A 72,089-nucleotide genomic window follows, 5' to 3' on the forward strand; every position below is an offset into this window, starting at 1 on the left:
GCTGAGAAAAACACCGGCCCAGATTTCGTTGCTGTCATTACTGATCCATTCTGAGGAGCATCGACGGGCTTTGATGAAGATATTGAACGAAGCTCATGTACCCAATGAGATTTCTGTAAACCACCTGGAAACCATTGCCAACAAGATTTTCGAGGTGAACAGGGTAACATTCTCAGATGATGATCTGCCGGTGGAAGGTACGGAGCATAATAAAGCTCTATACCTAGCTGTCAAATGTGAAGACTCGGTGGTAACTCGAGTATTGGTGGATAACGGCTCAAGCGCCAATATTTGTCCACTATCTACCCTGAACCAGTTAAAAATCAACCACGGAAGGATCCACAAGAACAGTATCTGTGTCCGAGGGTTTGACGGAAACGGAACAGCCACTGTAGGGGATGTCGTACTTGAACTGACCATTGGTCCGGTCCTGTTTACCATGGAATTCCAGGTGTTGGACGCCACAGTATCTTATAACCTGCTGTTGGGACGACCATGGATTCATGCAGCCAAAGCGGTGCCCTCCACCCTACATCAGATGGTGAAGTTCGAGTGGGAAAGACAAGAGGTCGTGTTACACGGCGAGGATACAACGTGCACCACGGGCGGAGCCATTGTACCTTTCATAGAGACCGCTGATGACAAAGGTCCTTGGGTCTACCAGATTTTCGATACAGGGTCGGCCAATGGTCACTGGTCCCAAAGATTCTAGGACCTTTGATCGGTATAAATGAGGACCTGAATTAGAGTTTTGAGAGGCTATTCGCAGATGTCAGTATGGTGGAAGCTGGAGAAGGTTCCAGCAGAGCAGAGATACAGTTTGTGGGGCCTGAGGCCAAGACCAACAATTGGACAGTTACTCCTCTTCCTGTCCGAGGGGAGTCTTGGTAGTAAGCTTTGATTTATGTTTTGTGTGTTTTGTTTTGTCCGGATTATTCCAGGGTGTAATCCAAATTTTACGTTTGTCTTGTAAAAGTGTGAACCCTTTTATCCCGCAAGTTTAATAAAGTCCTCTCTTTTGTCCTATTTTAATTTTTGTTTTGTTCTTTTTTTTCTTTCTGAACAGTTCTCTTTTTACTGGTTCTAATGACATGGCATGCACAACGGATCTTCGACCTAGTCTAATAAATCAATCTGAATCCGACTCAATGATGCAAGAGGTCGTTTGTGACGATGAATCTGAATGTGACGAAGGTGAAGCCTTCGAAGAGATAAACCGAGAACTGTGCCAATTTGAAGAAAAACCCAAACCCAACCTAAATGACACTGAGGCTGTGAATCTAGGAGACGCTGATAACGTCCAAGAAACCAAAATCAACATCCACATTGAGCCGAATGTCCGGGAAGAATTGATCAAAACCCTCATGGAATTCAAAGATGTTTTTGCATGGTCATATGATGATATGCCTGGATTAAGCACCAATTTAGTGGTTCACAAATTGCCCACTGACCCGGCATACCCTCCGGTCAAGCAAAAACTAAGGAAATTTAAAACAGAAATAAGTGTAAAGATCAAAGAAGAGGTGATTAAGCAGCTGCAGGCGAAGGTCATTCGGGTCACTCGATATCCCGAGTGGTTGGCCAATGTAGTACCAGTCCCAAAGAAGGATGGAAAAATCAGGGTGTGCGTCGACTACCGCAACCTCAACAAAGCAAGTCCCAAGGACAATTTTCCATTGCCCAACATCCATATCTTGATCGATAATTGCGCTGGGCGCGAAATCGGATCCTTTGTAGATTGCTATGCGGGTTATCATCAAATCCTAACGGACGAGGAGGATGCGGAAAAGACAGCGTTTATTACGCCATGGGGAACCTACTGCTATCGGGTAATGCCGTTCGGATTGAAGAATGCCGGGGCAACGTACATGCGGGCAATGACTGTTGTGTTCCATGACATGATACACAAAGAAATCGAGGTGTACGTCGATGATGTGATCATCAAATCTTGGCGTCAGGAGGACCATGTAGCAAACCTAAGGAGATTTTTCCAAAGACTCCGAAGGTATGATATCAAGCTTAACCCGGCCAAATGCGCGTTCGGGGTTCCATCAGGAAAGTTGCTAGGATTCATCGTCAGTCGACGGGGGATTGAGTTAGACCCATCCGAAATTGAATCCATCCGAGATTTGCCACCGCCAAGGAACAAAACAGAGGTAATGAGTTTGCTGGGTAGACTCAATTACATCAGCAGGTTCATCGCTCAACTCACAGCAACTTGTGAGCCCATATTCCGGCTGATGAGAAAGGATGCTGCGGTAGGTTGGATGGCAGAGTGTCAGGAGGCCTTCGACCAAATCAAAGGGTATCTGTCTAATCCACCCGTATTGGTCCCGCCTAAGCCTGGGAAGCCCTTAATTCTTTACCTGACGGTCCTGGAAAATTCATTTGGTTGTGTACTGGGGAAACATGATGACACAGGAAGGAAGGAGCAGGCCATCTACTATCTTAGTAAGAAATTCACAGTACATGAGGTCAAGTACACTCAACTCGAGAAAACATGTTGCGCCCTAACTTGGGTAGCTCAGAAGTTGAAGCACTACCTGTCTTCGTATACTACTTATCTCATATCCTGTTTGGACCCATTGAAGTATATCTTTCAGAAACCTATGCCCACGGGAAGGTTGGCAAAATGGCAAATTCTGCTCACAGAGTTTGATATCGTCTATGTGACGAGGACAGCCATGAAAGCCCAGGCGCTGGCCGATCATCTGGAAGAGAATCCTGTTGATGAAAAATACGAGCCTTTAAGAACGTATTTTCCCGACGAAGAGGTAATGCATACAAATGAGTTGGAATTACCTGAGGAGCCGGGTTGGAAGCTTTTCTTCGATGGAGCTGCAAACACAAAAGGGGTTGGAATAGGAGCAGTACTCATTTCTGAAACAGGATGCCATTATCCTGTTACGGCTCAACTACGCTTCTATTGCACCAATAATATGGCCGAGTATGAAGCTTGCATTTTGGGTCTGCGCTTAGCTGCGGACATGGATGTCCAAGACGTCTTGGTCTTGGGAGACTCGGACCTCTTGGTACATCAGATTCAAAGTGAATGAGAAACACGAGATCTAAAGCTCATACCATACCGACAATGCCTGCATGATCTGAGCAAGCGATTTCGATCGGTGAAGTTCAAACATATCCCGAGAGTTCACAATGAGGTTGCGGATGCCTTGGCCACTTTAGCATCAATGCTGCACCACCCTGACAAAATGTATGTTGATCCTCTGTACATCCAGGTCCGTGATCAGCACGCTTATTGCAACGCCGTAGAAGAGGAACCGGATGGCGAGCCCTGGTTTCATGATATCAAGGAATACCTCAGAATGGGGACATATCCAGGACAGGCCACTGGAGACCAAAAAAGAGCCCTTCGGCGTTTGTCGAATGGTTTCTTCCTCAGTGGAGGAGTGTTGTACAAAAGAACCCCGGATTTGGGATTGTTGAGATGTATAGATGCCGGTCAAGCCACGACGGTTATGGTAGAGGTACATGCTGGAGTTTGTGGGCCACACATGAGCGGATATGTATTGGCAAGGAAAATCCTTCGAACAGGGTGTTATTGGCTCACTATGGAACACGACTGTATCACTTTCGTGAGGAAATGCCATCAGTGCCAGATACATGGAGATCTGATTCATTCTCCACCAACAGAGTTGCATGCGATGTCAGCGCCCTAGCCGTTTGTGGCATGGGGCATGGATATCATTGGGCCCATCGAGCCGGCAGCATCCAACGCTCATAGGTTCATTCTAGTGACCATTGATTACTTCACCAAATGGGTTGAGGCTAAAACCTTCAAGTCGGTAACCAAAAAGGCAGTGGTGGACTTTGTTCATTCCCATATCATCTGCAGATTTGGGATCCCAAAAGTAATCATCACGGATAACGGTGCGAATTTTAATAGCAGCCTGATGAGAGAGGTATGCCAATAATTCAAGATTACATACTGCAATTCCACCCCATATCGTCCCAAGGCAAATGGAGCGGTCGAAGCAGCCAATAAGAACATCAAGAAGATACTGCGAAAGATGGTGGAAGGATCCAGACAATGGCACGAGAGATTACCCTTTGCTTTCTTGGGTTACCGCACTACCGTCTGGACTTCCATAGGTACAACTCCTTATTTGTTGGTGTACCGAACTGAAGCCGTAATACCAGCAGAAGTCGAAATTTCGTCCCTCCGGATTGTCGCTGAAGCCGAGATTGATGATGATGAATGGGTCAAAGCTCGATTAGAACAGTTGAGCTTGATAGATGAGAAAAGATTGGCAGCAGTGTGCCATGGTCAGCTATACCAGAAGAGAATGGCGAGAACATATAATAAGAAGGTGCACCCCAGGAAGTTTGAAGTAGGGCAGCAGGTATTGAAGAAGATCCTCCCACATCAGGTCGAGGCAAAAGGTAAATTCGCCCCAAATTGGCAAGGGCCTTATATAGTGACCAGAGTATTATCCAACGGTGCTTTGTGTTTGACAGATGTCGAGGGTAGATGTGTCGACATGGCTATCAATTCTGATGCAGTCAAGAGATATTATGCGTAATTTCTTAAATTATGGCAATTTTTGGTTCGTTTGTTTGTATCTGGTATTTATTGGATAATGAGATGACGGAGACAATTCTTTCTTATATCCAAACACTTTAACCCTTGTTTCCCCCTTTGAGCCTTAAGTTATTCTTTCATACCCCTCTTTTGGAATCACTAATGGAAAAGACATGAAAAGAAAAAGAAAAAAAAGGGGGAAGAAAAGAAAAAGAAAAAATCTTTAAAGGAAAATGAAAAGAAGGAGAAATAAAAGAAAAAAAAATAAAAAAATCATAAGAAATACAAAACCGTGGGAACTACGTTTGACCTGATTCCTCAAAGAGGATACGTAGGCGCCTCACGGCTCGGTCATAGTGTGCATCATAGTGTATATAGGATGCATAATGTACATAGTGTGCATAATAGGCACAGTGTGCGTAACGCACGTAGCTCAACACAAGTATAAAAAAATAAAATTCCCCAAGCAAGAAAACTGGGGCAGAGGTTATGTTTTAAGTTCCAACAAAGGTTTGATTCCAAAAGTTGTAGCAGATCACCCATCAAATTATTTCATTTTTTTGATAGCCTTTCTTTAACCCCACACCAAAACCAACATCGACGTCCAAAAGACCTCCCGATCAATATCCAAGAGATGCCAAGACAGGCAAATAAGGCCGAGAATAATACACCGATCCCCAGCAAAGAAGAGGATCGTAAGACTGGGAATGAATTGATGGTCAAAGGAATCTCCAGGAGAGAGGGTCGTATCAACAACACCCCGATTCCTCGATGAAGAAATAAAATGAGAGCGTCTTATCGGTGAAAACCTTCACAGGCACCGAAAGGCGACGTAAGATGAGGGATATAAAATGAGAGAGTTCTTATCGGTGAAAACCTTCACAGGCACCGAAAGGCGACGTAAGATGAGAGATATGAAATGAGAGAGTCTTATTGGTGAAAACCTTCACAGGCACCATAAGGCGCCGGGAGATGAGAGAAAAGAGAGAGTCTCATTGGTGAAAACCCCTCGAAGGGCACTATGAGGCGACAAGACAGATCAACAAAAAAGCGACCACATTCGCAACGAAATGGACAGTCATTTATCATTCCAGCAAGTCAGACCATCCGGTAAATCGAATGATACAAATAGACTGGGTCGGGAATCTATGGTGCACGTCATGATCACGGGGACCAGTCATGTCCTCCAGATAAGTCCTTCTGAGTTTCTTCTCCCACCAAATATTGGTTCAGAAAGATTTTCTCCTTTTTCTATCTTTTATTTCTCTTCCTAAAAGTTGTCTTGAAAAGGATTTTTCAAAGCTTACTACCAGAGACCGAAGGGGAATTCATCCAATGCAGGATAACACAAACAGTCTTAAAAGCCGGTCCCAGGCAATGCAATGATCGTGCCTGGCAGTTTTGGAGGAAGTAAGCTCCTAAAGGGAGTGGTTTCGGGAGTAAAAACAGACTCCCACAACATGTGCTTAAAGAGAAAGCAGGAAAGGGGGATAAATTGAAAACCAGCCCCAGCAGGCTAGAAACCCCCAGCAAGCAATTTTGTCCACCGACCAATTATGGAGGCGTAAAGCAAGAAAAGGGGAAGAGAGAAAAACCATCCGCCAGAAAGGCGCCTTCTACCACCACGATTGAAAATGCGGGAATACTTTTAAGTTCTAGGTCGCCCACCAGTAAAATGCGGGAATACATTTAAGTTCTAGGTCGCCCACCAGTAAAATGCGGGAATACATTTAAGTTCTAGGTCGCCCACCAGTAAAATGCGGGAATACTTTTAAGTTCTAGGTCGCCCACCAGTAAAATGCGGGAATACATTTAAGTTCTAGGTCGCCCACCAGTATAATGCGGGAATACATTTAAGTTCTAGGTCGCCCACCAGTAAAATGCGGGAATACATTTAAGTTCTAGGTCGCCCACCAGTATAATGCGGGAATACATTTAAGTTCTAGGTCGCCCACCAGTATAATGCGAGAATACATTTAAGTTCTAGGTCGCCCACCAGTAAAATGCGGGAATACATTTAAGTTCTAGGTCGCCCACCAGTAAAATGCGGGAATACTTTTAAGTTCTAGGTCGCCCACCAGTATAATGCGGGAATACATTTAAGTTCTAGGTCGCCCACCAGTAAAATGCGGGAATACATTTAAGTTCTAGGTCGCCCACCAGTATAATGCGGGAATACATTTAAGTTCTAGGTCGCCCACCAGTAAAATGCGGGAATACTTTTAAGTTCTAGGTCGCCCACCAGTAAAATGCGGGAATACTTTTAAGTTCTAGGTCGCCCACCAGTAAAATGCGGGAATACATTTAAGTTCTAGGTCGCCCACCAGTATAATGCGGGAATACATTTAAGTTCTAGGTCGCCCACCAGTATAATGCGGGAATACATTTAAGTTCTAGGTCGCCCACCAGTAAAATGCGGGAATACATTTAAGTTCTAGGTCGCCCACCAGTATAATGCGGGAATACATTTAAGTTCTAGGTCGCCCACCAGTAAAATGCGGGAATACTTTTAAGTTCTAGGTCGCCCACCAGTAAAATGCGGGAATACATTTAAGTTCTAGGTCGCCCACCAGTATAATGCGGGAATACATTTAAGTTCTAGGTCGCCCACCAGTATAATGCGGGAATACTTTTAAGTTCTAGGTCGCCCACCAGTAAAATGCGGGAATACATTTAAGTTCTAGGTCGCCCACCAGTATAATGCGGACATGATTGGGAAACACGAATCTGATCTCTCAAAGGTTAGAGATGAGATAATTGATGCCCGGGCTGAAGCAGCGCTAAGCCAGACCAAGGCTGATTGGGAGATGGCTATTCATATGAAGGATGTTGCTGATGCCCAAGCTAAGCTAAAGCGAGCCCTCAACCAGGAGAAGAGGATCGAGGAATATGTTTGTTGCAGTTCCCGAAAATAGGTACTCGAGGGGCTTCGTTCTCTCGGAGGAGTTGGCTCGAGCAAGGGCGGACGAGCGTGATGCTCAGTCACTTCTCGCTGACGTCGCGGAGGGCGAATTTGACAAGCTATAGCCCTTTAGTGCAGAGCGCAGATTTCGCCATTTTGTCGCTTTGTTTTTGATATATGTAGAGCATGCCTGTAGACAGAGGATGTGCCCTTTTCGCGCGTGTAATATATAGGAAGACACTTGAAGTTTTATTTCTTTTGTACCTCTTTTCTGTTATTGCTTTTGACTAGGTAGGCTGGTGTTCGGCGGGATCCCCGTAGGTCCAGAACTGATCGGACAGACTTGGGGGCTCTTAAATGCGATCCTTGGCGTGAGTAGGTGACGGGGCCTCCGCGCTTGGCCCGACTGTTTAGGCTTAGTCTTCGAGTCGGGTTTCGACTCGAGCCTTCTTGCCCTTGAATCTTCTATGCCCCTGCGGGCAGGTAGTAATTGTTCTTATTTCTTGCCCTTGGGCATTTGCCGTTTCAACTATTTTGGGTCCAGTCTCCGAGTCGCATTGCGACTCGAGCTTCAATTGACCCTTAAGCTCTTTCCTGCATGCATGGGCGGACGATGATGGCTTTTTGTGCTTTGGGTCAAATTGACCTTACGGGCGTACGACTCTAAGACTCGCTCGGCTGGCAATGGTGGCATTTACGTTGTGCCCTTAGGCATACTGTAGTTTAGCTATTTCGTACCCAGTCTCCGAGTCGCATTGCGACTTGAGCTCTAATTGATCCTCAAGTACCTTTGGTTTTTAGACCGGCGATAGTGCCTCTTACGCTACTTCGGTCATTGGGACCTTTCAATATGTGGCCTGGAGGCTTGCATAGTTAACTATTTTGGATCCAGTCTCTGAATCGGGTTATGATTCGAGCTTATTTAATCCTCAAGTTGTCAATTTTTTAGCTGACGACAATGGCTCTTACGTTGTTTGGTCGTAGAGACCTTTTAATATGTGGCCCGGAGGCTTGCATAGTTAACTATTTTGGATCCGGTATCGGAATTGGGTTACGATTCGAGCTCATTTTAATCCTCACGTTGTCAATTTTTTAGCTGGCGACAATGGCTCTTATGCTGTTTGGTCGTAGAGACCTTTTAATATGTGGCCCGGAGGCTTGCTTAGCTGGCGACAATGGCTCTTACGCTGTTTTTGCCCGTGGGCTTTTTTGTAGGCTTTTTTTCTGCTCGTTAAGGTCTTTTGAAATATTTTTGCCTGACCCGTCGTCGGTTCTGGAAGAACCTCAATTTCAAGTCGTTGTCAGCGATGAGCACCTCGGAAGGTTCATAGCTCGTAGGTCGAGTAGATTGACGCTTTTGGATTTGGAGCCGATATGATCGAAGCTCGTTTTTGCCTGTTGAGGGAAGCCTATTTTAATTGGTTCTTTCCGAAGTATATTCGAAGTAGTGGTCTGCGATTTTGTTTAGCGGCGGTCGAGAGTCCCCGAGTCGCGTTATTTTGGATGTATCAATCATTTTGACCGTAGTCATATGTGTTTGGCCGTAGCCATTTCTTTGATCTCGGGTAATAGTTTAGGCGTCTACACCGAGGTTATGCCCTTTAGGGATTCTTACAAATGCGACGTATAGCCTAAACTTCGAGATTTTCATGCCTGTTGAGGTATTACAGTTTGTCATGCCTGTTGAGGTCTTACAGTTTGTGTAATGTAGAATAGATCTGGTTACGCTGAGGCTGCCCGCTAGGGGTCTTATAATTTCGGATTTTCCAGCGTATGGCGATTAATGGAAGTCTTTGAGTCATCGAGTTTGTTTAATCTTGAAGACTGCTTCTCGTGAGCTCGGAGTTGCCCTGTGGGGGCTTCATGAGCCCGGAGTTCCGACCCCGGGGTCGTGCGGGTGTTGAATTGCTGATGCTAAGTCTCTGAGTATCTCGGGACGCATTCGTTGGAGAGGCCCTTGCCGCGAGTATGCCGAAATCACCTTTCCCGAAGTATGAAATGCCGAAAAAGGTACTCTTTATTGCTTGGCGTAAATATATGTTGTAAATACATGTTGTTTCGTTGTTGTGAGCTCGGCCCGTAGGGGTGTGGGTCCTCCGATCATTTGATCCGTTTACACGATTCCTTATTGAAATTCAACCTACCGTTTCTTGGCCCTTTTGAGGGGATGGTGTCCCTAAGATAAGGTCATCGCAGGTCGTCTGATTGTAGAAGAAAGGCCTGCGATCCCGTCGGATCCTCCTCTAGAGGTATGCCACTCCGCTAATAATCTTGCTAGCAGGACCCTCTTTGGGTGGGAAGCCCGATCTAGGGATGAGAGCACGACGGGCCCTGCTAAGGCCTTGTATCTCCGAGTGGAGTTAGAACTTCCGAATGCCCCGGCTGATTGCCTGCATATAGGTTAGTGAAAAAATAATGAAGGAGTGAAGTAGTTCTTCCTCACTGCGGGATGTGTAGGTAACATTTCGTGGTTCAGTATGTTTCTGCCGTTTCGAGGCGCGAGCCCTAATACAGCCTTCTGCTATGTTCAATCAGGCTTGGCCGAAGATGAGGTTCTGCTTACCCTTTGATCCATTTGAGGGCAGAGGCATTAATGCCGGCGATGCGTTATGTGGTGAGGAATTTTCTCTCATCGCGTGTTGCCCCTTGCCGCCTTATTTTAATCCCGCCCTTTGCCTGGAATTTCATTTTTTTGGCGAAGCGGGGTTGATGGCATCTCCGGGCGATGTGTCAGTGGCTGTTTGAATAGGACATGTGCGCCTTCCCTAATGGTGCAGAGCTCGGCATCTCAGCTCGAGCTCAGACGGGCTATATCAAGAGAATGGTTTTCGTGGCGATCGTCGCCTGGAATCTGTCGGGGAATCTATTGGGGATTCGAGATACGAAAGCGATTCGGTCCGTTGGTCCGGACCGCTCAATTGACTTTGGTCCGACATTGTTGGTGTGCTTGATCTAATCTCCTGATTCCATGAACATGCATTTTATTGAAAATGGATTAAACGAGGGGGAAGGTTACCAATGTGTCAGTGTGAGACCGCGGCGAGGTCTCGGTGTCCTTTTCTCTGGATGTAAGGGTGCCCTCTGGAATATTTCCCCATACCCGTTTTTCCTTGGTGACGAAGATTTTCACTTTCCATTTCATGAGTTCTTGGGGGGTGTTGCCGCTCCTTCACTGTCGTGGTAATATGTTGCGGATTGTTTGCTTTATTCTTCCCGGTTGCTTTCCTCCCTTGGGGCTGGGTTCGAGTCTGACCGCTCAATGATACTTGGTGGTGATTTTTATTGAGTAGCACGACTGTTATCCTTCTGAGCTGGTGGTCATTTTCGATCCCGCGACCGCGCGCGTTCTACAGCTCTCGCGTCGGGTTGTGGTTCTTTTGAAGGGGTCTTGGTCAAATTGGCCTGAGTCGTTTGGCGTCCCTAGTTTCCCTTACGGTGATCACGATATTTGGTATAGCAATGCTGAAATCGTACTCTGCTGGGCGGGGTTCCCCTGCCGGCTATGCCTTGTCGAATCTGGTTCTACTGGAGATTCCTCGAGGATGTTGTCTTCGGGCTATTTCCCTATTGTTGCGAGGTAGGTTACATCTTGTGCCGTTCCTCCCATACGTGGCGCATGGATGGTACCTCCACCTGTTTGGCATTAGTTTCTTTATCGGGAGTCTGCTTGGATACCGAGCCCGAGGAGGTTCCGGGGCGGTTGTCCAGAACCCTGCTCCGTGGCTGGTGTCGGGTGCGGGTATCCGACCAGATCTCGGCTGGGTATCTGATCAAGCTTCGTTTGAAATGTCCTGGAGTCGTCAGACACGTTTTGTTTAACCTTCGGGCGAAGGCCCGGGTTGTCCAATCGTCCGAAACCGGGAGCAATCTCATTCGTCCTATCAGGGAACGGGACGCAACTTCCTGTGGTGCTTCACTCTTTCTTTGTCTGGCCCCAAGTATGTCGAGCTCTTTCGTCACTGCTTCAATGACATTGGTGTGTGCTCATGCGGAGGGGTTTGCTGATATGGTAAGCGGGTTTGCGAGGCCAGGTGCCAGGCTGCGGCATTGCGTCATGGTTTCTTTCGAGAGTGTTTCCTCGAACTTCCTCAACGAGACGGACTCGCACTCATCATCTTAGAGGTCGTTGCCTTTGAACGAGCACGCGTAAGCAGTGGTGCGCTCATAGGGATCCAAGGTCCTGTCGCACCTGGGGAGTTTCGGCATTTTGGATTTCCGTGATGCGAGTTCCGGGACCGCTTCCTCGGGAGACAATTGCGGTATGAACTTCTATGAACCTGACTCGATCCTTTCGAAGAGATCCCCAAACATCCTTACTACATTGGGGTCAATTACTGATCCGTTGGGGCTTGATCTCTTGGGTACTCGCTCGGCGTAGGGAGATGTGTCTGGCGCTGCTGCGTGGGGAGTCTCTGGGTGACTTTGCAGCTGAGCGATCCAACTGCTGTGCATGCAACATTTCAATAATAACATAAAGACTAACTTCCTGTTCTTCCGGGGCTGGGGTTTTTTGAGCTTCCTGTTGGTCGATATGCTTTATGCTACCATCGGTGCGCGAGGCTTCGTCGAACTGTTGCGCGCCTTGCAAGCCCGCGTCCGCTTGAATCGATCCAGATGCGTTATCGGGGTCCTGCGACGTCGTGCTAGTTGCTGGAACAGCCACACCGTTTCCGTCGTGATTTTCGGGGTAGTCGTTCTCGACTTTGATTACTGAGCCGGACATTTTAACCTGAAATCAAAGGATCTTGGACAAGAAAAAGTGTGAAATATAATGGGTATTTGTGCAATGAAACCAGCAAGAAAATAATCACTATTATTTTTAGCCCCACGGTGGGCACCAAACTGTTTACCGTGAAAATGGTAACGACAATTAAATTTGTAAATGAGTTTCTAAAAATACGTGATCTATTCCCGAGCTAGTTGTTAGGGCAGTTGATGCTAACAATATGGAGTTCGAAGATGAAATGCATGTTAAATGAGGCAGTAATCAAACCGAAGGGGGCTGTTGCCCGGATGCAGAACCGGTTGATGGGGACCTCGGGGTCGTGATTCGAGTCGAGCTCGAGCTGTCGGGGCCAATCAGGGATGGGATAACAGTCAAAGATACAATTAGATAAGGCTCTTTTCGGCCAATACTAAGCTATGTACTGAAGAACAAGTAAAAAGGCGATGGATATGAAGACGGTTTTGGGCCAGTACCAAGTGATAAACAAAGAACAAACAAGTAAGTAATCGAAGATAAATGGCTTCGAGCCAATGGGGATAAGCAAATTAGAAAGGAAAAGAGAGAGAAGATATTATAGCACTTGAGTAGGATAATTGCAGCTTTCCCTGCAAGGCGTTAATGACCCCCTTTTATAAAAAGGGGAAGCTCAAACTTAGTACAAAATACATTGTGTGATGAAAGAGAATGTGATGTGACAGCTGGTTAGCTTTATGTAGTATGTGAGCTGACGTCGAACCGCTCGAATAGACTTGATCGACCCCGGGCGCATTCCTCGGGAGATTTCTGCGTTCGTCGGGGCTTCGGCCGGTATTATCCTTGGCAAAGCATCGACAGACCTTGATGGAAGCGACTGACTCGAGATCCCGTGCCTCCGGGATCACCCTTCGGAGTATTATGTTAAGGGGAAATCGGCCCCCCAGATTTAACCGCACACATTAGTTATATACAATTGCATAAAGTTTTATTAGAAAAGCTTAGTACGCTGGACGTGTCCGGGGCATAAGCCCCGATAGCCAAGGCCTAAGTCTCACGGAATTAAGCCTCACACATAAGTCCAAGGGCGTTTTACGAGTGCTCCGCCCTCGGGCGAGTCCCAATTTTGCCTTTTAAAACAGAGCGGATATTAATACGAGTGGGCATAGTTGGGAAACCTGGAACCCAAACCGAAATTCGAATTTGTTGATTTTTGGCTTGGATTTACAGATTACGGATTGGATTTTGAATTTAATTTTTAAATTTTTAAATTTCATATTGGATATTGGATTTGGTACATCAGATTTTTGGATATCCGAAAATCCGGAATTTTTATACGTTATATTTAGCCCATTATCCATATGATAAGTTCAATACCTTACCCATTAGATATTATCTTATATATTCAATAGTAGTTACTTAGTTACAGTCAGAATACTTTCTATTTGGACATAGTTTTACTGTTGCTACTTCTTATCGGCCGTATTAATGCCATTGTTGCATTTCCTTGATAATAATTTCATTACTTTAATACTTTGTTTGGATGATTGCGGTGAGAATGATGAACTTTTGAGGCAATTTAACATGAGTACTTCATTTGGATATTCATTTTTGTACAAAAAGAAGAAGCATCTCAAGTTATAAGCTGAAAACCGAAAATCCAAAATATCCAAACCGATTAATCTGAAATCGTACTTAAAAAATCCGATCCAATCCGAGCTTATTTGGATTGGATTTGGATTGTCATTTCTTCAATCCGACGATAAAAATTCAAACCGAAATTTTCATATCTAATCTGAATTGCCTGAACAAACACTCCTAGATATTAATAGTAAAGCTTGGGGAAACGTGTTCCAACTTTTCATGGTAAAGCTTATCTAAGAGCTTGCATCCAGCTGTGTGATACTATTAAAATCAGATAAAATCATATAACATACTACTATTAGATAGTATTTGTTTGAGCTTGTTTTAGTTATATTATATTAGAGCACAAACGGAAAAAAATATGTTGTCTTGTGGATGCAGGAAACTGGTAACAGATTTATTTATTTAATATGACTATTAGGTCACAAAATTGATTTCTACCATTACTCTTACTGTTTTTTTACAGCACAGAATTATGGTGTGACGAAAGTCATTTCACAGGATTTTGCTGGAGATTCTTTAAACATATTTTTGGTGATTGATTAGTGAGTAAAAAATTATTTTCAAAAAATGTACAATCAAGATTAATAATAATATCAAATCAAAAATTGAAGAATGGTTTGATGAAATTTTTGAATCCTAAAGACTGATAATAATGTCTTAAGCGTTAGAGCAAAAGTAGTATGAAGTTAGTATTGGAAGTTTACGTTGTAAGGAAAATGGCTTCCCCCTTATTCTAATGAGCAAACACCAAAAAATTACTTTCTAAAAAAAAACTGAAAAATGACTTTATCGTGCCAAACAGACCATATGCTATCTGAGAAATTTTTATTTTGTGTATCACACAACTAACAGTTAGGTCCACTTTATTGTGGGACAAAGCAAAGCCTCACACAACTAGTGTAAGTTGTGTGAAGCACATAGTAAAGTTTTTCGCGATCTGAACATAAGGAATCATCATTCATTTGAGGTAGCCATTTCACAGCAAAATTTGGCTCACCTCAAAAGAGGCGCATAGACATCACACCCTAAGGCAGGGGCGTACGCAGAAATGTATTTGCAAATGAAAAATGTTCTAGTTAAGGTTTGAACCTTTGAGACCTCTTAAAGAAAAATCAAGCACATTACCAACACACCAAGATACAATTTATGTCAAGTGGTGTCATTTTTTTCTACTTATCTGTTTCCATACAGTATAAATACATATATTTAGTAAAAAATTTCGACGAAGCGGTGTCACGGTAAGCATAAATCCACCCCTTCTAAGGCCCTGCTCCCACAAAGAAAAGATGACATTATAAAGAAAAAGAAAACACCTTTTCTCACCATAATAGCTAAAACAGCTCAAAAGAGCACATGAACCAGAACGATTTTTCCACTATACATGCATTGTCCGAGTTCCTTAGTTTGAACAACGGTATTTAGAACCAAAGCAGGGGCAGCAACAAAAGGAATGCATAAGGGGTCGTTTGGTACAATGGAATATCCCGTGGGATTAGTTATCCCACCTTTATATGGGATAACTAATCCCACCATTTTAGTGTAAAAGTTGTCCTGGGATTAGCTAATACCCCAAATCAAACATGGGATAAAATTAATCCCAAAATCTATCCTGGGATTATTATCCTTATCCCATGTACCAAACAACCCCTAAATGATTAGGTTTCTGTCCGCATCAAAATCAAAACTCCCTTAGAAAGATGTTCCTTACCCTTGTTGAGCTAAAATGAATAAGAACCACACAGAGTGTACTTCCATATATGATAGCGGCAAAAGCTGACGATAAAAGCAGAGGCAGCAAAAGATGGCATTGCAAAAGGAGGACTTGCACGAATGCTTAGGCTTCTGCCCGCATGGAACTAAAACTCCTTTGAGGATGATGCTTCCTACTGAGAAAACTTGAACAAGGTCTACCATTGGACAAGCTTTTCCTATACAAAGCTGTACAAAGGTTAAACTCTTCTATGTATATTTCTTGTAGAAAAGATCTGATTTCCACACAAGCATACAGTTGATGCAAAGCGATCACACAGCATAATGATATTGATTGATTGAGTTGGAAGGACTTCCGCAGACTGTATCAAACCATTTGCTTGCAACCCCTTGAGTGGACAGATGATAAAGTATGCCCCTAGATCCTTCAAGCTATTACTGAAACACCATAAACTCAACCAATCTTGTCAAAGCCTGAAAAGTATCCCCTCCATGTCCAAGAAGTCGTATTATCTAAAATATGCGCAGAAACATCATGTCAATGAGAGTAAGTGTCCATTTCTTTGAGAAAACTGAACTGAGGCAGTGCGGACAATTTCAATGAGATGTTCATCCAATACATCAAGCTCGCTTGAGTTACGTAGATGATGATACATAGGGGCCAGATACTCTGCTGCAACTTCAACTAGCTTCCACTGATTGAGATTAGCAGCCATCTGTATAATTTTAATAGACAAATATTGATAGGAATCCAAAACTGATACAATTAGTCTAAAACATTCGTCATGTAAGTCTTCTAGGAGCCAGAATTGAGCAAGTGAACATAGTTCTACATAGGGCTGGAGTTCGTGTAGCTTTTCCTCCTTATCCAGATTGTCCCATAGACAGCCAGATATTGGTCTAGGCAACTCACCAGAGTAGAACCAGCTGACTAACTTAACCAAGGAGTCCCAACAAACTGGCACCTTGATGGTGAGCGAATGGCTGAAACAAAACCAAAAAATGTAATATCAACTACACATTTGAGAGGTGAAGGAAGAAAGCTAACGTAGCAACAAATAAGGAAATAAACTCCATAATGTAGTTATTTTTTCGTTTGCATAGTGTTCTACCTTCAGAAAACAAAAACATACTGCTAAACTTGAGAAAACAGAATCATCTGGCACATAATAGAACTAGGAGCCACACTAAATTGCTGCACATAATAGAAAGCAAAAACATACCAGGAGCCACACTAAATTGCTGGCACATAATAGAAAACAAAAGCATACTTTTAAATTTCTAAGAGGTCATGAATCCATATGGATCAAGCCATTTAAGTATCTGTACAGCAATAAATCCTATCATATTGGCAACCCAACAAGTCCCAACTCTGGGGTAAACCAAGTTATTCAACTATGAATTCGTTTTGTGACAAAAGCAACCTATTTGGAATACCTTTCTTGCATTCCTGACTGAAAGAGGGCCCGTAAATATTCACAACTTGACCATAGTACAACTTTGTGAACATGCAGGTGTAAAACAGATATGGAGCAAGAATTGCAGTCCTCATTACTTGGTCGGGAAGTTTCAGCCTCCAAAATAATATCCCTGATTAGCAAGAGCAAAAGGGAAAAGAATGTCATATCTTACTCTTTTTTTTTTTGGGGTGGGGGGACTGATAGGAAGGATAAATTAAGATACAAAAGGAATATTGCTAAAAATCATCCCTCTTTGAGGGTGTATCTACATATCTAACACAGTATAAAAAGTCAATGAACAATTCCAACAACTCATATTAGAAAAGTCTTTAGCCTTCATCGTTAAACATACTTAAAGCATTAATGACAGGTTCAGATGTTATCCATTCTCTGTAAAGTCTACAGGCTGTTAGCCAGTGAACAGCCATTTGGTGAAAGAACAAGTGATGATATTAATTGCCTCCCTGTGGATTTACTAGACCTCACACTAAATAAACTATTGTATCTGGATAAATCAAAAATAGTTCTGTGCATCCACCACAACATAACAATGCCGGGAAATGAATACTGAAAGAGAATTTAAACCAAAAGGACAAAAATAAAGTCTATACGTCTAATACAATCTACAAATTCCCAAAATGAGTTGTGAAAAAGGATTCATACGAAAAATTACGTCCAGCTGGCCCAAGAGCAGAGGTAATGTCGGAACTTGGGAATGGAGTTCCCCATTTCGGATTTCTTCCATAAAGCAATTGTACCAGAGGTTGCAAATTGCAATGTCTGGCTAAAATTTTCAACTTTTTCACAAGGTCTTCTCCTGCTTCAAGGAATCCCGAATAGATATACTCCAATAACTTTGTCAATGACTGGCAATCAACATGAGCTGAGAGACGAACTTTGGTGATTAACCTATTGCATGAATCTGAATCCAGCTTTAAGGAAGAACCAAAATCTTTCTCTTTAAGCAATTCTTCAAGAGGTAACAATGATGGGCATCTAACCAGAAGAATAACACCATGGACATGCACTGGTTCCTGATTTTTAATTATAAGCTCCGCATCAGTATGTTCATTGTCAGTAAGGAGTTCTCGAAACTCTCTCCCAAACTTACTTGGAAAACCGTATAATCCAAAATGGCAAAGGATATAAGCAGCGTACCATCGTGGTCCAGGATTAGAATTGTTAATACAGATCTCTTGAAGTTCTCTGATAAAAGCAGCTCGCGACTCCATCTGATTACAAAAGAGACCACCGCAATTTTTCGCATTTATCAACTCACCAAGAGCCATAAGTCCAAAAAGTAAAAGCATATCTTCACCTTCCCAATCTTCAGAAGAAGGCCAGCAACAAGTCCTTTCACTGAAATAGTTCTGTACATGAGGAGCCACACTGGATCTATTTAGGTGGACAGGATTATCTAACCACCAACTAATGAAGCTCAACAGAGTGGGTATTCCTCCGTGCTGAATTACATGCTTACGAATTTTTGGCAGAGCTGAATAACATGCCAGAGTTATCAAGGTTATGACAAGTCTAAAATTACTCGGTATTCCAAACTTGTTTCCAGAAGATACCGCTTTCAAACTATCCAGTAAATATTCCACATAGTCCTTTCCCTTCAGTGCCAGAACTTCAGATAGGATAAACCTTGTTTCAGAAGCAATGTACTTGCTGGGAGAATAAATCATCATAAGGACTGCCCTAGATCACTGGTTCACTCTCTGATGAATGACAAACACTCCCTTGAGAAATTTGGCGAGCTATGAGTATAGAATCCGCGAAGGCCAAGCTTTCAAAGACAAAAACAAACAGAAGCACACACACATTGATTAGGGAATTTGTTTCATGTCAATATGCTCATTAAGACTTTCTACACTTGTACTCGTTGTAAATAAATAAACTATATATATTAAGAATTTCTACACTTGTACTCACTATAAATAAATGAACTTTACATATATATATAAAGTTGAGAAAGTTGAAATTGTACCAAGATTTTGGTTTCGATTACCATGCACAAATAACAAGAGCATTAAACGAAGTCTCATTTCCATGCATCTTGGGGGAGAAATCTTCCATACAATTTGCTGCAAGCCATCCAAGAATATCCCAAACATACGGTCTCAGTGGAAGTAGAACATATTTATCAAAAACCTCTTCTAACTTGATGATTTGTTCTTGTAGAGATAAGCTACGCAGAGACTGCTGAGTAGTGTCAGAATTTCCTATGAGAAGACTAAGAAGAACCCCATCAACTCCTGCCTTCCAAAGATAAAATTGGTGGTCCCCTGCCCAACGAGTGATCAGAGCCAAACGGCATACTTCAACTAGTATTGACATTTGGCACTTAGCAAGCTTTCCAGCATCAAAACTCCAGTTACTCATTAAGGTAATCACGGCTTTCACAAAGGGCTCACAAGACGATTTATTAATTTTCGAACATCCTTGTTCACTTTTCTGAGCAATTAATAAAATATATCAATGTAAGCGAGCGAAATAAACTTGAGCTTCTAAGTAGGATAAAGGATAATAGTTCAGTTTCAATTGCTACCGTTAAACATTGGGCAAGTCTTAATCCCTCAATCTGGACCGAATGAGGGTTTGAACTGTCCAAACTGTCCACCAAAAATTTTACAAGACCTTCTCCATCCTCCAAAAGCTTCTTAGTTCCATTGCAACATAGAGCTGCCACCCAAAGTAAGAATGCAATATCATGAGTCTAAGCCAAGAGAGGAGAAAGGTAAGAAATCTGCAGGATATATGAATACCTAAAGCAGAATATAGCTGCAGAACAGCAATTCTGATGGAGCAGTCAGGATTGAGCTTGACAGTATCTAAGATATTCAACAATTTCGTATCAGTCCAAACACGGAACCGAGAAAGAGGCCAACGCCACAAAATTTTACTTAACAGAGAGGCCATCTCTTTAAAGTACTCAGTTGGCTTATTGTCACTGGAGTATCCTTTAACATTCTGGCCTAGATTACCAACCACGTTTGTGGTTTTTAAGATCTCCCAAACCTCTTTCTCTCTTTTAGAACTCAGATTTGATAAAATCAAATTCAAGGCAGAGGCACAAGATATAGCAACTCGTAATTGCTGGAAACTTAACAAGGATGACAAAGGATGGATGAGATTGGCCAAATGAGGTTGCAGCATTGTACTTGGTATGATGCGGACGATCTTTACAGCTACATCTGAGGCCAATCTTAATGTGGCTGCACTTTTTGATGCTAGAATACTTCCTACAGCTGCAACTATGTCACTGACTGACTCCTGGCATGGGAAAAAAATACCAGAGGTTAAACTACAATAGATGTGAAAAAGATGTAGAAAGTTATTCAAACAGGTAGAGTTCCCCGCAAGAGATCACACAACTAACAGGACATGTCACCAGTCAAGTCTACAATACCTTCCTAAAATAAAACAGGGAATTTGAATTACTTATGATATATGCTTTTAAAAGAAAAGGGAAGAAAAAGAGCAAAACATAGTGAGAAGCCAAGTATTGGTAGAGAGTTCTTCTTTAGGACCAGTATCTACAAGTTAAACTATGCACAAGTATGTTCTTTTTCTAGCATAAGAAATCAACTGACTATCTGGAATCTTATCCTTTCGTTGTGGTTTTCTATCCACATTCACAGTAAGAGGTTCAACATCAAATCTTGCTGTTACAAAGGCAACCTAAACTTCGCCACTCTTTCTGTAAATAAAGGAAAATTTTAGGGGTAGCAAGGTGGTCTGGATCCAACGACTAGCAGGATCTTAGTGCAATCGGGTTGCCCTTTAATGTGATTTGTATCACATGGATCGATTGTTCCAGTTAACTTTATTCAGAAAGGCTAAAGTTCCCACAAGTACCATAACACATATTCTTGCATAACAAAAGCAAAAAAAATTCTAAACAAATAATGTATGAACATGATGCATCTCCAAGTTGTAGTTCGTTTCTATCTCTTGCACTTTCGTCGTAACATATAACAGGCGATCCAACCAACAAAATATGAGATTAAGTGCTCTCCAAATTTATACAAGATTGGTAACTGGAAGACAAATTACCTTCACAACTTGGTGTTGTAATGACTCAGCAGATATATTATCAAGAAATGCATCAACTGAACGAAGTACTAGTCTTTGCATCTCAATATCAGAAAAATGCAGCTTTTGAACCCCGTCATCGCAATATCTACAGGAAACAAACAACTTAGTAAAGAATAGGATGTGTCACATTAAATGATTGTCGCCCCAGTAGAAAAACATCCTTATTGTGCCTTCCGTTTTCACTAACCATGGAAGCAAATGTTGTTTCAAGTATCATCTTTGAGGAATATTGGAAAGGGATTTTAGAACCAATGCATATCAAGAAAAAATCAAGAAATGCATATCAAGAAAACGATGCTCGCTCTGATTATCAATCCTAAACAACCCTGTTATTCAAGTAATCACGTCCCTGTTTTGATTGGAGTGGACTTTGCATCTTATATCGACATGAGACATATCATGAATAGCGGCTATCAATTCAGCTCTGTCCTTTCTTCAGATAAATGAAGCACAGCTATCAGTTATATCCAAAGGCAAATCAACTTCTTTTGGGGAAACATATCAGACAATTCATATGGCCGAACTCAATTAGTTTGGATTGAGAATTGGTGATTGATTAATGATTGACTGATAATATCAGAGGTCAAATTAACTTCTAGAAAGAAAATGAAGAAAAAATCTCTGGAATGGCTGCTGAGATTTCCCCATCCAAGGAACTAACTATTATGGTTTTTATATCAAAGTTTCTCGCAGATACAAGACTTACTCACCCATTCTTAGTGCACATAAGACAACTTCTTTCCATAGCTATCTTGTATGTATTCAGATTTTCCAAATCATACAAGTATAAGGAGGTTTTACATTTTGAAGCAAGACAATATTAATTAACTTATCTCTTGGTTTAAGCGTTTCAAATGCTTCCCCTTTTGCCATTTGCTAATTGGCAGACATAAGTTCCCTTGAGTTACAGCATCAGAATCTGGTCAACCTATTGAAATCTAATCATCTTGTTCTTTTTTCCCCTTCACACCACGATCATCTAGATCCAGTCAGCTATATTCCAAGCACAATGCAACTTAACTTGTTTTCAGTTACATACACTAATGGTAATCAAAAGATTCAGCTACAGCTCCGCCGCAAAAAAGTTTATAAAGGTAAATATGGAGTGTCATCAAGCAGCAAGGACTCCAATATATATCCTCTCTTAGTCCAATTGCAACCTGACCAATTATAAGTGTCTTGGTTGAATCCAAAAGAGCCTCACAACCAAGCATAAAGAGATTCAATTACAAGATTAAGTACTTTTTTCTTTTGATGATGGTGGTGTCCGGTTCAGCTTGAGCACACCTCGACTATTCGACCGGTACCTGCTACCTTCCACCAGCACGAGTACCGGGTAACTCTGCCCACGGCTTAGGCAGATAGGATCCGAGATTACATACAAAAGGAAATAATTATCACTTATCTATGATGATAAATCCACATCCTATTCCATTACTTTTGTTTGACCGAGAAGTCTGTTGTTTCCACCTTGGTAACTCTGCAGATAACGAGCCTATCTCTCTACTCTTCTCCATTTAAATACCAGAATTGGTTCATCAAAGCCATGGGAGCTCCAATACATTACTATTTGTAGGAGGAATAAATTTCATACGGCTTAAATAAACATTGGAGCCCAAACGTTCAAAATTACAATGTTGTATAAGTCTCCAATCAATTACGCCTCAATATCAAAACTAGTTTGGGTCCACTATACAAATCATCTAATCTATGCCTACTCTGCTTTATTCAGGTCCATAATTACATTCAAATCCTCAAAACTGATTTGAAAAATTAAGAAATTTTACCTAGTGCCGAGATTGAGAGCATGGTAAAGGCGTTGATGAAGGGTCAGTAGGTGACCGCTAATACCACGACTATTATCTGCAGCTTGCTTTGACGATGATGACGACCTCATTCTGAATAAATTTTTTCAATTGAGGAATTGTAATACAAAGGGACGAACTATGCTTTCAGTACCGTAAGTAATTTTGCTATAACTAAAAGGGAAATGATTTATTATTTAGGAATATCTTAATTATACCCTCCATTTTAATGTTTTTCCCGAGGGAACATTTTCTAAAACACTTTCAAGCACATTAAATTACTTAAAAAAAAAAATATGGAGCTCAAATTTTAACGTTGTACTTATGTGAAAAAAGGGAAGGTAGTAATATAGGAAACACGGGGAAGGTGGGTTGAAAAAAGTAGCATAAAAAATATTTTTCTAAAAATATTTTATACTCTCTAATCAAATATTAGAAATATTTTTCGAAAAAAGTTTTTCACTCACCAACCAAACAAGGAAAAATAAGTAATAAAATCACTCATTTTCAAGAAAAATATTTTCCAAAAAAATATTTTTTTATGAAAAATATTTTCCTTCATACCAAACACACCCTTAGAGAGCTATTAGAATCAATGATAAATGTAGGAATTTCCTCAAAATGCAATAGAGAAAAAAGAGTTTAAAATATACGTACAATAAAAGATATTTTGACGATTTATCCTAATTAAATTGTAAGCTTGCGGTTTCCTTACTGTTATTGACTAAACTTCAAAAGGTGATTTTAGTGATTTCATTTTGAAATTACTTTTGAGTTTTAAAATAAGTATTTTGGAAAGTAGTAAATTGTATTTGGCCAAATTATATGACAATCTAAGCATAATTCAATGTTTAGCTAGTCTTTTAAAAAATTGCTTTTAGAAAAACCATGTGTACAAATTTCACTTCATGTTATTATTAAATAAAAAACTATTTACCATAAGAAACTTTAATTGTGCAGCTTAGAGATGGGACAAGTAAAGGAAAATGAGAAACACATAGTTTAACTTTTGGCCAATTAATACCTTTGCTATGTATAAATTTCCCCAAATACGTATTTAAGATGCGACTAACAGATGAAGGATAACGCTATTAAATTTTTTAAAAAAATAACAAATGCATTTACAAGTCAGATTTGTCAATTGCAATTTATAAGTCGTATTTGTGAATTTTCGACTTATGAATCGCAACAAAAAAACGACTTATAAATTGCAATTGAAATGCGAGCAATTGAGAATGGATAAATTGCAATTGACAAATGCGACTTATAAAATGCATTTGACAATGCAGCTTATAATCACAATTGATAAATGCAACTCATAAATCACAAGTGGCAAATATGACTTGTGGATATCGCATCCAGTAGTTCTAGGAAGGATTTTTGCGTTACTATTGGTAACAACTCAAGGTGCCGAAACGATTCTAGTGGTATAGGCGAAACAACCACTAGCCGCACTTAGTGTTCCAAAATGCCCTTTCACTTGCGTGAGTAACAACCCCTAGCGTGTTAACACCTTATCTTCCTATTTATAAGCCACATCTTACTTTGACGTTTTCAATTTCTCATAAAGGAATTGGTTCTTGCGTTGTGGTTGTTGCAGCTAAACTAACGGAAAATTAACAATGCGACTTATAAATAGCAATTGACGAATGATCTATAAACCGTCCCTAACGAGCGATCGACTCATGTTTTAGCATGATAAATCACTTTTGATTAACGAATGCGACTGATAATCGAATTGAAGAACAAATTCGCAATATATAAATGCGACTCAGAAATCAATTAGCAACTGAGTAATGCAACCTACAAATCGTAATCTGAAGTTGTAATGGCATTTGTAACTCGCTCTTACTGAAGTACAAATACAAGCTAAATATAGCAGGCGCTTTTCCCGTTCTTTTCGTCTCCGAGCTTCGTGGTACTCAAATGTTTCTATTCTCAGGTAATTCTTCAACCAATCTATTGGTATTATTATGTTCTCTTTTTGAGTTTAGAGTACGATATAATGCAAAGTTTGCTCACATTGAGTCGAAAGTTTACATTTTTCTTTTCAAAATCCGAATAGGTATTTGTTGATTATGCTTGTGTGGTGTTAATAATAGTTCAGAGTTTGATTTTCGTTTTGAATTTGCACCTTATTCGTTCAGTTAAAGTTGAAAATCGCAGTTCATTCTTCATGTGTTTTAATTTGACACTTGTGTGACGCGGGTTTGTACTGAAATTTTATGCCTATAGAAGTAGAATTTTGTAATACTTTAGGCTTTTCGTCCAGTTATATTTCATTTTGTTCCTTGGAAAATGAGGTGTAAGTATGAGTTGTTAGGGAGAAACTCTGGTGTGGATGAATGCTTCATATGCAAAATGCTCGACGAAATGCCGAGTAGAAATATTATTCGTAAGGTTTTTATTTTTGTTCGTAAGGCTATAATGGCATGCTAGCCCGCTATGCATTGTCGGGTGAGACTGAGCAGTAGCATAGCAAGATTTAGAGAAGAAGACAAATAACATATATTATCAATTTTGTAAATGAGGAAGAGCTCCCTTTTGTTGAGTCTTAAGCTAGAAGAGGTTCACGGTTCCATTCTACTTAATAACAATCTTTTAACGATAGAGGCTCGCTCAAATATTAGCCAAAAACGTGTTCAAAGTGAGGTCCAAACCTCTAACCTCTACAAGCAAAATCAAGCACTTAACCAGTGTGCCAAGGATAACGCTTTGTCAAGTGGTGTCATTTTTTTGTATATGACATGTTCCACATAGTATTATATGTATTTAGTAAAATTTTCCGATGTAGCGGTGTCACATGATACCGCTTCATACAACATGTGTCCGCCATTGAACTGAGAAGGAAATAGAAACAGCTGTAACCGGCTACCGGACAGCAGGAGTGATTGGTTTTGCAATTGACTGTCTAATATATCTTGTGGTTAACTTGTTTGAAGAGATGGTGTTATCTGAGATTATACCTTCTCTTCATTCTTTTCTTCCTCTTCCCCATTCCTCTTATTCTAAAGTCAGTCATTTTGTTGAGCTTTGTGGTTTGCCTATAAGCACTTATTTTAGCGTATTGAAATTATTGTGGCTGTTGGATAATGTGGATATTGTTGGTATCATAAACTTGACAAAGCATTAGGGGTAACCGATGCTCTTTTGGAGGTCTTAAGTTACACATAGGGAGTGTTCGCGGTTCGATTTTTTAATATATATTTATCAAATTTGTATATGTAATTTGTCGTGTTGGTTTGATTTTTCCTTGATTTTTTATAAAATAAAACCAAAACAAACCATATAAATTTAAAACCAAATTAAAAAAAAATCAGTTTGTTTAATCTGTTTGGTTGGTATTCAGTTTGGATATTTTAACTGTGAATTCCTGTAGTTACAAATGGCTACCTGCCGAGACTCCCACTCCTCCTCTAAATAACCAATCCTCTGTTTTGGCTTGCTGTGGTTATGGATTACTCCCAGGAAGTTCAACCAAGAAGAAGTTACATTATGGTGAAAAAGAACATAAGAAAATGCAACAGATTTCTATATTAGCTTTGGCAATTCTGATCTTCCTTTTCATCAACATTGTTGAAGGCACTAGTAAACAAGATTCAGTCATGTCATGATAGAAAGGAAAAGATATGCAAACCAATCTTTACAGCTGTTATATTCTTCTTGGTATGTGTTTTCATTTGCATTATTTATTTTGGGATTAAAACAACTTATGCTTATATATGAGAGCAACTTTGGAAGCTAGAAAAGGTGTTGGGCTAGCTTTTATTACTATATTCAAATATGATGCAGGGATGGTCTTTTTCTCACCGTCTATCCATTCTTTGATGGATTGCACTGCCATTGGTTTCTAAAATCATTACTCTGGTGACTCAGACGTGTGAGGAGGAGAAGCACAGAGATGCCTCAGTCAGGAGGCCTGACAGATTGGTCTTGGTGGGTATGAGGAGAGGTAGAGGTAGACCAAAGAAGTATTGGGAAAATGTGATTAGGCAAGATATGACACAACTTGAGCTTACCGAGGACATAATCCTTGATAGGAGGATGTGGACGTCGAGAATTAGAGTAGAAAGTTAGTAGGTAGTCGAGCATTTTACTTTTTCCTTCCCGTAGTTTTAGTTTTAGTTTTAGTATTGTATCTTTTTATTCTCATATTGCGATCACTACCTACTGTTTGATTGCTATCTTTTGCTTCAGTTTTCTTAATATCTTGTTGTTATTACTGCTTGTTGCCACAACTTCTTTTCATCTTTTCTTCAGCAGATGGTCTAACGGAAACAACTCCTATGCTCTCTGATCACGCCCAACTATGCCTTATAAAAAAGACAAGCGGTCGTTGTAAATATAATCCGGTTTACAAGTCCAGAGTCGAATCCCACAGAGAATACAAGCTTGAACAATTCCTAACTTATAGATATTAAGATTCTTGTGTTTAACTAACTAACTAACAAATTAAAATAGTAAATTAACAACTACATATACTAAGGGTTAGAGACATTAAGGAGGTCTAGAATTATAATTTTCCCAATTGTCGGAATCCTTCCCGCTATGTCTTCTATAATTTCGCCTAAGTATTCTCTACCGATCATGAGCGCTCTGCGTGTTGTAATTCTCTCCCGAGTAATTACGACAATTTACTAGACATACTCTCCCGAGTTACGCTAGCTGGCTTTAATTACAGCTCACTTAGATCGCACCCAAGGTTTCGTTATCCCTAATCCCACCTTTAAACCCTTGGTTATTGATTCCTCACATACGTCGGGAGTGATGTTGTTCAACAACTACCTAAATATGTACTCTCTCTCAAATAATACATATTAAATAGGCATAGCTAATTGAGGGCCCTTCGTCAACCACAAGAATAATGTAGTTGAACAAATAGAGAAAATACTACGGCTCAATTATATAAAAACATAACAAGAATTTATCCTACAAAAGGTTCCATCCAAACCCTAGATAACAAATTAGCTATTTATAATAGCATGTAAAACTACAATACTAAAAGTCATAACCAACAATGAAAAATAGGAAGAGGAAGGAAAAACTCGTAGAAGAATTCCCCGCCTTGCTCCTATTGTGTCTCTGCTTCATAGGTCGAATCTGTGTCTCAAATCTGTTCAACCTCTTCAAAATACCGTTTTCCCATTATATATACCAAGTAGGGTTGGAACCAAACAATTACACCTTCTCCTACGCAAAAAAGGACATATTTTTCGGACAGAATGTGCGCGGCCGCGCTTGGACCGCGCTCAGACCGCGCATATCCACTTTGATTCTGCCTGACGACCGCAACCTGAATGCGGCTGCGCTATTGACACATATTTTTCACCCTGTTCTGTTTGGAATTTGGAAAAACATAAAACATGAAAGTTGTAGCCCTTTGAGTTAGCTTTCCAACCATATATTGTGGATCCCAAATGGAATTCTGAGTAAAACGTTATGTGCATTGTACTAGACAGTGCGCAATATGCCTACTCGATTCTTCGTTCGCTCTTAATTATCATCCGTTGATCTCCGAACACGATCCCAGCCTAATTCCTTGGGCTTTTACTCAGACTTCAAAGCTCCAAATCACTTGAATTTATTCCTTAATATCTATATAGCTCGGAATCACTCCTACAAGGCGTAAAACACACAGTTAGTGCAAAACACTAGTGGTTAAAGCTCAAACTCAATTAAAGTGTAGTAAATTAAAGTGTAATAAGTGACTAAAATACGTAATTATAGCCTATCATCAACACCCCACACTTAAACAATGCTCGTCCTCGAGCAATCAAACTACACTTTATATAGACACAACCTTTTTTTTAAACAATTCTCCTAACTCATCGCACCAAGAATATTTAAAATATATTAAGCACAAAAGCGTAACAGCTTAACCTCAAGATTTGACTCATGAGTACCATGCATTATTCACAACTCACCCACTTACTCTAACATAGAGGTCAATGACATTACCTTACCTTCATGAACCAAGTGCCCTCACACAACAAAAGAGAGTAGTTCTACACAATAAAATTTAAGAACACTTAGGAACTCAAGATAGAAAGAATTCATTCACTCTCAGAAATAACATTCATATGCCACAAAAGATGCACCATAGGCTTGCCCGTAGTGTATTACTCTACTAATCGAGCTCATTCAATCTAGGATCAAGTAGGACTTTATTTGGTTGTAATGTAGGCTGCGGGACGGGTAAGATACATTTAAATATAAGAGTGACTACGCCTCCCTAAGCACTTTAATACATACACTTTAACATTCAAACCACATACTTATGTCAAACCAAACTCCACCTTCACATCAATGTAGTTTACCCCATACTTCTTTAAGCACAAACACAATTACATCAAGAGTCACCACTTATCAAGGATTTTTTTCGTAACAATACAACTATTTTTTTCTTTTCTTTTCTTTTATTTTTTTATTCATGTGGCTCTTACTTTTTCAAAATAGTGTACCTTTCTCCTTATTTCATTAGTTCCACTCAAAAGTCAAACCAATCACCCCACACTTTAACTTTTACACAGCTCTTAACAATTCAAGTGCTCATGAGAGGTTAGAAGGTTCAAATAGATGGTTAATTCAAACAAATGGGTAAGGCTTGTAATGTGGTTGCCAAAGAAATAGAATTACAAGCTCAAAGGGGTTAACTACGATACATAACAATTAGGCGGGTAAAATATACATATGACTCAACAAAGAAACGCCTATATCACTTGAACAAAACTATTATTTTGCTTTGCAAACACACGGGGCAAGTTCTAGGCATCAAATGCAATGCACAGAATAACACCCAAACCTCTCACACATATGACACATAACTCACTCAGGATTGGATTCATCAAGACACTCTAGTCAAAGCAGTTATGCAAAGTTAAAATCATACAATTTAAGGTACTTATACAAGAGTAAAAAATTGAGCCTAAACGTCACAACCAAAGTACTCACTATTCTCAAGGAAAACAAAGTCAAGAGATATTGCTTCATTTCAAAATACAACACAATGGCTCATATTCCTAAAAAAAATACTAATTATACCCGGTTCAAACAAAACCTTTGGAAAAGAATCGCGGCACAAAGATAAATCAATGGGGAATTACTACACTACCTACAAAGAAAATCTTGTTTATCTTTTTTTTTCTTTAGACTTAAATCCCTCAAGAAAATTGTCTAGGATATTCATCGTCGGGAAAAGTCCAATCCCTTTTTTTCGTTTTTCTAAAAAAATATAAAATAATTATTCAATTAAACCACAACTAAAATAGTATAGAAAGTCACCCAGACAATTTCCTCACCCCACACTTAAAATTGTGCATTGTCCCCAATGCACACCATTACTAATAAGAGGGTAAAAGAAACTCCCTGGTAGGCCAAAGGCCGAAGCACTAGCAGCTCATGGGGTACTCAGACTTCTCCCGGGCTTGGTCCTTTGTGCGGGTACCTCACACTTAGTTCCAACCATCTGGTTTGTTGTTGCATCCTTCCAATAAATTTGCTTTCCATACTCCTATAAAATCAAAAATCGACACTACAAAAATAATATAATTAAAAAAATTAATAAAAAAATTAAAAGAAAGCAGTAAAGCTGGGCTTCTTCCCAACAAACACTTGATTTAACGTCGCGACACGACATGAACCATTTTTTTGCCTCCACTTTGAACTTATGAATTGGACCCCAAGTTTTGATTCTGCTCTATGATCATGCTCTTGGGGTGGTGGAATGAATCTGACTATCCCAATAAAATAATGTAGTATTCTGCACTTTTTGGCCTTTAGATGAGATGTGTATTTTCGACTTTCTGGCAAGAAGAACTCCAGAATGTAAGCACCTTGTTCCTCTTTCCTTGACTCCTCAAGTGGATCGGATGACTTTATTTCTATATCATCATCCAAACACAATGTTGAAAAATGCTTGGAGTGAGGACCAATGCGCTCAACTACATGAACATTGGGACTGTCTACATTCTCAACACTAATGACAATAGAGTCAACTAAATATGTATCCTCAATATCCTTGGTTGACCCTAGTATCTCTTTTACGACATCGACATCGACATCGACATCCTCAAAATCTAGTTCGCTTGATTTTGATGTTCTACTCTGGCCTTCTCTAGCTCATCCTCGTATTTTTTTAAATCCTCTAGTATAATGGCAATTTCTGCAGCCAATTCATGCTCATATTGGCTACTATCCACAATATCAACTTGTTGCGCTTTACAAGGTTCAATTAATTTATTCGCTTGAGCCTCCAAGTTGTGAATAGTTGTCGCTTGCCTTTGTATCTGTCGTGGTCTCTTATCAGATAGTTCCATGCAATATTTTAACATATCTTTGATCTTTTTCTGGTTATCATCCCTGGATTCTTTGTTCCTATTAACTTCACAAGAAAAAGAAGAACCATCAAAGTACGGGATTGGGGGAAGATAAGAACTATAAGCACAACCATGAAAGTGACCATCTTGATCATCACACATATCACACACATTCCACACATAAGATTGAGTTGGTGCACATAACTCGCTTTCGGGAATATTTTGATAATTTTGCCCTGCGTGGTTTCCTCCACGATATGCATAACGACGATCAAAAGTAGAATTACCAACATCAAAACTCTCATAATTCTAAGATGCTATGTCTCTCAGATCAAAATAAAAAAATTAAAAATAAATATATAATCAAATACACAAAAACAAAAATAATAGTTCAAACTTGCAACCTAGAAATATGTACACATACATCTACACCGTTAGTTCCCCGGCAACGACGCCAAAATTTGATCACGCCCAACTATGCCTTATAAAAAGGACAAGCGATCATTGCAAATATAATCTGATTTACAAGTCCGGGGTTGAATCCCACAAAGAATTAAGGCTTAGCTACAGTTGTTCACTATCACCAAGAATACAAGCTTGAATAATTCCTAACTTATAGATATTAAAATTCTTGTGTTTAACTGTAACGACCCGACCGGTCGTTTTGAGCTTTTGCACCTTGCTCGTCAGTTCCCGGGCATGACTTGCCCTATATGATGTGTTATGACTTATGTAAATCGTTGGTTTTGGTTTTCAAGGTAATCAGAACGAATTTGGAAGAACAGTTCTCAGTTTGAAGCCTGGAATTTGAGAGGTTTGATCGAGTTTTGACTTGTTTGTATATGATCTCGGATCGGAATTTTTATGGTTTGGTTAGCTCCGTTAGGTGATTTGGGACTTAGGAGTGTGATCGGAATGCATTTTGGAAGTTCGTGGAAGGTTTAGGCTTGAATTGGTGAAATTGAAATTTTGGCATTTTCCGGTTGATAGGTGAGATTTTGATATAGAAGCCGGAATGGAATTTCGGAAGTTGCAGTAGCTCTGTTGTGTCATTTGTGACGTGTGTGCAAAATTTCAGGTCATTCGGACGTGGTTTGATTGGATTTTTTTTTATCAAAAACGTAATTTGGAAGTTTTGGAATCCAAGGCTTGAATTTGATGTAATTTTTGGTGTTTTAATGTTGTTTTGAGCGTTCCGAAGGTTGGGACGAGTTTGAATAAGGTTATGTGACTTGTGTGTATTTTTGGTTTAGGTCCCGGGGTCCTCGGAATGATTTCGGATAGTTTTCGGGAAGGTTGAACTTGAGGAAATGCAGCTGATGTTGCTGCTTTTGTCATGTCCGCATCTGCGGATTGGAGAACGCAGGTGGGAGCTCCGCAGGAGTAGAAGAAAGGCGCATGTGCGGCTTGGTAACCGCATCTGTGATACCGCATGGGCGGTGAGGCGACCACATATGCGAGGCCTGGTGACATAAGTGAAATTCGCAGAAGTGGAAGCACAAATACGTTTATGGGGTCGCAGGTGCGAAAGTACTGGGCAGAATGTATAAAAAGGCCCCTTCGCGATTTTTAGCCATTTGTTCATCATTTTTGTGCAATTTTGGAGCTCCAAGCTGTGATTTCAAGAGAGAATCAAGTGTTGATAGAGAGGTAAGCTACTTGGGCTTTGTATCTTGTGTTTATGGTGATTATTTCATTGTTTAATCATGAAACTTGTGGGAAGAATTAGAGAAAGAGTTGGGAAAATTAGGGCTTGAAATTGAAGAGTTAAATTGATGATTTGAGAGGCCATTTGAGGTCCGATTTTGATGATCTTGATATGTATGGACTAGTGAGATGATGATGATGATTCTACTGATGTGATTTTTATTGAATTTCGAGACGTGGGCCCGGGGGTCAGGTTGGACCAATTTCGGGATTTTAAGTTTAATTTGATTATTCTCGTATGGGCTTTGTCCCTTTGGCATGTATTGATGATATGATTCTGAATTTGGATAGATTCGGGACGATTTGAGGCCGAGTCGAGAGGCATGGGCATCACGAGCTAGAGTTTGGACCAGATCGAGGTAAGTAATGATTGTAAATGTTGTCCTGAGGGTTTGAAACCCCGGAATTCTCATCGTTGTGTTACTTGAGGTGACGCACACGCTAGATGACGAGCGTGGAGTCGTGCACCGTTGGGGATTGTGACTTGGTCCGTCCCGTACGACTGTTAAGTCGTGTGTTTGATTTGAAATCTTATGATATTCCAAATTTTAGAGATTTTTATTATATTTTGGGTTGTATGTCATGCTTGGGGCCTTGTGCCGGCCTGTTGAGACCCTTAAGGGCATTTTTACTATTTTTTTCCTCGCTCTATTTTGTTTTGAAAGCATATCCTCAGTCATGTTTTACCTGTTTATTGTTTAAATCTGGTTTTATCACTTTACTTCTTAAAATGTGGAAACTGTTTGGGCTGAGTTCCCTGTTTTACTGATGGTCCGAGTGATCGTGAGGTTGACGACTAAGATAGATCGAGGGTCTGATTGTGAGGTTGATGACTGAGATAGACCGAGGGTCTGATTGCGAGGTTAATGATTGAGAGAGGCCGATGGCCTAGTTGTGAGGATTATATATCTATGGATCGGGCTGCACGCCGCAGCGGTTACTATATGGTACCTATTGAGTGTGAGTGCTGAGTGTGAGCGCTGATTGGTAAGAGTTGAGCCACGAGTGACTGAGAGGCTTGCCCGAGGGGCTATAGATATACATGTACATGAGTGATGCTATGCTTGAGGGGCCTGTTTATGAACTTACTGTTTTTCGCTCCTTCTTAAAGTGAGTTTCTATTGAATATGTTGATTTATTTACTGCTTTCACTCATCTTTAGACTGAGCCTCTATTGAAATTGTTGAACAAATGTTTTAAATAATCTTTCATTTAAACTGAAGTTTTAAGTTATGAAAAGGATTGTGAATTTCTATTTTGCCCGAGGGGCTGTATACGAACTATGTTTTGCCCGAGAGGCCTATTATAGTTTTCATCTCTTTTATTATAAATGGTGTTGCACCCCCACTGAAACTGTGGGAAAGCATTTCCAAATGATTTTACCAAAAGCTGGATTTAAATAAGACAAGTGACTCGTATTCTGATTTGAAAACTTGTTGTGCTTACTGAGTTTTTTTTTATAAATGTGGATTCACAATTTTCTACTGCTCAGTCTTTATTTACTCTTATTACTTACTGGGTTGGAGTACTCACATTACTCCCTGCACCTCATGTGCAGATTCAGGTATTTTGGAACTCGGTAGCGGGTGTAGATTGCTCGAAGGCGGAGTTGTCGGAGTTAGCGAGGTGGTTGCACGACGTTCACAACACTACTTCCTTCCTCTCATTATCATTACTGTACTTAGTACATTTTTAGACTCTTATTGTATTCAGACCTTGGTAGATGCTCATGACTAGTGACACCCTGATGTAGGGCTTGTGTAATTATTTCGCACTTTTCTTTTGAGTTTTATTATGAGATTATTGGTTTATAATGTCACGGCCCAAAATCTCACCTGTCATGATGACGCCTATCGTGGTACTAGGCAAGCCTCAACTCAACATCTCAACACAATAGAACTTTTAAATAAAGGCGAAACAGTTAATATTAAATAAAATCTTTTAGAATTGAATATAACTCCAAAAGTACTAAACAATTCATCCCCAAAACCCGGTGTCACTGAGTGCATGAACATCTAACTGATAGCAACATACGACTGATAAAACACTGTCTGAAAATATAGAACAGTAGAATATGAAAGGAAATGAGAGTCAAGGTCAGCGAACGCCGTGCAGCTACCTCAATAGTCTCCTGAGTCTGACTCCTCAATCAGCAACCGCCGTGACTAAAAGTGTCTAGATCTGTACACGAGGTACAGGGGGTAACGTGAGTACACCAACTCAGTAAGTAACAAAAATAAATAAGGAACTGAGAAGTAGTGACGAGCTATGCAAATACAGTTATCTCAACAACTTTCAAATAAGAGTAGTCTTACTTTCAATTTAACAGTGTAAGTCACATCAGTACGTACTCAATAAACCAGATATCAAATTTGACTGAGCATTCAATAATATCGTTCAATAATTTTCAAAATAGTGATATGACATCTGCGATGCAACTGTAATGAAGTAAATGTACTTTCTCAGAATAGCTGTCACTCTGTTCTCCCATTCACTCCAACCTCGCAGTCACTCATTCCTCATGTTCACTCATTCCTCCTAGTCACTAAGTACTCGGCACTCAACACTCGCACTCAGTAGGTACTTGCGCTCACTGGGGGTGTACAGACTCCGGAGGGGCTCCTTCAGCCCAAGCGCTATAAACTGCACGGACAACTCACATGCTATAATAATATCTGGATCCGCACAGACAACTCACGTACTATAATATAATATCTGGATCCGCACGGACAACTCACGTGCTATAATATCAATAACCTCACAACTAGGCCCTCGGCCTCACTCAGTCATCAATCTCTCCAGTCTCTTGGGCTCTCAAAAAAATCATATAAACAGCCCAAACAGAGGTAATGTCATGTATCAACAATGAACAACAAGAGGCGGAGGCATAATAAGCAAGAAAAGCTATAACTGAGTACAAAATAATAATTAGCAGCTAATTCAGCAAGTACACGAACTCACACGTCTCAACAGTGATCACATAAGGCCTAACATGATTTCTAACATGAAGTTCAGTCAATTTCTATGAAAACAAAGGGAACATGTATTAAACAGTAGGCCAATTAATTCCACAGTCTCGCCAGACGGACCAAGTCACAATCCCTACGGTGCACGCCCACACGCCCGTCACCTAGCATGTGCGTCACCTCGAAAATAGTCATACGACACAATGTTCGGGGTTTCATACCCTCAGGACCAGATTTATAACCGTTACTTACCTCAATTCACGCAAAATCCTACTCCGCAATGGCTTTTCCTCTCAAATCGACCTCCAAATGCCTCGAATCTAGCCACAATAATTCGATTCAGTCAATAAAAAAAATAGGAATTAATTCAACATGGAATTCTATATTTTCTATTAAAAATCCGAAATTGCACTAAAAATTCGCCCCTGGGGCCCACGTCTTGGAATTCGACGAACCATACCAAAAATACTAAATTTTGATAATATTTCGACCCTCCAATCCTCAAATCTATCCGAGAGGGTTTTCAAACTCTTCTAACTAAATTCACAGATTTAATGCCAAAACTAGTAATAGATTCGGGTAATCTAACCAAAATTAAGTTAAGAACATTGTTTTCTCTGAAAATCTCCCGAAAATCGCCTCTCCCCGAGCTCCAATTTGGTAAAAATGGAAAATTCAGAACATAACATTCTATCCAGATTTTCCGCGGTTACTGTTCACGCGCGGGTATTGTTTGTGGTACTGTTCAGAAACACTGTTCATGGGTAATATTCATGGAGACTGTTCACACACATTGTTCATGGGTTACTGTTCACATACTGTAGAAAATATCAGCAATTATCCAAAGAGAAAAATTCATCAGTTTTTTTTTAATATCCGTTAACCTTCCGAAATCCACCCGAGGCCCTCGGGACCTCGACAAAATGCATTAACCAGTCCTAAAACATCATACGAACTTAGTCGAATCCTCAAATCACATCAAATAACGCTAAAACTGCGAATCACAACCCAATTCAAACCTAATGAAACTAGGAACGTCCAACTTCTATATTCGATGCAAAAAACCTATCAAATCAAATCCGATTGACTTCAAATTTTGCACACAAGTCATAAATGACATAAAGAAGCTATGAAAATTTTTAGAACTAGATTCTGACCACGATATCAAAAAGTCAACCCTGGGTCAAACTTTCCAAAAAATCTTCTATTTTCCAACTTTCGCCAAAATGCGCCGAATTATCCTACACACTTTCAAATCCAAATCCGAACATGTGCCTAAGTCCAAAATCACCATACGAAACTATTGGAATCATCAAAATTCCATTCCGGGGTCTTTGATCTAGGGACCTCTGAATTCGATTCCGGGCATATGACCAAGTCCCAAATCACGATACGAAGCTGTCCGAATGGTCAAAACTTTTATCCGGGTTCGTTTGCTCAAAATGTTGACCGAAGTCAACTCAGTTGAGTTTTATAGATCTAGTTCATAATTTAATCCATTTTACACATAAAAACATTCCGGAAAATTATACAGACTGCACACGCAAGTCGAGGAATTATTGATACCGCCTTTTCAAGGTCTTAAAATACTGAGATAATTATTTAATTTAAAGATGACATTTTGGGTCATCACATTCTCCACCTCTAAAATGTTCGTCCTCGAACGTGCTAAGAATTATTCTCAGGTTACCAAATTGATGATTTTACTTCTACACAAATATTCACAATTGATCCCACATTACCGCATTCGACATAAGTCCGACAACACCATTTCAATTAAGATTATTTCCTTTATCCATATTTGTAAACTTGAAGACCAAATTTCTTACACTCCAATCATTTCCAGAAAGGTCCGATTTTCACGTCAACACACGATATTAGTCCCGACTGGCTATAGCAACTCGTGCCTACGCACCCATCAAATACGGGGTGTTATATTCTCCCCCACTTAGGGTCATTCGTCCTCAAATGAGAAGTAGAGTTTGTCCTTAAACACATAATGTAACTTATCTCTTTCTTTGCACATCTCAATATCCCAAAGTTTTCTAACTCCCAAATTTTGCAGAAATTTCGGCAAAGTCTCCTCTGTAATTGGGCTTATCCACCTGCCAGAGTAACACCAAAAGAACTCCTAACATCATGTCCACAACCCAACAAAGCACCACAGAGTATATATTAATAACACTAATCTCTGCATTACAAGCACGACATTATCACAATGATATCTTGACATGAAACACATCATATGTATGACCATAACCACATCTCTGGTCTTAATAGTTGTTTATAAGAGATTATAACATCGCCAATTAGCCTCATGTTAACAAAATCTCATTTTAAACCTCCATTTTACTAACAATAAGGCATGAAGATCTCATAATTACTTATCCAAATTAACGAACAACAATTAACATCCCCCGGGCACTCACCCCGTAGTCTAAAACTCAATAATGACAATACAAACATGGCAAATTATGCACAAAGATATTCATACAAGAAATTTTCTTTTCCAGATAAGTCTAATAGGCATGACTCTCTATAAGTAATATAGTACAAATTTTTAATTTCACAAAGGGAGCATTTAAACACATAATATATTTTTTTTCACCACAAGGATCTCGTCCTTATATAATATCTACCGAAGCTTGTAGCCCGATTTAAATATTTATCATTATATTAAAATGCGAGGGTCTCATCCTCAGTTCTGAATCACAAGTATTATGCACCTCGTGCAAAGTAAAATATTTCATTTTCTTCTTTCAAATATTTTCCGTTTAACAAAATCACAACACATAATGATAGACATAGCTATCTCCATCGAATCTCCCAACAGGAGTATTCACATAAGCAGATTTCAGAATTACGAAGCTCACTCATAAGTGGAGTACAATAGGAGGACTTGCCTCGATATTCAGAACCGAATCAAGTTAAGAAAATTGTTGCTTTATAATAATTCAAGACCGTACGTGTAATGACACCATCTGGTGTTGCGACCTCAGTCATGCAAAGCAAAATATTTCATTTTCTTCTTTCAAATATTTTCCGTTTAACAAAATCACAACACATAATGATAGACATAGTTATCTCCATCGAATCTCCCAACAGGATTATTCACATAAGCAGATTTCAGAATTACGAAGCTCACTCATAAGTGGAGTACAATAGGAGGACTTGCCTCGATATTCAGAACCGAATCAAGTTAAGAAAATTGTTGCTTTATAATAATTCAAGATCGTATGTGTAATGACACCATCTGGTGTTGCGACCTCAGCCATACCATAGAAAATATATCAACGGGTTGGCTCTTCACCTCTATGAGTCTCACCTCCACCTCTAACATCCAAACCCCTACCTCTGGTTGGGCATGTAAGTGGAGTAGTAATTGTAATGGGGCACGTAGCCTGAGTGCTTCTACAAAATATGTTTCTCTCAAGTCTAGGACAATTTTCCCATGATGTGCCTAGTACTACCACATTCATAACAATTCCTTTGAGGGTTCGGCTGCTCATATTGAGTCTATGCTAGATAACTGGAATAACCATTATACGAACCTCGTGGCGGTGGTGAATTAAAAGAACTTTCTGGAGCACCCTGAGTAATCAGATATATTGATTGGGCTGGCCGGCTAGCCGAGCCCCTGTCATAATGATTTGTAGTTGTAGTTGTTCACGGGTACTGTTCACATACTGTAGAAAAAATCAACAACTATCCAAAGAGAAAAATTCAACATCTTTTTTTTTAATATCCGTTAACCTTCCGAAATCCACCCGAGGCCTCGGGACCTCGACAAAATGCATCAACCAGTCCTAAAACATCATACGAACTTAGTCGAAACTTCAAATCACATCAAATAACGCTAAAACGATGAATCACAGTCCAATTCAAGTCTAATGAAACTAGGAACATCCAACTTCTATATTCGATGCAAAAAACCTATCAAATCAAATGCGATTGACTTCAAATTTTGCGCACAAGTCATAAATAACATAACGAAGCTATGAAAATTTTCAGAACTGGATTCTGACCCCGATATAAAAAAGTCAACCCTGGGTTAAACTTTCCAAAAGATCTTCTATTTTCCAACTTTTGCCAAAATGCGTCGAATTATCCTACAGACTTCCAAATCCAAATCCGAACATGTGCCTAAGTCCAAAATCACCATACGAAACTATTGGAATCATAAAAATTCTATTTCGGGGTCTTTTTCTCAAAAGTCAAATCTCCGGTCAAACTTAAGAAATCTTTAGCCTTAGATTTCTACATTCCGTTAAATGGCGATAATTTGATCTAGGGACCTCCGAATTCGATTTCGGGCATATGACCAAGTCCCAAATCACGATATGGAGCTTCCGAAATAGTCAAAACTTTTATCCAGGTTCGTTTGTTCAAAATGTTGACCGAAGTCAACTCAGTTGAGTTTTAAAGCTCTAGTTCACAATTTAATCTATTTTTCACATAAAAACATTCCGAAAAATTATACAGACTGCGCACGCAAGTCAAGAAATTATTGATACCGCTTTTTCAAGGTTTTAAAATACTAAGATAATTATTTAATTTAAAGATGACATTTTGGGTCATCACATATAAATAGTGTAACAACAACTTTTATTGGAAAATGGTTGATTCGAGAGTTGTGTCGGCTGACCTAGTTTCACGATAGGCACCATCACGACCGGATCAGTTTTTGGGTTATGACAAGTTGTTATCAGAGCCTAGGTTACATAGGTCTCACGAGTCATGAGCAGGTTTAGTAGAGTCTTACGAATCGGTACAGAGACGTCTGTATTTATCTTCGAGAGGCTGCGGAACCTTTAGGAAAAACTTCACATTCTTGAATTCTTATCGTGCATCCTTGATTCAACTTGAAAAGTAACTCTTGAAATTCCTTCCACGCGTTCGTATGCACGCATGAGCGCTCATTATCCGACGTGCATTGATGGCTTGTGATTCCCCGATCAAGGGGCGAGATATGATCTCTGTGTGTTGATGTTGGGCCAGTCTAGAAGACTTGAGGCTGGATGTTTGCCTATAGCTTGACCCTTGAGCTGTTGATTTCGTGAGCGCGTGCTTTTGGATTTATATGTTCTATTGTGTTCCTATTAAGGGAAGTAATGACTGGATAGCTACGTGATGAGCATGTTATGACTACGAGGTGTATTCATATGATTTGGAAATGACAAGAAGGGTCTGCTGGAGGATAGGAGAATTATTAGGTACTTGATTTTCATCTCGATTTGAGGTATAGCCCTGAGTTATGGGCGTGTGAGGAATCTTTTCATATTTCCTAGTTAGGAGTAAAGTAAATTTCATATTGAGGTATGAGTTCAAACTCAGGAATATTAAGTGACTGTGTATTGTTTATGATAGTGGAAGGTGTACAGAAATGTTAGTTTTAGGCAAAGCAGGTGGGGTTATCTCCTGCGGATTGTTCTGAAGTTGGCGTAATCCCTTGTGTCATTTATTAGAAGATCTCTGTTACCAGGGAAATAAATGTTTTACAATTTGAATTTGGGTTGCTCAAGAGAGTAGTCTTGACTACTACGAGAGTGGATGCGAGGGTTGCAGAATATATAAAGTACCAAATGGTCTGTGTTCCACGAGCTTATGAAGGATTGAGTTTAATCTCACTATGATATTATGGCAGCAATAAAGTATATGCATTATGAGTTATTGTGTATGTTTTGGTCTATGGCTTCGAGCCAAGTGGGGGAGTCCACTATTAATTAGTCGATTGCATGGTTATGTGCTATGTTGGTTCCAGTTTGAGGCGTGCGGGTGAATTAGTTATGGCTTACGGAGATTGAGACCGAGGATGACTCGAGTAAAGGAAAATTCTGACAAAGGTTATGTCATACTTCATAGGTGTATGAGAATCACGGAATGTCTTGAGTTGTTGTTGGTAATGGATGCTCGGTGCATAGGGCAGGAAGTTGCTTGGTTGTTCTAGGATAAGGTTACACTCAGCGGTGTCAGAGTGCTATTGCAGCACAGGTGGTTCTGTTCGTTTGATTAGGATAATTGCAGTTTGAATAGAGTGAATGACTCTCGAGAATGGTTCTAATGTGTTCAAGATTTTACATGTAACAATTGGGTACTTTCAAGTTGTATATGTGGCTAGAAACTGAGTTTTCATTGGAAGATGTCAAGACTTGTGGTATTTCTACATCAATTATGGGATTCTATATATCAGTATCAGGAAGGTGAAGGTAATGAGTTCCTGCAGGTGCTTCGCAGCAATTCTCTTGGGTTTTTAGTGGCCTGCGTAGCTTGGTTGAGTTAGAAGGATTCAGTTCTGACGGTTTAGTTTTGTGTGAATGGAATTCGGAAAGTTCTTGATGATTCTACCACGGTTAGAGGTGTGTATTTTCCACGGGCATGAAGAGAATGGGATGTATAGTGATTTTCTCCCAGTTGAGGTCCAATAGAAAAGTTCTTAGCTAGTTGAGTACGTAGTTGCGTGTGGCTCGGAATGGATATGAAGTTCTCATGTTTACCTTAGGACAGTATGGTATATGCGGTATGTTGTGCAAGACTTAGATTTGCATGTGTAAGGTCACGTATTAGTTCTGAAAGGAAGGTCACAATTCTTAGGCAGCACAGGCGGTTTTAGATAATTAGAGAAATGAGCTTCAGATGATTAAGGAAATGGTAATGCTAATTGGGGTGATTTTACGAGGGTATATGTTTCAAAAAAAGGTAATGTGATTAGGCTGATGGTACTTCGGCAGTATTACGGCACTCTCTTGCTGGATCGACTGCTGATATTCGAGTGTGCTTAGTGGCACAGAAGAATTATAAGAGTACATCTCGTGGAATCATTGGGTATTAGAGGTGTGTTGTACATTCGAACGACGAAATTGGGATCAGATATAGAGGTTCGTGTGCTATATAGAGTTGGAGACTGGGAGTTCTTGTATTCAGGCTATGTTGTGGTTGTGGGTCGCGAGTATTAGCACTGTTTAGTGACTATCGGGGTTGGGAGACCCGAGTGGATTTTTTGTTGCTTGGTATGTTAGATTTTGGATGTGACATTGGGTATACACTGATTGTCTCTGTGTCGTGTTATTCTGGACTATTGCGCTGAGGTGACGGTGTTGGCTATGTCGGGAATGCCACGGGCTGAGTGGCAAGGTTTGACAGATTATGTTCTAGTGGAGTGGTTTATATTTTGAAGATCCAGCGGATGACTGGGAAGGATTGTCTTTCTTACTTGGGTTTCGTGATGGATTTCAGTGTAGAGACTCCTACCATTTATTCAGTTTCAGTGGTGAGGGACTTTTCGGAGGTTTTTCTTGTGGTCGGGCATGTCGCCGGGCAAGTTGTTGATTTTGGTATTGATTTGGTGTTAGTCACCGTATCATATGGCATCGACAGAGTGAGAGGAGTTGAAGGAGTAGCTTCCGGAACTCCTTGATAATGGGTTCATTGGTAGACCTATATGGATGTGTGTTTTGCATCGAGACGGCTATGTTGATTTCGAGTCGCTATTGGTGAGGGATGTGTTGATTCAGTTGTTATTAAGCTATTAGTGTTCTGAGGTGATCCATAGATTACTTTTCTATGTTGCGAGTCGTTATGATATGTTGGTTATAGGCACAGATGGTGCGATTCCATTGGGGTTTCATAGAGGAAGTCGAGCGAGAAGAGTACTGGGTATGAGCCGGTGGATGGCGTATCGGTTATGTCCTTTCAGGTTTGTGTGGTGTTATGTAATTGCTTCACCGTAGGTCTAATGATTTGCTTTGGTTCTAGACATCCATTGCTTGTGGTCGTCAATTTCGAGCAGAGTGACTTGAGGTGTTTCATGTGGACCAGTGTCTGGATAGGGTCGCGCATTGCAGCGAAGTTATGTGGAGCTATGACCTTGCGGGTTAGATTCGTGTGTTCTGTTTCTATGATGTGAGACGGGTTCTCAGCCTTGTGCTGTAGTGGTACTGGTGAGCTTGCGGTATAGCTCTTTCATTTGAGTCATTTTCATGATTTGGGTATGTTGGGATTTATTGCTTATTGGTGCGCAGATTTCACAAGTTATGGCTTTAGCCTGTATTGATGTGTCATGTCTCCAGAGTAGTGTGTTGGATTACATGAGATCGTTGGGATCATTAATGAATACAAACAGATTCGATTTCATCATGTTGGAAGGATAATGTCGAGGCTCGGCTCAGAAATCTGCCATGGTCTTTGCCAAAAAGAGAAGTTGCTTCATGAATGGTTGGTCTGAGAAATGGTTATGGCTTACTGCATGTTTTATTTATCATTGGCAGTATATGAAAGTGTTGGAATGAAACTTTAGTTGCTAAGAGGTTTTCTATCGGTATTTGGTTGTGGTGTGCAACTAATGTGATTAGAAGTGATCGCTACAAGTGTTTGAATTATGTGGTATATCATGTAATTGCACCGGAGATTGCAGGTATGGGTTACTACTGTTTGTTCGGGCTTGTTCAGAGTATAGGTGTGAGATTCAGATCTTGTGGACGATTTCAGAAGTAGAAATGTGGTTCTAAGGTTCATGGGCCAGGTTGGACTGTGAAATTTCAGTTACATTGTATTATCGGACCTATACGAGGGTGACGTGGGATCACCCCTGGGTATGTGCATGGTAAGGTTACACAATGATTTGATGGTTTTCGGAACAACTCTGGGCACGTTCGCGGACAAACATATGTTTAAGTGGGGAAGGATGTAACAACCCGATTTGTCGTTTTGAGCTTTTGCACCTTGCTCGTCAGTTCCCGGGCATGAATTGCCCCGTATGATGTGTTATGACTTATGTAAATGGTTGATTTTGATTTTCAGGATAATCAGAACGAATTTGGAAGAACAGTTTTCAGTTTGAAGCATGAAATTTGAGAGGTTTGACCAAGATTTGACTTGTTTGTGTATGATCTCAGATCGGAATTTATATGGCTTGGTTAGCTCCGTTAGGTGATTTGGGACTAAGGAGCGTGATCGGAATGTAATTTAGAAGTCCGTGGAAGGTTTAGGCTTGAATTGACGAAATTGAAATTTTGGCGTTTTCCGGTTGATAGGTGAGATTTTGATATAGGAGCCGGAATGAAATTTCGAAAGTTGCAGTAGCTCCGCTGTGTCATTTGTGACGTGTGTGCAAAATTTCAGGCCATTCGGACGTGGTTTGTTTAGGTTTTTGATCAAAAACATAATTTGGATGTTTTGGAATCTTATGCTTGAATTTGATGTAATTTTTGGTGTTTTAATGTTGTTTTGAGCGTTTCGAAGGTTGGAACGAGTTTGAATAAGGTTATGTGACTTGTGTGTATTTTTGGTTTAGGTCCCGGGGGCCTCAGAATAATTTCGGATAGTTTTTGGGAAGGTTGAACTTGAGGAAATGCAGCTGATGTTGCCGCTTCTGTCATGTCCTCACCTGCGGATTGTGGACCGCAGGTGCAAGCTCCGAATAGCGGAAGAAAGCCGCAGGTGCGAGGAGGTCATTTGTTCATTTGTTCATCATTTTAGTGTGATTTTTAGTCATTTGTTCATCATTTTAGTGTGATTTTGGAGCTCCAAGCTGTGATTTCAAGAGGGAATCAAGTGTTGATAGAGAGGTAAGCTACTTGGGCTTTGTATCTTGTGTTTATGGCAATTATTTCATTGTTTAATCATGAAACTTGTGGGAAGAATTAGAGAAAGAGTTGGGGAAATTAAGACTTAAAATTGGAGAGTTAAATTGGGGGTTTGAGAGGCCACTTAAGGTCCAATTTTGATGATCTTGATATGTATGGACTCGTGGGAGGATGCGGATTCTATTGATGTGATTCTTATTAGATTCCGAGATGTGGTTCCAGGGGTCGGGTTGGACCAATTTCGGGATTTTAAGTTTAATTTGATTATTCTCGTATGGGCTTTGTCCCTTTGGCATGTATTTATGATATGATTCTAAATTTGGATATATTCGGGACGATTTGAGTCCGAGTAGAGAGGCAAGGGCATCGCGGGCTAGAGTTTGGACCAGATCAAGGTAAGTAATGATTGTAAATGCTGTCCTGAGGGTTTGAAACCCCGGAATTCTCATCGTTGTGCTACTTGAGGTGACGCACACGCTAGATGACGAGCGTGGAGTCGTGCACCTTTGGGGATTGTGACTTGGTCCATCCCGTACGACTGTTAAGTCGCGTATTTGATTTGAAATCTTATGATATTCCATATTTTAGAGATTTATATTATATTTTGGGATGTATGCCATGCTTGGGGCCTTATGCCGACCTGTTGAGACCCTTAAGGCATTTTTACTATTTTTTTCCCTCGCTCTATTTTGTTTTGAAAGCATATCCTCAGTCATGTTTTACCTGTTTATTGTTTAAATTTGGTTTTATCACTTTACTTCTTAAAATGTGAAAACTGTTTGGGCTAAGTTCCTTGCTTTACTGATAGTCCGAGTGATCATGAGGTTGATGACTGAGATAGACCGAGGATCTGATTGTGAGGTTGATGACTGAGATAGACCGAGAGTCTGATTGTGAGGTTAATGACTGAGAGAGGCCGATGGCCTGGTTGAGAGGATTATATATCTATGGATCGGGCTACACGCAATAGCGATATAGCGATTGGGCTGTAGGAGCCCCTCTAGAGTCTGCACACCCCCAGTGAGCGCAGTCGACTATATATATGGATCGGGCTGCACGCTGCATCGGTTATTGATCGGGCTGCACGCCGCGGCGGTTACTATATAGTACCTATTGAGTGTGAGTGCTGATTGGTAAGAGTTGAGTCACGAATGACTGAGAGGCTTGCCCTAGGGGCTATATATATACACGTACATGAGTGATGTTCTGCCTGAGGGGCCTGTTTATGAACTTACTATTTTTCACTCCTCTTTAAAGTGAGTTTCTATTGATTATGTTGATTTATTTACTGTTTTCACTCATCTTTAGACCGACCCTCTATTGAAATTGTTGAACAAATATTTTAAATAATCTTTAATTTAAACTGAAGTTTTAAGTTATAAAAAGGATTGTGAATTTCTGTGTTGCCTGAGGAGCTGTATATGAACTATGTTTTGCCCGAGGGGCCTCTTATGGTTTTTATCTCTTTTATTACTAGATATAAGCAGCCCGTGCTAAGAACGGGCCCAAAGTCAGCCTGGATAATTTATTTTTTTACAAGTCTTTTCTGTTTCTATATTTTTTTCCCTAGGTGCTGGTCAATTAAGAATTGACAATATCAAATAATTGGCATATGTGCAGGAGCACACTGAAAAAAGAAACGAACTCACAGAAATTGTAAAATGCATCATGCAACTCAAATGCATATACAACTTTGAGAGGTAAATAAAGTTTGAATAAGTAAATATGATTTCAATTGGCCATTTGAATTTCTTTTACCATGGCCACTGTGCTCCTGAGATTAATGAATATAAAAGAAAGAAAAGTTTGTCAACTTCCTGCCTCCCTGAGAACCAGTACTAAATGAGGTATTTATACATAGTTGGAGGGAGCTACCTGAAGAGGCTAAAGGATAGTTAAGGATGGATAAATTACTTGCAATTCTCATCTTCTAGGGCGTAAACAGCAAAAAAGATATACCAATTTTGAAAACTAACAAGAATACATGTCTAATTTAGTAATGATAAGGTTGTACAGAGCTAATGTAAATGGAGTCCTTCATGATCTTAGATTTGTAAGAATTGGGTGGCTGTATATTGTTTCAGGAAAGCTAGGCTCAAAGTCCTCTTCCTTATGTAATCGTGTTTACGCATATGTAACCTTTTCCACCCAGAAACCAAGCAGGGAGGTTCCTTTACAAAAAAGACCGCTATTACAAAATGGTAAAAAAACTAAATATCATCTTGAACAGGGAACTGCTTCGATCATAGTTGAAGACTGGTAAAATCCATTCAAACCATCAAAAGAAGAATAAGATTAGAGTAGAGTGCTAGTACAATATAGGAATGCAAAACAAGAGAAAGAAAATGTTTAAATACTAATACCAAATTGGCTCGAAAATAGCATTGTGTGATATTGTTTTTTTTGGGTAAGTAGCATAAGTTCCTGTGTAATTCTAATCTTGATACTCTTCTCCCAAGCAATCCATAGAATCTCAAGCAACTTAACGTGCGATGTTATCAATTAGTTGATCTATTAGTGTGCCTAAAATATAACAACATTCATATTAAACTTTACATAAGTCACCTCACATCATTGTTACAAAATGGGCTTAACTAATTAACACATTGGCTTTATTATCTCACATATTAATATTATTAACTCAAACACTCAAGATTATAAAAAATATCACATGAAAGCATTCAAACATCCGAAGATCGAAAGAAACACATATTCTTGCATTGATTAATGAAATGTCAGCCTTAATATCTTGCAATATAACTTTTAAAGAATCCATTTGGAACTCCAAATCTTGCCCCTTCTTTAAATAACCTCAATTGTTTGTTTAAACGTCACTTCACCAAAATAACTTTCTCCTAAAAAAACTTACATGTAAGCCCGGAAAATTGAAAAATTATCCAACAACTCAAAATTAGGATTACTGTTCACATTTCGTTTAACTAACACAAAATTAATTGAAAAGAAGTGGCCTCATGCCCTTATCTTTTGTTCAAAAAAGGAATTCACAAAAATGCTACAACCAATAAAGAAGGTAAAAACTGAACCATATGTCTAGAAGTCTTGTTGATCAAATATATATCATCAGATAAGCAAAATAAAGTTAGATATAACATGCTCAACTAAACCTTTGCCATTCAACACTTTTTAGCTACTTTTTATACAAAAAAAACGCCAGCAACTAATGCTTGTTGCACCTGAAATTGGTACATCATAAACTCACACATAATTCAAGATAAGTCGAATAACTCCAATTCAGGATTGACTACTAATATTTTTTTGTTCATAACAAAAAAGCTAAAAGGCTCATACTATCTGTAAAAAGTCATCGCATTGGTAAAAAAATTGACAATATGCTTTATATTTGAGGCATGTAAGGTGTATTCATTACTGGAAGCACCAAGAAAGTGCTAGTTTACAAAAGTTAAAAGAAATTGGAGATCCAAGTGCACACACAATAAGTGATTGATAGGTTTATCTCTAAAATTAATTGCCACAACAAAAACAGAAAGAAATTTAAAATATATGCCTAATCTTCGTGGAAAGGTTTTCTAATGCTTCTATAAGGTAGGAGTACTTTAAACACACTTGTTTAAAGTATGCAAGAATATGTGTGTCAACAAACTTCATACAATAGAGGAGCAGAAAGCTATGGCTTTTCTGCTGAAGCCACTGGATATGGCGGCAAAGTTGCCGGTTGATGTCATTTTTTACTGCACGCTCTACCATTTGACTCTGATTATAAAGCTCATTTGTTTATTTAAAGCATTCTAACATCCCCAATTTAGAATCTTATGTAAAAATTATAGAATCCCAGAAACTACAGAATCATAATTACCAATTTATAACCAAAAAAATAAATGCAAACACTTAAATTAATCAATTACCTTTCTGAAGCAAAGTTGGATCTTTAGAGTGAGCTAAACCCAACTTGTGTATTCAAATACTTGGTTAAGAACTCCATGAATCGAACTAAAATGTCAAGCAACACCACTTTAGAGAAACCTAACGGCAGAAATGAAGCTTCATTTATTTGAGATTTCACAAATTAAAGATGAAATTTATGTTTTAGGAACAAAAGAAATTTCTAGAAAAACAATGAGCGAAGAGTTTGATAGAGAGAGAGAAAGAGAGAGAGAAACAAAGAGCCCAAAATGAGACTTAAAAGTTAATTCGACGTAGTAAAAGAAAAGGCGAAGCAAATCAATAGATGTACAAATAGAACTTTAGTGAGATGTGAAATGGCAATTTTGCCCTTGGTCGACCATCTTCTCTTTTCTATGTAATAGAATAAATGGTGTTGAACCCCTATTGAAACTGTGGGAAAGCATTTCCAAATGATATTACCAAAAGCTGGATTTTAAATGAGACAAGTGACTCGTATTCTGATTTGAAAGCATGTTGTGCTAACTGAGTTTTTTTTTTTTTTATAAATGTGGATTCACTGTCTCATACTGCTCAGTCTTTATTTACTCTTATTACTTACTGGGTTGAAGTACTCACATTACTCCCTACATTTCGTGTGCAGATTTAGGTATTTCAGAACCCGGTAGCAGGTGTTGATTGCGCGGAGGCGGAGTCGTCGGAGTTAGCGAGGTGACTACACGACGTTCGCAGCATTATTTCCTTCCTCTCATTTTCATTACTGTACTTAGTACATTTTTAGACTCTTATTGTATTCAGACCTTAGTAGATGCTCATGACTAGTGACACCCCGATGTCGGGCTTGTGTAATTATTCTGCACTTTTCTTTTGAGTTTTATTATGAGATTATTGGTTTATAAATAGTGTAACAACAACTTTTATTGAAAAATAGTTGATTCAAGAGTTGTGTCGGCTTGCCTAGTTTCACGATAGGCGCCATCACGATCGGATCGGTTTTTGAGTCGTGACATTAACTAACTAACTAACTAACAAATTAAAATAGTAAATTAACAACTACAGATATTAAGGGTTAGAGACAAGATTAAGGAGGTCTAGAGTTATGATTTCCCCAATTGTCAAAATCCTTCCCGCTATGTCTTCTATAATTTAGCCTAAGTATTCTCTACCGATCATAAGCGCTCTGCATGTTGTAATTCTCCCCCGAGTAATTACGATAATTTACTAGACATACTCTCCCGAGTTACGCTATATGGCTTTAATTACAGCTCACTAGATGGCACCCAAGGTTTCGTTATCCCTAATCCCACCTTTAAACCCTTGGTTATTGATTCCTCACATACATCGGGAGTGATGTTGTTCAACAAATACCTAAATATGTATTCTCTCCCGAGTAATACATACTAAATACGCACAGCTAATTGAGGGCCCTTCAATCAACCACAAGAATAATATAGTTGAACAAATAGAGAAAATACTACGACTCAATTATATAAAAACATAACAAATTTTTTCCTACAAAAGGTTCCATCCAAACCCTATATAACAAATTAGTTATTCATAATAGTATGTAAAAATACAATACTAAAAGTCATAACCAACAATGAAAAATAGGAAGAGGAAGGAAAAACTCGTAGAAGAATTCCCCGCCTTGCTCCTATTGTGTCTCTGCCTCCTTAGGTCGAATCTGTGTCTCAAATCTGTTCAACCTCTTCAAAATACCGTTTTCCCATATATATATACCAAGTAGGGTTGGGCCCAAACAATTAAACCTTTCCCTACGCAAAAAAGGACACATTTTCCGGGCAGGACGTGCGCGGCCGCGCTTGGACCGCACTCAGACCGTGCATATCCACATTGATTCTGCTTGACGAGCGCGGCCGCACTATTGATGCGCACTTTTCACCCTGTTCCGTTTAGAATTTGGAAAAATGTAAAACATGAAAGTTGTATCCTTTGAGTTAGCTTTCCAACCATATATTGTGGATCCCAAAATGGAGTTCTGAGTAAAACGTTATGTGCATTGTACTAGACAGTGCGCAATATACCTACTCGATTCTTCGTTCGCTCTTAATTATCATCCATTGATCCCCGAACACGATCCCGGCTTAATTCCTTGAGCTTTTACTCAGACTTTAATGCTCCAAATCACTTGAATTCATTCATTAATATCTATATAGCTCGGAATCACTCCTACAAGGCATAAAACACATAGTTAGTGCAAAACACATGCGGTTAAAGCTCAAACTCAATTAAAGTGCAGTAAATTAGAGTGTAATAAGCGACTAAAATACGTAATTATAGCCTATCATCACTCTCCTAGAGTAGGGATAAGGTCTGAGTATACCCTACCCTCCCCAGACTCCACATGTGGAAATCCATTAGGTTTGTTATTGTTGTTGTATTACTGTGGTGACAACTGGGAGGTCCTTTTTAAGGTGATCAATGGTTATGGATGGATCTTTCTTGAATTACGGTTTTGAACTTTGAGACAATTTTATATTTTTATTGTGGAGATGCTATTTTGCCAAGATTGAGAGCATGGTAAAGGCGTTTATGAAGGGTCGACATGTGAGCACTAATTCCACGATTGTTATCTGCAGCTTGCTTTTACGATGATGACGACCTCAGCCTGCAACTTAATGAGGAAAACAAAATTTGTATTATAGTATTGACAAGTGCGACTTATAAATTACAATCGATTAATGTGACTTATAAATCACAATTGAAAAATGAGAATATAAGTGGCAATTGACGAATGCAACTTATAAATCGCAATTGACTAATGTGACTTATAAATCACAGAATGTAGCTTATAAATAGCAATTTATACAAATGTGCCATATAACTTGCAACTTAGACTAAGGAATATGTTGCGGAAGCCAAATATATATAGTGTGAATGAGTCATAATTACTATACCAAAAAATTATGACAGCCACCAAAAAATAAATAAGACAATAAAACAACAATAAAATGAACACCTGAATTTACGAGGTTAGGCCAATTTTGCCTACTTCCTCGGACACAACCAATATTTTATTTCACTCCAAAAATACAAGTGAAATAATACTAAAGAGAGAAGATACAAGTGCCTTAAGAAGATAAGAAGGCAAATGAGAGGTGTTTTTAAATCCCAAACATTAGGTCTCCTTTTATAGGGTGCAATTCCCACCCAATTCACTCCCCAACCGATGTGGGACAATTTTGACACTCAACAAATCTCCACCTTGGCAAAATTCTACATCTTCAATTTTCTCTCAGTAACAAATTTTGGTTGTGTCTTCATCTTCAATCTTCAGTATTCAACAATGTTGATCAAATCCAAACAATTGAAACTTGACCGCAGTCACCACTTTTGTCAGCATATCAGCAGGATTCTCTGTAGTATGAATTTTCTTCACCGTGACTCCACCTTCTTCTATGATTTCTCGTACGAAATGATACCGAACATCAATGTGCTTCGTCCTTGCATGATAAACTTGGTTCTTCGCTAATTGAATATCACTTTGACTATCATAAAAATTGTGATACTTTTTTGTCCAATGCCAAGCTCTTTTAGCAACCCCTGAAGCCAAGCAGCCTCCTTCACAGCCTCTGTAATAGCCATGTACTCTGCCTCTGTTGTAGACAAAGCAACTGTTGACTGCAAAGTAGACTTCCAACTAACTGGTGCCTTTACAAAAGTAAACACATAACCAGTAGTTGATCTTCGTTTGTCCAGATCACCCGCAAAATATGAGTCACAATATCCAACTACAGATTGATTGCCTTCCTGCTCAAAAACTAACCCAACATCTACAGTATTATGAATATACCGTAGAATCCACTTCACAGCTTGCCAATGCTCCTTTCCTGGATTATGCATATATCTGCTAATAACTCCAACGGCTTGTGATATGTCAGGTCTCGTACAAACCATTGCATACATCAAGCTACCAACAACATTTGCGTATGGTACCTTTGACATATACTCTTGTTCAACTTCATCTTTTGGTGACATAGTAGTACTTAGCTTAAAATGGGGAGCAAGTGGAATACTAACTGGCTTAGTCTTCTCATTTATGCCAAAGCGCTGTAGTACTCTCTTCAAATATTTTTTCTGAGATAAACAGAGTTTCTTTGAACATCTATCTCTTATTATCTCCATGCCAAGAATTTTCTTTGCCTCACCCAAATCTTTCATCTCGAACTCCTTCTTCAGTTGAATCTTCAACTTATCATTTTCTTCCGAATTCTTGGAAGCTATCAACATATCATCAACATATAGGAGAAGATATACAAAGGAACCATCTTCAAGCTTGCGCAAATACACACAATGATCGTATTTGCTTTTCTTGTACCCTTGCCGCAACATAAACTTGTCAAATCGCTTGTACCATTGTCTAGAAGATTGTTTCAATCCGTACAATGATTTTTCAAGTTTGCATACCATATTTTCTTTTCCAGCAACTTTGAATCCTTCTGGCTCAGTTTTTACATCCATCTGAACTAGTTCCAAATCCAACTGTGCTACCAAAGCCAACATAATTCTAATGGAGGAATGTTTTACAACTGGAGAAAACACTTCATTGTAATCAATTCCCTCCTTTTGAGCATATCCTTTGGCCACTAATCTTGCTTTGTAGCGAACATCTTCTGGTTAGAAAATCCTTCTTTCTTTGCAAATACCCATTTGCACCCAATTGTTTTCTTTCCCTTCGGGAGATTGGCCAATCTCCATGTATGATTCTAATGAAGGGACTGTATTTCATCATTCATGGCAATCCTCCACTTATCTTCTTCTGAACTTTGGACTGCGTCTTTATAAGTGGTCGGAACATCATCAGCTACAATTGAGGCAGCACAAGCAACCGTCTCTATAAGACGAACATGTTTTGTTATTGTCCTTTTTGGCTTGCTGGTTGCTATTGATTCAAGTTGTTGTTGAGGTTCCTGAGTTGGGATCTCCCTCTCTACTGGCTCTTCCTCCAGAGGATAATCTTCATATATTTCCTCCTCTGCTTCTTGTGTAGGAGAAATAAATTTTCCCTCAAACTCCACCTGCTTAGAAGCACCCTCATTTTGTTTGGTATCTTCTGTTACCTTATTTACCATAGCAGATTCATCAAAGGTAACATTCCTGCTGAATATTACTTTCTTTGTCATAGGACACCATAAGCGATATTCTTTGACTCCAGAAGTAATCCCCATAAAAATAGCCTTCTTTGCCTTTGGATCCAATTTTGACTTTGTTACATGATAATATACAGTTGAGCCAAATACGTGCAAAGAGTCATAATCTACAGCAGGTTTTCCATACCATTTTTCAAATGATGTCTTGCCACCAATAACAGCAGATGATAGACGATTAATGAGGTGGCATGCATATGTAACTGCCTCAGCTCAAAATTCTTTGCTCAAGCCAGCATTGGACAACATATACCGTACCTTCTCTAGCAAGGTCCGGTTCATACGTTTTGCCACTCCATTCTGTTGTGGTGTATGTCTGACAGTGAAGTGTCGAACGATGCCATCATTTTCACAGACTTTATTAAAATGATCATTTTTGTATTCACCTCCATTGTGTGTGCGAATACACTTGATCCTCCTGCCTGTTTGATTCTCCACCATCATTTTCCATTTGAGAAAAATTCCTAACACTTTATCTTTGCTCTTCATTGTATACACGCACACTCTTCGGGAAAAATCATCAACAAAGGTTACAAAATAGTGCTTCCCACCCAATGAAGGTGTTTTGGAAGGACCCCAAACATCAGGAGTGTACATAATCCAAAATACCTTTAGTATTATGGATTGTTGTACCAAATTTAACCCTTGTCTGTTTAACTTTGACACAATGCTCGCAAAACTCCAAGTTGCAAGCCTTTACTCCTTTTAACAATCCTTGATCTGATAAAGTTTTCAAGGATTTACCTCCAGCATGTCCCAAGCGCATGTGTCATAGCCTGGTTGCATCTGCCTCTTTTTCGTCACTGGATGTTATTGTCGTTATCCCAATAACTTTACTACCGCGATAACAGTACATGTTATTGTTCTTTCGATTGGCCTTCATTACCACTAGTGCACCGGAGCATACTCTCATCACTCCATTTTCTGCAATGATTTTGAACCCTTTTGACTCTAGGGCTCCCACAGAGATGAGATTTTTCTTCAAACCCGGTACATATCAAACATCTGTTAATGTTCTGATCATTCCATCATGGTTCCTTAATCGTATTAAACCAATACCATATGAGGTAAGAGGGTTGTTATTCGCTGTGTGGACGACTCTATATTCTCCTTCTTGAAAATCCACGAACCAGTCCCTGTTGGGACATATATGATAGCTTCAAGCCGAGTCCATCAACCATATGTCTGATGATGTTGATGGCTCTGTTGTAACTAATGAGAAGTCTGAATCATCACAATCAGCTACATTTGAATCCATAATGGCCTTTCTATTATTATGCTTGGCCGTATTCTTCAACTTCGGACAGTCTTTCTTCCAGTGTCCCTTTTCTCGACAAAAAGGCACATTCATCTTTGCTGGGTCTAGATCTTGACTTGGATCTTCCCTTCTTTGTCCTCATTTGATTTTGAGGACGACCCCTCATAACTAGTGCTTCTCCTTCTCCGCCCTTTTATTTTTCTCCCTTTCTTTGTTCATAGTTGTACAAAGCCGAACAAGCTTTTCTGAGAGAAATTTCGTCATTCTCATAGACCTTGGGAAAAGAATTCTCCACCACTACCTAAAAACAAAGGTTCAAGCCCTGTGGAGACCTACTGAAAACTTTTCCCTCATAGACCTTGGCGAAGACTACTACACGGTCAAATTCAATAAGGAAGAAAATGCCAAAAAAGCACTGCAAAACGGACCATGGTTCATTAATGGTTTCTTCCTCTCAGTCCAAAAATGGACTCCACACTTTGTAGCTACACAGGCAACTCAGAGTTACACAACTATTTGGGTGAGATTACCACAACTTCCAGCGAAATTTTACGACGGTATTATACTTACAAAGATTGGAAATGCTATTGGTAAATTACTAAAATTTGATGCTTGTACATCCTCCATTATTAGAGGACGCTATGCAAGGTTATGTGTATAATTACCACTGGAGCAAAAAGTGCAATCCCATATCCTAATTGGATCACACAAGCAGATTATTTTATATGAAGGGATCCTATGCAAATCATTGTGGTTGCCTTGGTCATTCAACTGTAAAATGCCCCCACAAATTTACACAAAGCACACAAGTGGCCAATGAAGTAGGAAAGAATCTAGCACACACTGAAGACATCAATGGTGAATGGCGGACGGTCTCCTTCCCCGAGAAAAAGAACACAACAATTAAGTCAAGCGTGCAAGTAGGATCTACAACAAATAAAATCTCAGGTATAAATGTTAGAGTATTTGATGCTTCGACGGGTAAGTTTCTTAATACTAAACATTTGAAATATGTGAAAAAAAACTCTATTACCCACCATATTCCTAAAAACTCAAAAAATCACGATAAACCCCAATTAGAGTTAACTACGACCACTAATAATAATACCAAAAATATTAACAACTCTAATAATAATAATTACTGTGAAATTAACGATGAGCACATGGATTCCAATCAATCTAGTGAAATAAATACCACCACAGTTTTGCATGGAAAAAACTCCCCACAGCAGATAGGTGGAGAAAACGTGTCTTATTTGGACACAGTCCCTACTACTAATCTTCAAATAATAACACCTACTAATCAAGGGTCTAAACAAGCTACCAGTGACCCTTTATCCTCCAATAAAAAACTCCCTAAAAACTCTACACCACAAGTAACTCCTCCCTCTAATCATGATCCAGTAGAAAATCTTCTAAACACAGTTTGCATGCCTACTAATAACCACTCCCATGAAGAACACTTTGGCAAAAAGACAACACCAAATGTCAGACGTAATCTCAACTAAGGATTTTGTTGAAATCCATACGTAAGACTCTTCCTATTCCATGCAAATAGACTCCATCATTGCTAATCCCACAACTCCACCATCGAAATCCATAGCTACTAGCCCTCACAAAGCTATATTAAACAACCACCATGCCTCGAGTTCCACTTACATTGAGAAGGAGATACAAGCTAGTCCAAATCCAATGCCTTCATCGATCATATCCAATGGACAACATACCACCTCTACCACCTCAACTCCCTTCTCAACCAGTGATCTACACTCAACCACCAAATCCACCCAACCACCAACCACAATCCTGGATCGAACTAGGCCTCATAGGTTATGCAATCTCTTTCAACCTCCAGATCAATGGGCAGGACTCAGTCCTTATTATCCAAAACACCAACTACGTTGCCCAGTTGATCTCGGAGGGCATGCATCTTGCCATGACCAATTACATCAATCAGATGTTGATAACCAACATTTTACAACCACTAACCCCTTCTTTGAACCAAAATCTAACCAACAACATGCAAGAGATGTGGAATATACCGGGGAATCCCAACAATGTGATGCCCTAGAATATCCCACTCAACCTACCCTTTTTTGTTCCGGAAGAGTTTTCCATAATGAATCCCATATTCACTCCATGGGCAGTGCAACCAACTCCTGCACAACAAGTCCCTCCTCAGAATCCCCTACCACAAATGCAGGCCGATGCACAACAGATAGACATGCAAAATCAAGAGGAAAATCACGAGGAGGAGGAAAAAGCACTTCCACATCATGGAGAATCCATGGTGGCATTCTCAAACCTAAGCGAAGTAAAAAATATTAATCTTCAAGGAATGGCTAGACAAGAAGTGCATCATCAGTTGTCCACTCACAATGTTCAAATGCTCGATGGACATAAGACCTCCACACGATCCTATAGTAGGGAAAAATGTAGTTATCCTAGTGCCCTCCAACAGGAGGAACAATGCAGCAGCAGTGAGGGAGAACAACCAAACACAATCCAACCAGTCAATGATGAATCAGCCAATTAACTTCATAATCTGGAATGTCCGGGGAACTTTAGAGAAATTATGGATACGCATAGGCCTAGCATGGTTTCTTTGCTAGAAACAAGAATGACAAACTACCTCTCAATAGTGGGAGATTTCAATTTCACAGAAATGATAGAGGTTTCAGCAGAAGGACATTCTGGAGGCCTGGTGATTTTATGGAACCATGCAAGAGTCATCGTCAACAACTTCACTAGAAGGAACCAAGAAATCCATGTCATGATCGAGGTAAAACCTAATAAAAAAATGGCTATTTAGTTCCATTTATGCTAGTACTAACACAAATAGAAGAGATATCCTATGGAAAAATATAAAAAATATCTATAATACTTATAAAGGGGCTTGGCTTATGGGAGGGAATTTTAATGATGTTATTATGGCCCCAAAAAAGTTAGGCGGAAAAGCAGTGAATCAAAAGCGTGCTAATAATATTTTAGAGAGCCTAAATTATTATAAGCTTCTTGACCTAGGTTTTAAAGGTTGCAAATTTACTTGGTCAAAATGCAAAGATTTGATAATAGAACGTTTGGATAGAGTTTTTGCTAACATTGATTGGTTAGATCAATACCCAGAAGCATCAATAATTCATTACCAAAAACCAACTCTGACGATAACCCCATACTTATTTCCCTAAAAGATAAAAACCTTACGAACATAGAGAAGCCTTTCCATTTAGAGTCAATGTGGTGCTCACACCCTATTCATAAATCTAGTTGTTACATCCCATACTTTAATATTAGGATAAGTCGTAGTAATCCATATGAGCTTGAAGGAATTAAGACCATTCATGAGATTATAGAGGATTAGTGACTATGTTATTATAAGACCCCGTAAGTTTAACAACATTGATATCGTTATATATATTTGATATGGTATTTTGAGTGGAATATTTTTGTAAAACAGTTTGAATAAAAATATGATTTTATATAGTTATTAATATTACTATTTTCGAATATGCTTTAAATTATACACATATATAATATGAGAAAGTTTATGAGATTTTCTTTATTGTAAAGATAGAAATTAATTTTTTTTCACAAGAAAAGAAGGTTATCTTTCTACTATTTTAAGAATTAAGTGTACAAAATTTTTATTCTTTATATGAGATTAAGAAAATTATAAGTTGGGAAAATATATGTATTTTTACATGAATATTTTAATGAAATAATAGTGTATGTGTTAAATAACTTGGTACATATCAAATTGAGGTCAAAAAGTTTATGCCGTGCATTAGTTAAAGTTTGGAATATAGTGAAAGAAAGAACAAAAACAAATGGAATTAGCCAAAGATGAAAATGGACCCTATCATAAATGTGGGTGAACACCTTTTTACATGAACACATAATATGAAATGAGGAAATGACTCATTACTCTACATGCAAGGATTTTGATATGGATCTGCACTGAAGTGTCATAATCTATATATATTACATTTACGTTATTGTTTCATTATATTAGTGGTATTGATGATTTGGAGAATCCTACGTATTATACTGTTTGGAATATGAATATCAATACACACATATATCCAGAGTATGTTGTGAGCTTCAGGATGTCTTCAGGAGCACAGAGAGCTCCAATAAGGGAAGAAAGTAGGCTTGATGTCACTGGAGTTACTTACTATTGGAAATACTAATGAGTACTATAATATACGTAGGTGTCTTTGAACTTATAGAAGCATAGGTAAGTATTGAGAAAAGAGAATGTGACGCTGATAGATTTTTTTTCGTAGAGCGTACGGGAACTCATGAACTATCGCTAGCCAAGAAATAAAGGTATGTTAAGGTTATCCCTTCTTTCTTTTGGCATGATTCAAGTAACGATACATATACTTAATGCTATTCCATAAGTGATTCTACTCTTAGCAGTTAAAAATGCATATGTTATTCATTCCGGTAAAGTACTATTCAAGTATGTCTACGTGTCCCTAGTCCCTATTGATATATATGATTGTGTATATAGTTTAATATAGTATAATTATAATGTGTTAAGGTTGTATGAGATTAATAGAATTAGGTATTTTGTGGTGTAGTTTTAGATAATTGATTTTGATTAATTGTGATAGTAGATAATGACGTCTAATAAGTAATAGAATTAATTAATGTTATGTAATAAATATGATTAAAATGTTGAATGAAGTTGTGTATGGTATATGATGGAGAAGTTAATATTTATAATATAGTGATACATGTACATGCATCTTCATATATTTACCACCGTGTTATGGCCGGTTGGGCAATTACCACCGGTTGAGCAGTTATGTATCATTATTTACCACCAGTTGGGCAGTTACGTATCATATTTACCGCCTGTTGGGCAGACATGCATATTAATTTACCACCAAGCTACGATCGGTTGGGCAATTACACATTTACCACCGAGCTACGGCCGATCGGGCAGTCATGCATTTACCATCGCGCTACGGCCGGTCGGGCAGTTACCACTGATCAGTTGGGCAGCCATGCATCATACGATATGAATAATAGTCTTAAAGCAAAGCATTATATATGTAAGTATGAATATTGTCGCACCTCCTTTTTCCGCGCCCGTGAGGGTGCAAGGGGAGTTTTCTCCAATTAAAGGACAGTCGAAACGGGATTTGTTTGTTTGTTTCAGAGTCGCCACTTGGAATTTTAAGGCGTCCCAAGTCACCGGTTTTAATCCCTGAATCGAGGAGAATATGACTCTGTCTATTTAACAGTCTGCGCACCAGAAATCCGGATAAGGAATTCTGTTAACCCGGGAGAAGGTGTTAGGCATTCTCGAGTTCCGTGGTTCTAGCACGGTCGCTCAACTGTTATATTCGGCTTGATTATTTTTGATTTGTTAAATACATTTTTATTGCATGATTTTATTGTTACCGCTTCTATTTAGATTTAAAGACCCTTCTTTGAATCGAATCACGCGTACGTATATTCGTGTTATAAATTATATTTTTTAAACATGCGGAGTTGTGTCACGCGCACGTGTACACAATAATATAGAAAATATTTTTATTAAAATAATCATTTTCGAAATTATGCTTTAAATAAAATCAAGAACATTCGCCCTTTGGTATAATTAAGTAGTGAACATCACATCTCGGGTTTTTATGAAATTAATAATGATATTCTCCGAGAAATCTCTTTTTAGTAAAAATTTGCTCGAAGTTGCGCGAACGCATAATCCGAATCACCTTTAGAAGTATAATCAAGTCACGCGAACGCATCCTTAATTATGCAAATATTCTTGACAGTAATATAAATTCTCTACAAATGTTTATTGCATCCATCTATTTTTAAATGTAAGAGTCATGAGAAATCACTATTTGAGATGCCTCTAAATTCCTTGAAAAGAATTCACAATTCATTAAGTGTTGACCGCAAATTATATTTTTACGTGTGAATTATATTCCTCAAAAACCATGAGTTTAAAGAGTAAAATAAAATAAAAATAAATAACGTGTAATTAATACTACCATTTTTATGGTAAATATAATATTTATCTACCCAAAAAGCGAATTGCGTATAAACTTAGGAAAACAATTGATTTAATAAATGAAGTAATATTTTTTTTTGAAGAATTTTCATTGTTATATTTGGAGCAAACGCTATTTACACATTTTTTGACTTAAAATGTTACAATCTATAAATCCCATCCTTCTTTTACACTACTTATTTTTAGTCCGAGGTTATAATTGTTTGGTTAATTTTGCTTACGAAGATTGAGTTTGAGATAAATAAACCAATTCTTATATTCTGCCTATGTGAATACTTTGCAAAAACTAACTCTATATTTTTGTAAAAAATCGTTGACATTATTTCATATATTAAAAGAAATGAGTTGATCGCGTTCCTAAAATAACTAAGCCATTTGTTATTAAGAAAGAGAACTAATCTACCAATTGATTTAATACTATATTAACCAACTAAAACAAAACTGAAACTTAAACTAATAAAATTTAAATGAGTAAAAGACATCCTTATAATTCCAAACTTCATTTACTTGTCATGTTGAAGCTCTTCACAACATGAGTTTAAAAGATATGTACCTGATATTGGAAGCAAAAGAAAATGATGATGAGAATCAGCAGCAATAATAACAGTACAATAGCAACAACTGCCCAGCAACAGTAACAACCCAGTAACAGACCGGTGGAGTAGTAATCCCAAAAACAAAAGCTTTAAGCTTTAAATGAAACAACAACCATTAATACTAATTTCAAACAAAGAAAGAAAGCAGCAGATTTTTTTTAGTTTTATTATTATTTTGAAAGCTTAAATATTTTTCGGAATTTTTCTCTCTTCTATTCTCTGTCCGTTTTTTCTCTCTATCTGTGTGTGTATTTTTTTTCGTATCTCTCTCTATTTCTCTCTCTGTATTTCTTGTTTTTTGTCTTGTGTTCAAGACTTCACATATATATAATCCCATCCCATAAATCTTTTAATCAATTAAATCAATACTTTTTCTCTACCCAACCCATTATCTTTTCACTCATCCCCATTACATTAAATAAACATATCACACCACCCCATTATATTTTGTCCCCCATGCTTTATTTAAAATAATGCAAGATTCCCCTTTAATTTAAATCTTGTCCCCCTTTATATTAAATAATCATATCACAACCCACCCCATTTCATTTTGTCCCCCATGCTTCAAATAAACAATTTCAAAATGTACAATTCCTAAACTACCCCTTCCGACCTTACTGAAATTACCAAACTACCCCTGAACGTATTACAAATTTACCAAACTACCCATCAGCTATAACACATCAATTAATCAAACTTAACCAAAATATAGACAATATGATCAATTTCTAACAATGTTCAAACAACAATATGAACATGGATGAACATCATAACAACAATATCACATGAACACGATTTTAACAACATTTCAACAACAAATCACATGAACACGAATTGAACAACAAAGAACAACTAAAATTTGATTGAACAATATTTTAGCAACAAACAATCCTATTTTCGGATTCAACAACAACAACAAACAAAGTATGAAGATTTCTAAATTCAATCATATTGAACTTAAAATCAACTCTAACAACATTACAACAAACAATTCTTATATTAAACTTTAAACAAGATTATGAGAACAATTCAAGCAATAATCATAAATGGTAAACAAGAAATCAAACTATACAAAATTCGGATTCAAGATCATCCAAACAAAGTATGAACATGAATGAATCTATTTTAAGACAACAAACATGACGGATTAAACGATTAAAACAATATATTCCTTTAATACAACTAAATTCTTTAAACAAATAACAAGATCGACGAAGAAACAATTATGAACTTAAACTTGAACTTAACAATATTAACAATTTCTAACAATACATAAACACATGAAACAAATTGAAGAAATAGTTGATTAAATTTCAATTTGAATCTAACAAACATCAAACTAACAAATACTTACTTAAACAATAATACAAACATGAAATAAACATGAAAACAACTAATTAAACTTCTATTTTGAAATCTGAAAATTAATTTAACGAAACATATGAACAAACTAAAAATTATTTCAACGACGAACAACGAACAAAACAAGGATTAAATCATTTAACGATTTGAATTCGGAAAATATCAAACAAAATATGGACAAAAATAAAACTCAAAAACAACTAACCGGAGATGAATCAACGACGCACTTTTATTGTAAGCAAATCTGTCCGAGCCTCGACCAAAGCTCGAACGAAGGACGACGAAGAAGTAGAAGCAGCCGCAGCTACTGCCGTGACGAGCAGCAGCACGACGTCGAGAAGCAGAAGCAGCGGCGGAGGAAAGAGTAGTAGCGGCAGCGTCACTGTTGCGACGAGGCAGCAGTGGCGACGACCCAGCAGTGGCAGAAACGGGCGGCATCAACTCGACGGAGGAAGCAAAAGCAGTAGCACGACACAGTAGTAGCGGGCATGACAACGATGGTCGTTTAGTGGTGGTTCGGGTGCTCGAGGAATGCATCCATGGCTGCTAGAGAAGCAGTGGTCGTCCATGGATGTCGAGCTCAAGCTTGAGCTCGACGAAGAAGATGAAAGCAAACGCGGGCAGCTATGGCGCAAAAACAAAAACGACAATGGTGAAGCTTGAGGGCAGCCATGGTTATGTGGTGAAGGGGTGGTTGTGGTGGATATGATGAAGTAGCCATTGATGGAGCTTGTCTTTCTTGAGGAAGAAGAAGAAGAAAGATAGAAAGGGGGGCGGGTGAGTTTTGCAATTTTTAGGGTTTTCTTCATTTTGTTTTTGTTTTGTTTTGTAAAATGTAAGACAAAAAGGGTTTGGGTCTTTTGGGTTATGGACTGGATTTCGAACTGGGTCGTAGGGAAGATTGGGCCATTTTTTGGGCCTATGGCTTGAAATCGAAGAAGAGGCCCAATTCCGACTTTCTTTATATTTTCGCTCTTTTTTCTTCTTTTATTTCTCTAAAACTAAATTATAAAAAATACTTAAACTATTATTAAGAATTAAATTAAGTTATAAAAGCGCAAATTAACTCCCAATAACAATTAACGCACAATTAAGTAATAATTAAGCATAAAATTGTATATTTGGACATTAAATGCTAAAAATGCAAACGATGCCTACTTTTGTAATTTTTAATTTTTGTAAAACAAATTTAATTACTAACAACTATAGAATTAAATACTACATGCAAAATGCGACATATTTTTGTATTTTTTATTAATTTATCAAATAAACACGCACAGACAAATACAAATAATTATTCAAAATATCACAAAATATCACAAAATTGCACACCAAAGAAAAATCATTTTATTTTTGGATTTTTTGGGAGTAATTCTCATATTGGGAAAAAATCACGTGCTTACAGCTGCCCCTCTTTGCCCGAAGACACGAAGGGTTTTCGTGCAAAGATAAAGCGAGCGATTTTTGCCCATCCGAGTACTCCGTGTGAAGCATTTTTTTTTTTGAAAAAGATTTGACCGAACCTTTGCTTCAAAGGTTTCCTACATATCCTGGGCTAAACAGGAATCAGGTCAATGTAGTTCGGGAAATTTTGGTAGCTGGGACTACCGTTGGACTGCAATGTTACTGTTGTTGCATGCTATTACTACTGCTTACTGATCTCCTTGTTACACCGTGCTTAAAAGAAAACAAGAAGCTAAGCTATACTGCAATTTTTCTTGTTGCCTTGCTTTCTTGTCTGCTTGCATTTTTTCCGGTGCTTTTCTTCTTTTGACACATGCACTTGAGTTTGTGCTGTGACCTCTTGTTGCAACCTTCTGCTTCCCGGTGCCGGGGAATTTTATTGTTTCCTGCTGGGGATTCCTATTGTAACCCTCTGTTTTATTGTTCTCTGACTTGATCTTGAAATGTATGCCTCTGTTATCTGGGCGGGCTCCCAACTTCAATACTTGAAAATTAAAGACTTGAAATGTATGCCTCTGTTATCTGGGCGGGCTCCCAAGTTCAATGCTTGAAAATTAAAGACTGAAATGTATGTCTCTGTTGTCTGGGCGGACTCCCAACTTCGACGCTTGAAATATAAAGACTGAAATGTATGCCTCTGTTATCTGGGCGTGTTCCCAACATCAACAACAACTTTTAAAAATAAGCGACATTCCTCTCTTCAGGCGGGCTCCTGACTTCAAATACACAACTTTTAAAATAAATGTCTTTCCTTTCTTTAGGCGGGCTCCTGACTTCAACAACAATTTTGAAAATAAATCGCCATTCCTCTCTTCAGGCGGGCTCCTGACTTCAACAACAACTTTGAAAATAATCGTCATTCCTCTCTTCAGGCGGGCTCCTGACTTCAATCAATACATCGCCATTCCTTTCTTTAGGTTGGCAAAATTTCAACAACTTTTTAAAAACGCCTTTCCTCTCTTCAGGCGGGCTCCTGACTTCAACCGATAAATCGCCATTCTATTCTTCAGGCGGGCTCTTGACTTCAACCAATACATCGCCATTCCTTTCTTTAGGTTGGCAAGATTTCAACAACTTTTAAAAATGCCTTTCCTCTCTTCAGGCGGGCTCCTGACAACAACAACTTCTTCTTTTTTTTTTCAAATTCAAACTTCTTCTTTTTTTTCAAATTATCCTAGGAGAAAATTCATCAAACTAGGATTTGATATCTTATCTTAGGAGAAAGATTCATCGGACTAAGATTTGATCTCTTATCTTGGGAGAAAAATTTCATCAGACCAAGATTGTGAATCTAGGAGATAAATCGTCAGACTAGGTCCATTTTGTTGTGATCTTAGGAGAAAGATTCATCCGACTAAGATTTTATCTTGGGAGAACAATTTCATCAGACCAAGATTTTGACTCTAGGAGATAAATCGTCAGACTAGGTCCATTTGTTGTGATCTTAGGAGAAAGATTCATCCGACTAAGATTTTATCTTGGGAGAACAATTTCATCAGACCAAGATTTTGACTCTAGGAGATAAATCGTCAGACTAGGTCCATTTGTTGTGATCTTAGGAGAAATATTCATCCGACTAAGATTTTATCTTGGGAGAACAATTTCATCAGACCAAGATTTTGACTCTAGGAGATAAATCGTCAGACTAGGTCCATTTTGTTGTGATCTTAGGAGAAAGATTCATCCGACTAAGATTTTATCTTGGGAGAACAATTTCATCAGACCAAGATTTTGACTCTAGGAGAGAAATCGTCAGACTAGGTCCATTTGTTGATCTTAGGAGAAAGATTCATCCGACTAAGATTTTATCTTGGGAGAACAATTTCATCTGACCAAGATTTTGACTCTAGGAGATAAATCGTCAGACTAGGTCCATTTTGTTGTGATCTTAGGAGAAAGATTCATCCGACTAAGATTTGATATCTTATCTTGGGAGAAAAATTTCATCGGACCAAGATTGTATCGGGAGGTAAATTCATCAGACTAGGACTTTTTATTCTAGGAGAAAAATGTAGTAAAGATCAATGATTTGAGAAACTTACCTTCGTAATTTCTTCTTTTCTTTTCTCCTTTCTTCGCGCTGCTTTGTTCTTGCTTGCTGGGGATAATACCACTGCGGTAGTTTTCTTTCTTCCCCTCCTTCAAATTCAATTTTTTTTTCAGAATTTATTTTCTCTCAACACTGCTGGGGATAAAAGTGTTATCTTCTTGGGATAACGTCGTTGAGGATAACGTTGCTGGGGAATTTTATCCCTTCAAATCGATGCTTCATTCTTCTGGAAGCTCCTAGGGATGATAATGGCTTTTGTTTTTCTGAGCACAAATGTCATCCCTTTGTTCTGTCTGCTGGGGATCAATTTCCTCCATTGGAAACTTATTATAATGGGGCAACACTGGTTCAAAGACCACTTCCCTTGAGACTGGTGTTATTTTTTATTCTTCCTCAAATGGGTACCTGACTTCCAGAAAATTTTCCAAATGAAAGGAAAATTTTCTGCCCCAGTTTTACAGTCTCCCTTATGGCATGCATTTCTGTCATCAATGCCATTTCTTTTACCTGTTTCAAAACAAAATTTGTTAGCTTAAAGCGTGGTAGTTGGTTGTGATACTCCACTGGGACGGCTTTCCCTTTTCTCCTTCCTTGCTCTGCATTCCACAAGGGACGATATTATTTGCTGAGGATAATCCTTTTCTTCTAGGGATATCCCTCTTCTTTCGTGGCATGGCTCGGAGACTTGCATTTTTCCGACCTTTTAGTCTTGCATGAATTTTCCAAGTCATGCTTATTGCTCTCCTTGTTTTGTCCACGGGCCTTGGCCTTGAGGTTTTAATAACCTCTGATTTCGGCAAGGATATCCCTCTTGACACTCGTCGATCCCTTTGTCAATTCCCTTTTGCTGGGGATATCTTTCTTGACACTGGCCTCGCGCTTGTTTCTTCCTGACTATATCACTTGGATGTATTAGTCAGATCTTATCTTGGAAAGCTGATGGCCTATTTTGAAGTCATTTCCCACTGGTTCTGACCAAACAGACTCTACTGGGGAAATTTCTATGAAAAGAAAAGACAAAAGGGAACAGAATAAAAGGACAAAGGAAAAAGATGACTCTTTAACAAAAGAAACTATAAACAAAAACCTATCAAACGCAGACACCGACTCTAATGTTCATGACATGCACATGTGGCTTATCCTCCGCCGTCAATCATCTTTCAAGATCTTCAATTGGCAATTCCCCATCTGATTCTCAATCCTATTCGACTTGTAGTGCCCGAAGGGTTTTCACTGTCAAGTCTCTCTCATTTTTGGTTTGTCTCTCAGCTTTCATCGCCTTATGGTGCCTGTGAAGGTTTTCACCGATAAGACTCTCTCATTTGTATCACTTTTCAGCTGGGGATTTGGAGTGTTGCCGGTATGACTCTCTCTGCTGGAGATTAGAGTCTTTTCTGTTGTGGAACAGAGTGTTATGTTCACCGGTAAGACTCTCATTTGTCTGATTTGGCATCTTTTGCAGACTGGTCAGAAGGTCTTTCTTTGGACCGTAATGTGGGTTTTTGGATAGGCTAGAAAGAAAGGGTATTAAAGGCTCAAAAACAAAATAAATTTGGGGTTAAAAATTACAACATTCGGAACCAATTTTGCTTACCACGAGCGCAACCCTTGCCACAGTTTCTTGCTTGGGGATTATTTATTTAAATTTTTTTTTATTATTTATTTATTACACCATGCATACCATGCACATTATGCACACTATGCACCCTATGACCGAGCCGTGAAGCGCCTACGTATCCTCTTTGAGGAATCAGGTCAAACGTAGTTCCCAACTCCTCTTTGTCATTTGACTTTTTTTTTTATATATAATTTTTTTATCATCTTTCTTTTCTTTTCCTTTTTCATTCTTCTTTTTTTTTTGATTTTTTTTCTTTACCTTCCAGGCTCGTATTTCCTAGTCGTTGCTATTGATTCCGAACGAGGGGTATGAAAGAAAATAAATAAGGCTCAAAAGGGGTAACGAAGGATAAAGTGTTTAGGTAGCAGAACAAAATGCCTTCGTCATTCCCATCTCCAAAACACGCCAAGTACAAACAACACAATTAAATAAACCGCCGAAAACATTGGTAACATCTTTTGATTGCATCAGAGAACCATATCCACACATAACATCGTTGGACAACACTCTCATTTACTTGCCCCAATTTCTCATGGTTTGGGCTTCAGATGATCTCAAACTGTTCTTATTTTCAAAGGGGACCTGATCATCCCCAAATGGCTTTACGATCAACTTTTAAGATTAGGCTTAAACTGTGCGCGCATGTCATGTCACTAGAATCGGCGTTGAACAGAAGCAAAACAAAAGGGTAAAGAAAACTAAATAAAGAAGATGAAAAAGACCGGAATTTACTTTTAGACAAAAGGTAGAACCGTTTAAACGACAAAATAAACAGTTACAACCCTAAAACTAAACCAGATAACACCACATTAGGTACTAGACAATAAAAGGATAAGGGAGTTTGACCACAAGACAATATCCGAATTACAACCCTGAAATAATCCGGACGACAGAAATGACAACAAAATAAACCACCCAAAACTCCTCTCTGGCTGACCAGGAGATGGAGCGCCTTTCCAATTGCCCAATACGGTGTTTTAGCCATCATCATTGCCAAGACCATTACCAACTTCAATATCATTATCATCAGTTAGCGGCTTCCCGGGATGACTCTAAAATCCCATGTTACCAGGCATCCTCCCCATAAAGTGTGCATCATGATGTGCAGGTAAAGGATTTTGCGCGACATTCTGGGTGTCATTACCTTGGATCACAATCAGATTTTCCTGGATCAACCTTTCTATTTCTCTTTTCAAATCCCGACAACTTTCAACATTGTGCCCCTGGGCATTGGAATGGTATTCACACCTTTTAGAAGGGTCAAAGCTTCTTGCACGTGGGTCCAGATGATTTGGAGGAATAGATGCAATCATGTCGTGATGCTTTAACCTCTCAAATAAGCTTTCATAGGACTCTCCTATTGGTGTAAAATTATCTTTCAACCTTCGTTCCTCTTTATACTTCTGGCTTGGATGTGGGTTATAGGGCACCTGAAAGTTATGTGGAGGCTTCTGAAGATTTTGTGACGCTCCTGCTCGCCTTCTAGGGCGTTTTTGTGGCCGGGCAACATACTGAGGTGGAACAATAGAGTGATGTGGGTTCTGAGGGGGATAATCTTGCTCAGGGGATTCATAGATAACTTTAGGAGGCTGCTCATACCTTCGAGATGTTCTCCTAGGACCTCTTCTTGACCCTGATGTCATCATGATTTCTTCAGTCTTCTCATTTGTGTCGCAAAAATTATCAGACTCAACCCGGACAGCGTGAGTTGCAGCTTTAAAAACTGCTTGACTTATAATTTTTCCTGTCTTAAGACCGTTCTCTATTATTTCTCCCATTTTGATTGCTTCCGAGAAGGATTTGCCAACTGCGGACATCATGTTCTGAAAGTAATCTGGCTCTTGCGCTTGAAGGAAGACAGTTATTAGCTCGTGGTCATCCATGGGTGGCTTAACTCGAGCTGCTTGCTCTCTCCATTTAATGGCATATTCCCTGAAACTTTCACTTGGTTTCTTTTTCAGGTTTGAAAGGGAAATGCGGTCTGGGGCAATGTCGACGCTGTATTGGAACTGTTTGACAAATGCTTGTGCCATGTCGTCCCAGACATACCAGCGAGACGTGTCTTGATCCATAAACCATTCGGAAGCTACTCCCGTAAGGCTTTCCACAAAATAAGCCATCAATAATTCTTCATTTCTTCCCGCACCTCTCAGTTGATTGCAATACCTTTTCAGGTGGGCAATAGGATCTCCATGTCCATCGTACTTTTCAAATTTGGGAGTCTTGAAACCAGGCGGCAAGTGGACATCGGGGAACATACATAGATCTTTGAAGGCAACACTCTTTTGACCAGACAACCCTTGCCTGTTTTTCAACCATTGTTCTAAGTTTTTCACTCTTTGGGTCATTTCTTCTTGTACCATCTTTCGGGCAGGCTCTTCAATCTTTGCAGGAAGATCAAACGAGTACGGGTGGTACTTAGGAGAGTGGTACTGCTCTTGTTGTGTCGCAAATTGTAACTCATGACGAGGTTGTCCTTGCCCACTGGCCCATGCTTGACACCCTCCGGTCATTTGCTGTTTCAGTATTCTATTTTTTCCGGCACAGTAGACTCTTGTTGAACCCTCTGAACAAACCGACCAACTCAACTTTCTTCACAATTCAAAACAAAACATGTTAGAATGGACTCAGTCGGTTCTTATTACTAGCAACATCTTTTTCCTTTTTTTTTTCATTTTCTTTTTCATTTTTTGTTGTGGTCGAATCTTATGGAGATTGCCTACGTATCATGACCCCGCATGAATCAGACCTTGCGTAGTTCGGACCAACAAAAGATAAACAATACTAATCATTTTTTTTCAATTTTCATATTGGGTTTCAATAAAAACCTGGTGTTGCAAACACGGCACTTCAGCGCCTCGGGGACGAAGATTTTTAAGGCTGTGTGAGTCAACTAGACCAAAATCCTAAACATGACCCAAAAGGTGGTTGTTTATGCAAAGTCGGCCTTCTGGCGTCCCATTCGGGAACATTCGGCTATGTCTTGATAAAACAACGTCACCCGACTTCTTTATGACTCTTAAAATTTGACATATTTTTTTTGGCTATTTTGTTTTAGCAAAAAGTGGAGGCTGGACACTGCCCGACTTATTTATGAAAAAAAAAATTAAAATTTTGACATGTTTTTTATTTATTTATTGGTTTTTGGCTATTTTAGCAAAAATGGGGGTTGGACCCGATGAGGGTTGCCTACGTATCTCACATCCGGTGAGAATCAAACCCGC

General features: G+C 39.0%; 1 protein-coding gene and 2 long non-coding RNA genes across 5 annotated transcripts; 1 reads left to right on the top strand and 2 right to left on the bottom strand.

Annotated features, from left to right (window-relative positions):
* Positions 1-14,934: 14,934 nt before the first annotated feature.
* LOC107769796 (BTB/POZ domain-containing protein At1g04390-like) lies at positions 14,935-23,042 on the bottom strand. Its single transcript, XM_075256731.1, is given in 9 exon segments — positions 14,935-16,485; positions 16,939-17,091; positions 17,625-18,667; positions 18,669-18,750; positions 18,973-19,418; positions 19,513-19,646; positions 19,730-20,237; positions 21,021-21,147; positions 22,850-23,042. Coding segments are annotated over 9 exon segments (3,054 nt in total). The 5' UTR covers positions 22,960-23,042; the 3' UTR covers positions 14,935-16,034.
* Positions 23,043-24,462: 1,420 nt separating this feature from the next.
* Positions 24,463-27,161, top strand: LOC107769797 (uncharacterized). 2 transcript variants are annotated; one of them, XR_012694478.1, is made up of 3 exons: positions 24,463-24,809; positions 26,336-26,533; positions 26,660-27,161. It is a non-coding gene; the product is annotated as an uncharacterized LOC107769797 (long non-coding RNA). The 2 variants fall into 2 exon arrangements; XR_001644486.2 differs by having other exon boundaries at positions 26,336-27,161.
* A 20,001-nt stretch (positions 27,162-47,162) lies between these two features.
* LOC107769795 (uncharacterized) lies at positions 47,163-49,613 on the bottom strand. 2 transcript variants are annotated; one of them, XR_001644485.2, is made up of 2 exons: positions 49,321-49,613; positions 47,163-47,692 (listed from the first exon to the last, which is right to left on the bottom strand). It is a non-coding gene; the product is annotated as an uncharacterized LOC107769795 (long non-coding RNA). The 2 variants fall into 2 exon arrangements; XR_012711303.1 differs by having other exon boundaries at positions 47,163-47,959; positions 49,321-49,607.
* Between the last annotated feature and the right edge of the window lie 22,476 nt (positions 49,614-72,089).

Source organism: Nicotiana tabacum, chromosome 1, assembly GCF_000715075.1.
Source record: "Nicotiana tabacum cultivar K326 chromosome 1, ASM71507v2, whole genome shotgun sequence".
Taxonomy (NCBI): domain Eukaryota; kingdom Viridiplantae; phylum Streptophyta; class Magnoliopsida; order Solanales; family Solanaceae; genus Nicotiana; species Nicotiana tabacum.